This window comes from Cervus elaphus, chromosome 27 (genome assembly GCF_910594005.1).
Source record: "Cervus elaphus chromosome 27, mCerEla1.1, whole genome shotgun sequence".
NCBI classification, from domain to species: domain Eukaryota; kingdom Metazoa; phylum Chordata; class Mammalia; order Artiodactyla; family Cervidae; genus Cervus; species Cervus elaphus.
In genome coordinates, this window is record NC_057841.1 from 56616271 (window position 1) to 56688359 (window position 72089).

Genomic DNA, 72089 nt, shown 5'->3' on the forward strand with positions numbered 1-72089 from the left:
TTTCTTTATTTTAAGGCATATCATAAGCAATTATTCAAATGGTATATACTATACTAATTTTTTAAACACTTCTTAATGATAATTTATAACAATACATGTAATCAAAGTGAAATGAAACTTCTTTTCATTTCCCATCTTCATGTATTTATTTCAAGCCCACCTCAGACCTTCTTATCCAATATATTGATTAGTATAATTATAAGTACAAATATTTTGACGACCAATTAGCTAACGGTTTGGTTTCTTGTTTTTGTATTTTCTGTGCGGCACTACTTTTAGACTATTACATTTCATTATCCATTGTAATGATTTCTTTTGTCACTCAGAAATGTTTGTTTAAAGAAACAATTCAAATGGTAAAGCTGAAATGATGAGGATATAGGAAATAATCCACACATGACAAATAAATAATCTACTTGTGTTAGTAAAAAAATACTTTTGTACTTGAAGAGCAGATCTTTTTAGGCTTCTGAAGCTGCTTATTCTTATTCTCAAGAGATCCAAATACCATTCCAAAGTGGAGATGAAGATCATGTGAGCAGGTCCAACCTTTATTTTATTGAATAAAGTTCCATGTTCAAAAATGAGTATGGTGGAACTCAAATAAAACCCAACAATGTCTTTCCATTTTTGAGTTTAGAATACATTATTTTCATGTAAATCATCAAGGTTGTTAGGTCAGTTAAATGGATCCATTTTAAAAGCTCACATTTATTACAACTCAGATTTATGGCAAGCCAGCATAATGGTTGGGGTATAAGAGGAACCTAAGTGATCTCCAAGTGAAGAGTGAAATTTCCTACCACTCTGGAGATGCTTAATGCAGAATTCACGGTCCCAATATCCCTACACATGTGCCAAGAAATGTGTGACCAAAAATCCTGAATGTGGCATAAAGGCGTGAATAATAAAATTAAAATAGGCAGTTTTAGCAGGGAAGTTTTTCAGAACTAAGTACTCGCAAGGTAGACGACCAGGTAAAAGACCAATTCTTCTCAGCAAAATATTTACTTGATAAGTGTTGTTTCTGTGAGGCGAGCAGAAGTAACGCAGCTTAGATTAGGAGTAGCCAATTAGGAAATTAGGAACGGGGCGGAAACCCCCAGGAAAGTCCCGCGCGCGCGAAAGTATTGACCAATGAAATTGCTTTGCAAACGTGTAACCAATCCACTTCTCACCCTATAAATTTGTGTAACAGCTTGGGCTCGGGGCTCTCTGACTCACACCACTGAGTTGGTTGCGGGCGGAGAGTCCTGGCTCGAGTCAGTAATAAACTTCCCTTCCTGCGAGTTGCATTGTCTTGGAGGCCTTCTCTCTTCCCACTCTGGGATTCGGACATCGGGCATAACAATTTCTCAGTGTCACCCACAGGGTGGTGAAGAAAACCAACAAAAGAGCTGTGTCTGTTTAAATGGCAAGAAGAGAGACATTTCTGTGGTGGGGAGTATCAGAACAGCAAGGGATCAGGCAGACGCATCAGAAGCCAAAGAAAAGGTACAAATGTTCACTGCATTGTCAGCTGTTAGAAAAATTACTTGCTCCTTCACAGTATCCTCCTCTGATCCTGGGGACAATAAAATGACCTATTTCAGAGGCTTGTTGGGAGAATTAAAGCAATTAACATAGGTGAAGTACTTAGAATTGTTCCTGGCATAGGGTGACTGGGCTTCCGTGGTGGCTCAGGTGGTAAAGAAGCTGCTTGCAATGCAGGAGGCCCAGGTTTGATCCCGAATTGGAAAGATCCCCTGGAGGAGATCTTGGCAACTCACTCCAGTATTCTTGCCTGGAGAATCCCATGGACAGAGGAGCCTGACAGGCTACAGTCCACGGGGTTGCAAAGAGTCGGACACGACTGAAGCGAATAACACAGAGGGTGACTGTGTCCTAAATGTTATTAGGTAACTACACCTTAAAAACTAGAAAGCAGTCAAAACAAAAAGTTATGAAACTTAGACATAGAGTTAGGCAGCACTGCAAGGATTACAGTACTTTGCTGAACTTACAAAGACATTAGATGTTTCACATTCCACTTTGAAAGGCATGAAGCATCTTTCCTGAGAAAATGCTCAGTTATACACCAAAGAGAGGGATCAAAAAGCCTACAGGTGATTCCCCTTTGAGGATGAAGAAGCTCTCTCATTATGACTTTAGCTGAAGTGTGTTCTGCTTTCCTGAGTGCCAGTGTGTTTGCATTAAGTTAGACTTTTGTTTCACTCATATAACCACAAATTCCACCTGTAATGAATGTATGTATTGAAACACACTTTCACAAAAGCAATAGACACATCATTCCAAGCTTATGAATTCAGATTCTTCCTCACTGCAGACAACAACCACAGTTCCTTTGACTCCATAGTATTAATAAATACCTTTTTATGGAGGTATGAACTCAGAGCTCTATGTTCTATTCATCCCTCTAAACATTTTAGTTAGATAATATTAACAAAAATAAAAGAAAATTAGTCACAAAGGCAGAATCACAAAGTGCATTTCTTTGTGCTGATCTGTGAGTTGCCTCTAGTAACCAAAGTTCAATCCCAAGTGAAGAACAGTAACCTCTTAAACTGCGGTGAGCAGTCAGGATTCTCAGCTTTGGAGGGTCGCATAGGTAGGGGAATTCGTTAAAAAAAACTTACTTCTTCTTCTGCCCTTAATCCAGTAGAAAATAACTCTCACTAAACATGGGTTAGGAGATGAATTTACCTCATGATAAGATATTACTTATTATCCAAAAGTCAACTTTAAAGTATATCATTTATTCACACACACACGCACACCTACACACACTTGCAGCTTTGATTCCAGAGCACCACAATAATATCACAATAAAGTGAGTCACATGAAATTTCTGCTTTCCCAGTGCATGTAAAAGTTATATTTACATTATACCATAGCCTGTTAAGTGTGCAACAGCATTATGTGTAAAAAAATATATACATACCTTAACTTAAAAACACTTTATTGTCAAAAAATGCTATCATCTGACAATGCAGAGTTGCCACGAACCTTCAATTTGTAAGAAAAAAAAACACGGAGTGTCTGTGAAGCACAATAAAAGGAAGTATGTCTGTGCATTCTTCCTTATATTTATACACAGTCAGCCCTCTGTACCTGCAGGACCCACACCAATGACTGATGGAATCCACAGATGTGGAAACTATGGTACAGAGGGCAAACTGTACTTCAACATTTTATATACAGGACTTGACCATCCACAGCCACATGGGTTTTGGTACCTATTAGGGCTTCTGGAACCAACCCCCATGGATACCAAGGGATGATGACTGTATACGAAACCACTATCAAACGGTCAAAGTAGACAACCTTAACCAGTCCCTTCAACAAATATTTGCAAACAATAAAAATAAAAAAGATTCAGTTTTTTTTTTTTTCAGTGTAAGCAAAATTCATCTTCCATCATGGGAAAGCATCCAGTTTCTTCACCCATTTAGTAAGTTTTGAATAAAGAGTTCCTTTCCTTGAATACATATTTGTTTGATTTTATGAAACATAGTCCTGCAAAGCTATTGATGCATACTTTGAATACAATACAACAAATTCCATTAAACACTGGCATTGAAGCCTTTTAATATGTGTTTAGACTGTTTCAAGGAACAAATAAGACCCAAGTAGTAATCGTTCTCATTCAGATCTCCAGCCAGCCAGTTCACTTCCGTAGTCTAACCAACATCAAATATGGGGTTGTCCCTTCAGTCTTCAGTTCACTGTAGAAAAGACCACACAATGATCAAAACCGGGCACATAAAACTTTATTGATACAGTTGGGGTACCACCACCATCACCATCACCACTACTGCTGTACTACCAAGTCTTTACTAGTTGCTTCAACCTAAGAAATGATGGTTAATTGACTGATTCTAGTTCCCCGTGAGACACAGCAGAAAGCATGTTATGGAAGCCTTGTTGTGGTTTAGTTGCTAATTTGTGTCTGACTCTTTGTGACTCCACAGACTGCAGCCCGCCAGGCTCCTCTGTCCACGGGATTTCCCAGGCAAGAATACTGGAGTGGGTTGCCATGCCTTCCTCCAGGGGATCTCCCCGACCCAGGGACCAACCCACATCTCTGGCACAGCAGGTGGATTTTTTTACCACTGATCCACTAGGGAAGCCCTATGGAAGCCTTACCTTATATACATGCATCTGGCTGTAAGAGGACAGGGCGAGGAAGAGTGAGAGTGGATTTGCCCTTCTACTCAGTGAAGACATGCGCCAGGGTAACTTGAGATGGAACACAAAAATCAACTGTTCCTCAGAATGTTTTATCATAGCCTAAACTTCTCTCCTCAGTGTGTGAATCTAGTTTAATATGTATATGAATATATATACATATTTATATGCACACACATTGATATCTGCATGCACTTGTATACATATATATATATATATATTCATGCATATTTTATTGTTGCTGTTTTGCTTTTATTGTTGCTTATTTTCAAACAACCTGATCTTTAATATCCAGAAGACCATTTCTCTGGTGTTCAATTTGAGAAACATCTACATGTTTTAATGTTTGGAAAAAAAAATCCTCGTTTTTTGTACTTATTGAAAAATAGCACAGAACTCTTTTTTCATAAGTAACTTAAGAGATTTGCCAGGATAAAATTTAAATGTATGTGATTCTTTTTTTCCTTGTAAGAATGGCCACTTTTATATTCCACTTCCTCCCTAAAGTTATGATTCCATTTTATTTTGGTGACTCTAGATTTACCAAACTATACTACCACTAGAGAGTTGGACTGTGAAGAAAGCTGAGCACCGAAAAGTTGATGCTTTTGAACTGTGGTGTTGGAGAAGACTCTTGAGAGTCCCTTGGACTGCAAGGAGATCCAACCAGTCCATCCTAAAGGAAATCAGTCCTGGGTGTTCATTGGAAGGACTGATGCTGAAGCTGAAACTCCAGTACTTTGGCCACCTCATGCGAAGAGTTGACTCATTAGAAGAGACCCTGATGCTGGGAGGGATTGGAGGCAGGAGGAGGAGGGGAAAACAGAGGATGAGATGGCTAGATGGCATCACCGACTCGATGGGCATGAGTCTGAGTAAACTCCCAGAGTTTGTGATGGACAGGGAGGCCTGGCGTGCTGCAATTCATGGGGTCGCAAAGAGTCGGACACGACTGAGCAACTGAACTGAACTGAACTGAACTACCACTCACATTCTCAAGCAACCAATTGGTCAGATTTCATTTTGCAAACATGAGAGCTACCATTATAGATATATCATTACTATCGGAACTTCTATAAAAAATCATAAACCAAAGGACATATTCAGTCCAGTTTCCCTGCTTCGATTAGGAGATTTTCCCATTTGGCCTTTCCCAAGTCATAAGGAGGGGAAAAGTCTTTAAAACTACCTTTATTAATTAAATGCAGCTGAAGAATGGGCCATAGAAGTCATTGTCTCAAGCTCATCCTCCTTGTAGAGTCTCAGCACTCAGCACTCAATACAGTCAATATAGAGACCACTTGTTGCTCCCTCCTTTGCTCCACTCTTGATTCCATTCCCTCCAGGGTTAGAACAGCTGAGACTGGCCATGATGCTTCACGACTCCAAGAGAATGTACCCAGAAAGGGAGCTAAAGATGACCATCCTCCCTTCCCTTGGAAAGTCTGACTTGCTGTTTTCTTTAAGATTTTTTTATATGGACCATTTAAAAAGTCTTTATTGAATTTGTTCCAATATTGCTTCTGTCCTTTATGCTTTGTTTTTTGGCCATGAAGTATACAGTATCTTAGCTCCTCAAGCAGGGATCAAACCTGCACCCCCTCTATTGGAAGGTGAAGTGTTAACCACCAGACCACCAGGGAAGTCACCACATTTGCCTTTCTATTCTAAACTCTTCATCTCTTCCCCTCATGAAGTGACTCTTTTTTTTTCTTTGCTTCTAAAAGGTAGGCATTTCACCTAATATTACACTTCTGAGGCTTAATTTTTCTTTATTAGATGTTGCAGGGCTACTGGCCAAAAAAAGTTAATAACTTAGCATCTGGGGGCCCAGAGATTTCAGAAAGCTTGGTGCTTGATGGCTCCATCTCTAGTCTCTGATTACATACATCATCAGCAAAGTGAAGCATGGCTGCAGGGTGTTTTGAAAAGGGCGATGGATCTGCCTGAATTCCTAGACTGATGCTAATCATAGGGGACATGATTTCTTCATGCCAGGCACTGTGCAGAAGAGAGTTTCAGAAAATGGGTTTCTGCCCTAGAGAGACCAGACGGGGAAATTTAAAAGCTGCCAGAACAGGAAGTTTTTAATCACTTTCAAAATGATTCATGTAATTACAGACTATGTTTTCTTTTAAGTGATAATTTCATGGAATATTATGGAAATGAGATTTGAACTCAGAAGTCTTTTTTTTCACCAACCTGTCACTTCAGATTCTGTCAACTTTATAAAGTGATTTGATGGTTTCAACTATCATTTCTATTGCTTTAGGGGTCATTATCACTGCCTCATTCACTCATTATTGGGTAGTTATTAAAGACACTTGCCCTTAACAATGCAGGAAATAAAGTGGAAAATAAAGAACTATTCTTGCCCTCTTGACATTTACAATCTCTTTGATTTGAGATACAGACATGGAAATTTAACTAAATACACACTTTTTATGATTAAAATGCCTATCAATGGCACAGAAAATACGAGCAATGGAGAAACAAGAATGGTAGAGGAGATAATCTGTACTGTTTGGAGTAAGTGTTGAAGTGAAGACTAGGTTTGTTTTATACTGAAGAGGAGGGAAAAGATACCTAAATTTATTCATTCATTTACTCATAAAGTAAGTATTCACACATCAGATTTCAGGGATTCAGTCAGTAGTGAGCAAGATCAATACAGTTCCCATTCTCAAAGAACTGGAAGACAGACAGGAAACACAGGATTACACAAGTATTCATGGATTGGATTCTTACTCAAGTGGGATAAATGTCAAACATGTTCAACAGGGGTCACGAAGTCAGAAGGTGGCGGGGGGAGAAAGGCCTTACCTTGTAGAGACAGCCTTAGATACCTTCGTCCTATGAGTTTCAGGCCAGAGCGCCACCTTGGCTTTTAGTTCTTTGTTCTAAAAATTGAAAAAAAAATGTGCAGAGATCACACAGGCATCACCTTTAGTGGTCCCACGCTCTGTACTCCTGGTTGACCCACCACCTACATCCCTCCTTAGCAGTCAGTTTGCTGTTCCAGTCATTCTGTTAGAACACAGAACGGAAGCTAGTTGAGAGTCCCTAAATATCACTTCCAAAAACACACACCTTGAAAAGGGATTCAAATTTAGTATTTTGGCTCAGCTTCTGAAACTCAACAGCTGAACTGTTTCATTTTACAGGTTCTTTTATATGGACAGATGCAAAGAACTTCATGAAAGAACTTTATTAAAGAACCTTTTGAAAGATATCCACAATATTGATTACACATTTGTCTTTCTGGTGCAATCTCTTGATTAGAAACTCCAGGAACACAGGCACCATCTGTTCTTTTGGTTCGTGGAATCCTTAGTCTTAATTTTCTCATCGAAGCCTCTATTTTTTCCTCTCTATCCTAGTGGTAAATGATACACAGCCTGCCTATCATATATAAGGTAGAAGGAACACATCATATGATCATAATATTTCAAATCTCGATGCACCCTTGGATTTCCTTGGGTTTATTACCTGGACCTATAAGACAAGGTGAAATGGGCTAGGTGGAAAAAGGGAGAGAAAAACAATGGAGGCACAGTTCTGGAAGTATAAGCCTGAGGTCAACAGTTTTAACATCCCCTGGGAAACTATTAGGACCGCACATCCTCAATTCCCAACCAAGCCACTGAATCAGAAACCCAGGGTGGCCAAGTGATAGGTGTTAGGATATCTGCTCACACAGGAGAGCCTATTGGACTGAAGGAGTGGTTTTCAGTGTTGGCTGTATATTGGGATTAACTAGGAGACTTACAACCTACTGATGCCTGGGTCCTACATCCAAAGTTTGTTTCATTCGATTGCAGTCAGTGTTCTGGAGGTCTCCAAACTCCACAGGTGATGCTAATGTGCAGTTAAGATGAAGACCCCCTGAGCTAAGGAAAGCCAAGACAAGATACCAACTTTGTACCTTCTCATCCCTCAGCATCTACATGGAATAATAATGAAAAGATGGAGCAAAATTCTTCCTACATGAATTATTTTGCTGTGCTATTTCAAGAGTTAAGTGCCTAAATCTCACTCAGGAAAGGTATTTCAGATTTGACAAACTGATGATAAAGGTGTTCTTTGTATAATGGAGATAAATTAAATATACATTCCAAACAAGTGCACGCATTTATCAGGGCCAAGTACAAGACTGAGAAAAACTCCTTTCTGTACAATACTTTATTTTTTTTTTGGACAATACTTTATAAGCCATGAAGCACAACTTGAAACTCAATATCATGATGACAACAGCACTGGAACAAATATATTGCTGTGGCTGGACAAGTATGTAGAAAGTGTTGGGAGTTTTTCCCAAATAAACTCCTACTTTCTCAAGTTGTTAGGCTCCAAAAAATACAGAAGTGTAAGTGTTATTATCTTAGACTGTCTTTATTTTCACATATTTCAATTTCTGTGGTGATTTATTTCATCAAATAGAATTAGGTCTTTAATTTTTATTCATGGACTTTCATATGCTTTAATTAGACCAACTAAAGGTATGAGTTTTATTATATCATTAGTTTACAAAATTATAAATTAATGGCCAGAGTAAGTCCACCATTATTGAGTCTACCCAAGGATAGTTCACTGACACAATTTTCCAAAAGAACTGAATTTTTGCATACTTAAGCTGCTAGCAAAACAGCCTTGGAAGTAAATTAAATTTTAGGGATGGTGGTGATTACATAAAGTAGGATACTCTTCAAAGTCTAGAAAATGGAGTAATTTCTGGAGATGCATCTCCGTATGAGCAGGTCATTAGTGAAGACGTTAGAAATGCATGAAATGTAAGATAAATTTCAGGGCTGTAAATTAAGATGATGGAGATATGCAAAGTAGAAAGAAAAGTAAGTAATTTTGGCAGAGTTAAGCAGAAATTTCCTGGTGAGACTTAAAAGAGGTTTAAAATCCTTAAAGATTGAAAAGAAAAGAGAGAGCAGATTTAGATAAGTGAATTTTTATTCTCCCTGTGGAGGGAGGAAAAAAATCCCTGCTAGGTTAGAAAAAAAGTATTTGTTTTCATGATTCAAAACTCTAGAAAATAGAAAAAAAATTAATGTAATAGCTGTGACAATGACTCAAATACATATAAATGACCCTGAAAATTTAACATTATAACTATTCATTTCTAAATGTATATGCTAAGTATATAGAAATAAATATCATTTTTAAATTTATATACCTATGTGTATATTGAAACACATACATATTTGCATATACACACACACTTATTTGATCACCCAGATAAGTGGATAGTGGGGGAAGAAACGCATGTGCTTCAAGCCAGGAAGACTTGAATGCAGCTGAGTAATTTTGAACAAGTGTCTTAATTTCTCCGAATCTCAGTTTACTCCCTTAGGGAATGTAGTAATTAATAACTTTCACCCAAAGTAGCTTTGAGGATTAAAACAAAATGAAATATGCAGCATGCCTTCAAAGAGACACGTGTGTTGATTGTGGATGAGAAAAAGATGCTATCTATATGGCTTAGAAATTTGACGTCTTTAAAAGGGTTGTTCAGCTCTGGTGATCAATTTTTCATAAACAGAATCAGCTCACACTGTTATTTCAAAATAGGTCATGGTCTTAAGTTTGTAATGCAAGACAGTACACCCGGAACATGTCCCTCCAATTTAAGATCTTCATAACAAAGTACTGACCAGGGCTAGACTAGAAACAGGCTCACTCCAGCTCAAGCATTCACTCAGTTCAGGTACCTAGTTCAAGACCACAGGCTCAGAGACGCCCTTCCTGACTCCCGTCACTTTGTAACTGTCACATTGTTTTGCTCTTCTTGGAGCAGTTACCCTTCCCTAATTAAGCTGTGCATTTATTTATTCATGTATTTATTGTACACATCTTCAATTAAAATAAAGCTAGATGAGGTCAGGACAGTCTGTCCTGTTTATGCCATATACTTACCTCTTGGAACATTTCCTGGTACATCATAAACACACAGAACTATTTGCTGAATAAATACATTAATGTGGCTTGGATGAGTTTTATTAAAGCTGAAATGGGCATTATAACATTCCCTGCAGGGCAGGAAACTATTTATCTGCTGAAGATAATATATTTCAAAATCATAAAGACATTCATCAATACCGCTATAATTTGAAGACTTTTTACGTAAAAAAGTGTTACAAAATAGTAGTGTGACTTGGCTTCATACAGAGAATCTTAGGCAGTACTGAGAGATGCTGTCCCGTCACTGTGGGGTTTTTTTTTTTAGTGAAGAGGCTATAGGAATTGCAGCCTTGTATAGACGGACTGCACGCAACCAAGAAGTTTCATGAAGGGAATGCAGTCTGTTGCGTCCTCCTGTTACACTGAATGGCTAGTCAGTAATTATTTGTTAAATTTGAGGATACAGAAGCAATACAATGGGAGCAATACATTTTTCTGGTTTAACTATTACACCAAAAGGCCAATTGGCCTTAGTAGTGTATGGGTTGCCAGGTTACTTAGGGCAATAAAATTAGCTTTGGGGATGATGCAAATAGAGACACAACTAAAGAACATAAGATTGGCTTAGAAGCAGTAGCACCATTGATGCCCTGACTCTGTGAAGAGGGCCGGCACTTAATTAGGGATGACCAGAGCCTAAGACCATAATGAAAGATCAAAGAAAGACAACAGCCTCTCCAATTGAAATGTACTACAGATTATGATGGGCTGCCCTGGTAGCTCAAATGATAAACAGTCTACCTGCAATGCGGGAGACCCGGGTTCAATCTCTGAGTTGGGAAGATATCCTGGAGAAGGAAATGGCCACCCACTCCAGTATTCTTGCTTGGAAAATCCCATGGATGGAGGAGCCTGGTGGGCTACAGTCCCTGGGGTCGCAGAGTCAGACACGATTGAGTCGTCATTGAGTGAGAGTGACAGATTATGATAATTAAAGCAGAAGGAGCCACACAGGCAGAGACACCACTGGAACTGATTTCCAGCATAAAAATTTAGCCTAGGATACATAGGCACTTCAAATTCATGATGGAAGGCCAGACTGCTCAGTAGGGAAACAACCAAAAAGTTAGATCCCTACCTCACACCTGACCACTTTGAATTACAGATAAACTTGGATCTGAAGGAGAATCCCAGCTCAAAATGGGAATCTGAGCACTTGTGTTTTTCATCTCAGCTTTCTTAGATTTCATTAAAACAACAGCAAAAGATTTTTAAATATTGAAATCCCTTAATAATAAAGAGGGTAAAAAAGAGGGCTGTTAGCAGGTCAGAAATGTCAGAGCTGAAAGACTGAATGTGAACTGAAGGTGAAGCTATGGCAGCTGAAGGAGATGCCTGATCCCGCAGACACGGAAAACTGGAGCACGTATCAACAATCTTAAAAACGGATCTGGTCTTTGAGTTACCAATTCTGTTTCTAAAACTTTATCTTGAGGAAGGAAGCAATTATACAAATAATCAGTAATACTTGTACAAGTACATTGAGTTCATTGCTGTTTATGAAAGCTATATTGGAAAGCAATCCAACAGTAAGCATTAAGCTAATTAGATTATTTCATAACAGTACAGTGGAAACTTGGTGGCTAATTATATGGATGTTAATTTAATTTAACTGGTAAGCAAAGACCTTCTTGTTACACCTTAGAACGACCTAAAGGCCTTTCATGATCTAACCCCTTAGACTAGAAGCACCCACAATGGCCTCCTGTCTGGCTACCTGACATGCCCCACCACCCAGTGTCCACAAAGTTCACACTGAAATTCATTTTGCTAGAGAGATTCTTCCCACCCACCAATCTAAATGGTCCACATACACTCCTCCACCCAGGTGTCATTGCCCAGAGCATCCTATCCTTTTCCTGCAGAACCTTTCCATATACTGTTAGTTACATGTTAATGTATTTCTATCTGTCTCCCTCACTAGATAGCACATTCCAGAGAGCAAGGCTCGTGTCTATTTTGTTTAACACTGTTTTCCCAAACTTAGTGTCAACACCATAGTACCCACTCAGTAAGAATTTACAGACTTAATTACATAACTGACGACATGGAAAAAGTTGATGAAACAAATAAAAGTTTACAATAAAATGGTGCCATATATAGTCTGTGCCTTTAATATATGCACACGAGTATGTAACAGGCACAAAATTCCCACAGAAGCAGAGATACACATAACCGTGCTGAATAACTGCCCGTGGACAGTATATTTGAGTGATTTTCTTATTATATTTGCTTAACCGTCTTTCCTACTTTGTACAGGATGAATGAACATGTGTTAGTTATGTAAAAAGAGAAAAATAGTTATTAAAATACTTCAAGAGAAAACATTTTATAAATAACATTTTCCAAAAGGCTACGATGTAAGAAAAGCTGTGAGGAAATGCCTTTAGAGACATTTCTTCTGAGGAAGAGGCTCTAATGTGACCTGAGTCACATCACCTGATGTAAACTGAGAAGCGGTTATGGGTGCTTGAGTGGACACAGACCTGAGCCAACTATTCTACAATCACTACATTTTTCAGCTCGACAGAGCTGTGAGCCTGGCCCTCATCAGTCCCCGATAACCTAAATTAGGTGAGAATTTAAGGAAAACCCAATATTCCAAGAGCTGACCCTGTAGAATAAAGACAACAGTGGTCCTCTAGGAAGGCAGAAATGGGAAAACAGGGGGATGATTACAAAACTGAAGATGCAAAATATTTACAGCCTCTCTATGTTATGATGACTTTTTTCTTCTGTTTGAGGAAAGCGGAAAGAATGTGAGGGTGGAAGGAATGGTGAGGCGGGTGCTGGGAGTCGGATCATGGCGCTCCTCTCCGGTCTGTCCCGGGAGCAGCACAGCTCCAAAGGACGAGGAGATTTCCACGGAAGGCAAGGGTCCACAATACCGAGGGGCGGAGTAGAAATGGTGAGCAGGCCTAGGCGGCCCGTGAAGGAGTCACTCAACAGAGACAGGAGGGGTGACCCTGAGCACCAAGCAAAGCGGGGATGGAGGCAGGAGGCTTTGCTGTGCCTCCTACGAGCGGCGGGGCGCTGGGGGAACACCGCCAGCCTGGGACTGCAGCTGAACGCCTAAAGAGGGCTTCCCCATCAAGAGGGGACGAGTGAGCAGAAAATCACGGTGTATCACGTCAATTATAGTTTCATGATAAGTTTTAAAACACTGAAACATAAGAAAATTTCAATTAGGTTCTTGAAGTCAGTGAGCCCTGAGGCAAAGCCTGCATGCCCTGATGGATGTAGATGAAGAAAGAGGAGGAGAGAGGACATCTCAGGATGGGGGGAAAGAGGGAGACAGCAAACCTGGCTCTCTAGCTGAGCTGATTTCACACAAGAGGGGCTTTGCCCAAGCTACTAATTCAAGTCTACATGGAGAGATAGTACCATTGACCTCCCCAAGAGAGAAAGCATTTCTGAATATTTGAATGAACCTCTAACAATAACTTAATATTGATGTGTGTTCAGTCACTCACTTATGTCCGACTCTGCAACCTCATGGACTGTAGCCCGCCAGGCTCCTCTATCCATGGAATTTTCCAAGCAAGAATACTGGAGTGGGTTGCCATTTCCTTCTCCAGAGGATCTTCCCAACCTAGGGATTGAAGCCGGGTCTCCTGCATTGCAGGCAGATTCCTTACCATCTGAGCCACCAGGAAAGCCCATAGAATTGATAATAAATAATTATTAAGAGTACCTCCCCAGCAAAGCTATAATTCTTATGCATAGGAGATGTACACACATTCACAAAAAGACACTCATAGACAGACACACAGAACTGCATTCAACACAGACATACACACAGTCACACACAATCACACAGACACACACATTCACATACAGACATACTTGGGCATAGTGTCACGCCGGCACACCGTCACACAAAGCATTCACACACAGGCGTGTCACACACACACAGAGGACACATTCATACACAGACTCACAGATACACTGAACATACACACACTCACATTCACACTGAAATATACAATAGATGCCCTCCTTACCTGGGCTTCCAGTATGTTAACTTTTTCTTGCAGATCTTCAATTCTCTTATCTTGTTCTTTTAAATTATTTTTTAAGGCCTCTATCTAAGAATTGAGAAACAGAAATGAAAAAAATCTTGCCAGACAACGGAGAATAGTTCCTTAAGTCAGAAATTGTGCAGGTTTCTGTGGTCAAGTAATGTTTATCAAATAAACAAAATTAAATCCCTAGCATTAGCAGACTCAGCAGGCTACAGAAAATAGCAGGACAAATTGGCACCTGGGGACAAGAGAGCACACAGCTGGTGCGATTAAACATTTTCATCTTTAGAAAACCTGTTTAAGCCAAGCTCAGCAGGATGCATCCTGTAGGAAGCAACACCGTGCTCGTCTGTGACTCAGCCCCATAACGCTTTCCTCCTGCAGAAGCAGAGGCCAGTGGACGTGGTGGAAAGCCCCAGCCTGGCATAGGGTGACTCCCTGCAGCAGAGATCTGGTCAACCAGCAGCATGTTAAGGTAAGCCCACTTTGCTTAGCAGAGGAACAACATCTGCTAAGGGGCAACATGGGGGTGATGGGGAGGTGGGGTGATGAAGTCCAGGGTGAGGCCACAAGAGAGGAAGCACGTGGATTCCAAGGCCACCTTTGCCATTTAACTACTGTGGACCTCAGCCTTCTCATCTATGAAATGGGATGCCCTTTCCATCCTCCCTGGCTCTCAAGTTGCCAGGACTCAACACTCTGGCCTTTTGGTGAGATCTAGCCAACCAAGTACAAATGCTGCATTTGTGTTAGGAAGGCATTTGAGTTATTTGGAAGGACTCCATTTAGAAACAAATATTATGTAGCAAACAAAAATGAAGGTCTGGTTTTAAGTCTAAAGCAAATTCCCAAGTCAGATCAATATAAATATTGACGTAAATTGAGCGTGCAATTCACCATCCACCTGGCTGCCATCACAATGACCTTTCACCTGCTAAGGTGTTCCCAGTGAAGAAGGGCCAGACCGCATCCTGGTGCTAACACACCCCCTGTGTAAATTAACCACTTTTCATGAGGTAATGAAAACAGATCATTTCTTCCCTAAGAAGGCTCTTAAATTAAAAAAATCTTCTAAAGAACAGTGTACATTACCTGGCTCAGAACACTGTAAAAAAAAAAAAAATCACTGAAACCTCTAAAGGATAAATATAATTTCCCAAATATGTTCATTGAGAACATCACAGATGTGGGCAAAGAGACAAAAGAGGACACTGAAAACAGAGCCATGTCGCTTGGGAATAACAAGGAAATGTCAGTGGGAAGAAGAATCTCAGTGCTTGTAGAGTCCAGACAAGGCACGTGTATTTGGTCTTCTCGCTGTAAACATACCATCTGCCAGAGAAATACACTTGATTAACCTGACCTCCTGGATGACACTGCGCAGGTTCTGATGCTGGGAGTGAATCACAAACTGCAGATGTGAGATCTGCTCCTGGAGGAGGGAAATCTCCTTTTGAAGATCCTGGCAACTGGAAATGCAAAGGAAAAAAGAAAGAGTCGCTAATGCATTGTACAGCTATTTTTGCAGCTGTGCTACCCACCTCTCCTCACACACTACTTTACCCCTGGGCCACGTGTGGGTAGGATGTCTCACGCCAAACAAGACACCTGAAGACAAACAACCACGAAGCAGCCTCCGATTAGCTCAGACATGGACTTCAATGAGAAGATCAGTTCATGTCAAAAGCGCCTCTGTGGCCCCCTGTGACTTCCCTCCTTCCAGCAGGTAGTTGAGTCAAGTTGGACTGAGCCAGATGAAGCCCTTACATAACTAATCTGTCTCACCTATGGGAGCACCCAGAGACCCAGCAGCCATAACACACACATGGGATAGTAGGATTAGAACACAGGGCCAGGAATTTTCATATATATATATCAGAAACCAGTTATAATAATCCTTACCTATTTATAGCACTACAAGATTGTATGGCACACTTTCAGAGGTCAAGTGAATGTGCTTTTGGAAAATGAGTTTTTACAAAGTACTATTTTGTTTTAGCTTATTAAGGTTTTACAATTAGGAGCCAAGATCCAATGCAATCGCAATTCTGACTTTTTATACTCCACGAATATTACAAAGGTCATGGAAATTCATGTGACACTACAGAACTTGTTCTTATTTTTAAAAAAGAGTTTTCATTGTTTTACATCATGTACTAAAACACTGCTTCTCAAACTTAATATGTATTGGAAGATCTTATTAAATTGTCAGGAATCTTATTAAATGCATACTCTGATCCAATAGGCTGGGCTCTAGGTGTTCCAAAGATTTTGACAGTCCATGAGCCAGGCTTTGACTGCTCTGGGTAGGACAATACTAAACACTATGGATCTCTCAATAATGTTTAATATATAATAAAGTTGCTTAAAACCAAGTAGTTTTCATGCAACGTGCAATATTTAAGACAATCTTAATTTTCCCCTTGTTCAGTCTTGTTTAAGAGAGCTTTAAGAGGAATTTGTTTTACTGTAGAAAAAATTGCTATAGAAAAAAACTATAGTAATGTTTGCACAAGTACAAATGATGTATAAAGGTAGCCATCATTACTTATCCTATGTAATGAAATAATTTCTACTATAAAGTGCTGTACAATTACATATCATGTATGTCATAAAATATACATAAAATATAGTTCATTATTGTCCACAACATTAAAAATGGAAACAATCTAAATGTTCATCTACAGAAGACTGATAAAACTAATTATGCTATAACTACACCACTTTTATTTTACATTTACATATATACAGCAGAGATAGACCAACAATTTATATCAAAGATGATGTTATAGAATATTATTTTTTTAAAAAAGATGGTATTTTCAACAAATGATATTGTGATAACTGGATACTCACAGGAAAAAAAGAAAAAGGAGATTAATCCTAACCTCACCTCATCAGAAAGTGAAGAAGAACTAAAGAGACTCTTGATGAAAGTTAAAGAGGAGAGTGAAAAAGTTGGCTTAAAGCTCAACATTCAGAAAACTAAGATCATGGCATCTGGTCCCGTCACTTAATGGCAAATAGATGGGGAAACGGTGGAAACAGTGGCTGACTTTATTTTTCTGGGCTCCAAGATCACTGCAGATGGTGATTGCAGCCATGAAATTAAAAGATGCCTACTCCTTGGAAGGAAAGTTATGACCAACCTAGAGAGCATAGTAAAAAGCAGAGACATTACTTTGTCAACAAAGGTCTGTCTAGTTAAGGCTATGGTTTTTCCAGTGGTCATGTATGGATGTGAGAGTTGGACTATAAAGAAACCCTGAGCACAGAAGAATTGATGCTTTTGAACTATAGTGTTGGAGAAGACTCTTGAGAGTCCCTTGGACTGCAAGGAGATCCAACCAGTCCATCCTAAAGGAGATCAGTCCTGGATGTTCATTGGAAGGACTGATGCTGAAGCTGAAACTCCAATACTTTTGTCCACCTGATGCGAAGAGTTGACTCATTGGAAAAGACCCTGATGCTGGGAGGGATTGGGGGCAGGAGGAGAAGGGGAGACAGAGGATGAGATGGCTGGATGGCATCACTGACTTGGGCATGAGTTTGAGTAGATTCTGGGAGTTGGTGATGGACAGGGAGGCCTGGCGTGCTGCGATTCATGGGGTTGCAAAGAGTCACACATGACTGAGTGACTGGACTGAACACCTCATCAAAAAAAATAATTCTATGTAAGATAAAACTGGGGACCCAAAAAAATTTCAGAAGATAATATAGAAGAGTATTTTAATGAATTTGGAATAGAGAAAGATTGTTAAAATCCTGGATTGGCAAAAAAGTTCATTTCGGTTTTTCCATATGAACTTTTTGGCCAACCCAACAGGACTCAGAACAGTATTAACTGCAAAGGAAAAGACTAATAAGTTTGAGTAGACAAAAACTTAAAACTACTGCTCATCAAATGAAAGTTGATCAGATAGCCTCAGAATCTCAGTAACATAAATGACTAATAAAGGCACTGTATCCAAAGTATATAACGAGCATCTATAAATCAAGGGCACGGGAACTCAGCAGAAAAATTAGAAAGTGACTTGAAGCACTTCACAAAAAAGATGAGTTGTGGATATATGGATCAAAGAGGCACAGAAGGCAAACAGAAATCTGGCCGATAGCTGATTCTCTTCTCTCTTCTCCAGAGAGAAGAGAAAGAAAGAGAAAAGAAAAGAGGGAAAGAGCAATCAGACTCAGGACTTTCCTGGGGGATAATGAGAAAGAACTTGGATAATTTGCACAGCCAGGCTGGCTTTAAAAATTCATAAAATATGAAAATACTGTATATTAGTAAAGGTAAGTATTCAAAATGGTCTGATTTTGTCTTATGATGACCCAGAACTTAAGGACCAAATGCGAAAAGTGTTTAGAAGGATGGGGATAGGTAGATATGCTCCCCAAAATATAAAACTCAGGAAATTTCCCTGTGTATTTCACAAGAATATTATTATCAAGCTCATCATAGATAAATAAAAATCAAAAATAGGTCTTAAGATGGAAGAAAAGTGTTTCTGGAAGCACTCTTGAAAGTGTAGGGCTTTCAGAATTATCTGCGTTATACACTAGAACAGTGATTAAAGGACGTTGCAAAAAAAAAAATCCCTTAAGCTTGTTCAATAAACATAAAACCCAGTCATCCATTTAAGGTCTTTAAATGTGAGAATATACTAAATAAGCCACCATTTGAGCTCCCTTTAATCACTGTTATTTGTCTTTCAGTTGAAGCACTCAGTCTTAATATTAAGATGTACTAAAGCAAAATATCAAGAAGAAATCTAACATAGACCAGGCCTAGGAAAGGAGGACAAATGTCTGTATCCAGGATTTATGCTGCCTCCCAATGACTCAATATAAATACAAACTCAGTGTTGAAATTAAAATAAAACTGAAAAACTTCCCACTTCCAGGAAGATTCAGAAGATGTAGTTTTTCCCCACTCTTCCCAGTAAGTACAACCCCAAACCTGAACATTATATATAAACAAAAGCAAGACGAAAGATGAGGCTTCCCAGGTGGCTCAGTGGTAAAGAATCTGCCTGCAATGCAGGGGCCACAGGAGACACACGTTCGATCCCTGGGTCAGGAAGATCCCCTAGAGGAGGGAATGACAACCCACTGCAGTATTCTTGCTGGGAGAATCCCATGGACAGAGCCTGGTGGGCTACAGTCCATGGAGTTGCAAACAGCCAGACACAACTGAGCACATATGTATGTAAGAAAGAGGGAGAGAAAAGGGAAGACTGGTTCGGGACCCTGGGATCCAGGGAACAACATTAAGGATGAGTTCTTGGGGTTTTCTTTTTGAATATCCCAGGCTTGGAGCTGAGAAAGTCCACAGCCTGGGAATGGCAACGGCAGCAGACTAAAAAGCCCCAATTAAAAGAGAGGAAAATCTTGGCTCTATCCTGATGAAAAAGGGAACTGAGGATGCTCTCTCAGTTTACCACGGAGAGAGGGTGAACAGAGTACCATTTCTGGTCTTCTTCATGATAGATTCTTACTGTGCAAGAAAGGAAGTTAACCCTCTCTTTAACTTGCAGAAACATGAAAACAAACAGTTTTGTCTTTTGTAACATGGGATGACCACATAATAAGTACGAGGTGAGAAGCAAATCTGCAATCTCTCTGTTGGCCAATGTCTGCCAAAGATTTGGTCAAAGGAAATTGAGGTCATGGAGGACTGTCTCTCTGTCCAGTCGTCAGGATACTTTAAAATCTATTTAGGGCTTAACTTCCACCATCCGAGGTAGCATTATTGAACCTTGTCATATGTCTTCTGCTGCTCCCTGTGAGTATGGCTTTGATCGAATTATTCTCTGACATCATGCTCTCCTTTTTAGAAGCATTTTGTGAGGTACAGCTTCTGTGTTTACTCTAAGGATTCAGTTGAACACATTGTTCATGGTGCTTTCTATGAGCAAATCCTAGAAACTGTTCTCTCTTCTCTTATAGACATATTTTTTAAAAAAGAGACTTCTCCCAAAGAACTGGTTGGTTTTAGGGTCATGGACATGGTGAATCACAAAACTAATCACAGTTTCCTCATTGGGTTGGCTGCTAGAAAATTTAAACTAAATTCAATGGACCACTGTGAGGAGGTGTATAGTGCTTCCTGGTACACATTTTGTGGACTAACCTCATTATATCCTGCTCTTGTATCTCCCTGATTTCCTCATCTAGTTTCCTCATCCTTTACTTCCAGTTAAAGGATTGTTATGTTATATAGTTTTTGTACACAATCTTACATTTCTTAGAATTCAGGGGACATAAATATATAATTACAAAGAGTATGAAGAGCATGATAGTGGCCACATTTACATAGTCTCAGAATATAGCACTTTTAAATTCTCATAAAGCACGTTAAAGTCCATCTAGTCAAAGCTATGGTTTTTCCAGTGGTCCATGTAAGGATGTGAGAGTTGGACTATAAGGAAAGCTGAGCACCAAAGAATTGATGTTTTTGAACTGTGATCTTGGAGAATACTCTTGAGAGTCCCGTGGACTGCAAGGAGATCCAACCAGTCCATCCTAAAGGAGATCAGTCCTGGGTGTTCATTGGAAGGACTGATGCTGAAGCTGAAACTCCAATACTTTGGCCACCTGATGCGAAGAGTTGACTGATTGGAAGAGACCCTGATGCTGGGAGGGATTGGGGGCAGGAGGAGAAGGGAGACAGAGGATGAGATGGTTGGATGGTATCACCAACTCAATGGACATGAGTTTGAGCAAGCCCTGGGGGTTGGTGATGGACAGGGAGGCCTGGCCTGCTGCAGTCCATGGGGTTTGCAAAGAGTTGGACACGACTGAGTGACTGAGCTGAAAGCACACCTATTACCCAGGGTTAACACACTATGATATTTAGAGGAATGAAACTTCCAGAGGCCATATAAAGAGCTAGTGGCAACTGAAATTACGTTGCATATATCAAGATGCTGCTGCTTCTGGGCACCTGCCACATATTCAAACACTGGGGACATTAATAATCCAACATGGAATTCCCACTAGAGAGAGAAGATAGTGAGATCAGTGGCATCCTGGAGCTTCTTTGAAACTGAAAGAATCACACTAGAATCTACAGGGACTCAGGTTTCCTGCTGTTTAGGATCTGATGTTTCTTCAGACCTTTATGGAGGCCATCACGAAACGAGAGTCCTCAATAGAAGAGAGGATCACAGCCAGAAGAACAGGGGAGGCCAGGTCCTTACCTTTCCCAGGCCAGACCACAGTGAAAGAATAAGCTAAAGCATGGGTATAGCTCTGTTCACATTTCAACCAAACTCAGAAATTTCCATTTCTATTGCTGGTCAAAATCTTCCCCATTGTCATTTTCAGTGGTGGCACTCAGTAGGGCAGGGAGGCTTAAAAGAACCCTCACAACTACTGTTAGTAACAGAAGTATGCTTTAACACTCAACCACGGGACTTCCCTGGTGGTCCAGGGGTTAAGACTCTGCCTCGCAAGGCATGGGATGCGTATTCGATCTCTGGTCTGGAAACTAAGATCCCATATGCATCTAACCAAGCCTGTGTGTCCCAGTGAAAGGTCCAGCATGACACAATGAAGATTCTGGGTGCTGCCACCAAGACCTGATGCAGCCAAGTAAATAAATAGTTTAAAAAAATATGTAACCACATCTTCAAGATACCCTGTTTCCTCCTCTAAGGAACGTGCCATCCCTGAGCAGCTTCTGTAGATATGGAGAAGCCAACACACTCCTTATCTTAAGTCCCAATGTGTTTCCCTGAAGCATAACTCTAAAATGGGTCTGTGTGTTTGTCTGAGATGTCACAGGGCAGAGAAAGAAGTTGGAAAACTGCCTTCTGCTCACAGCCACACAGACTCAGGAAGCCAGTCTGAGAGAAGGTCTCTGGAGTCTCCTGAGAAAGTCAGTTCTCCTCTATGGAAGGAGCCACAGGGTTTCCTATGGCAATACTAGAGCCTAACTCCCAGCCCTACAAGTTCTGGAAGGTGGAGTAATCTTGACACATCAAGCAACCAATTGGAAGCTCTGTTTACTTCTGGAAGGAAAATGGAAAGATCAAATTAAATAAGGTGACTGAGGTTACTTTAAAAACTGAAAGGGGCATCCACATGTCAATTAGTACTGACAGTAGTAGAAATATGGGGTAAACCTTGTTTTTAAGATGCTTCTGCCAAATCTTTTAACTCTTGTTAAAAGTAATTCATATCAATGTATGACAAAACCCACTGAAATGTTGTGAAGTAATAAAAAAAAAAAAAAAGTAATTGTGAGGATTAGCTTACAATAATGATATATACATATTCACATAAGGCTGAGCACCGAAGAATTGATGCTTTTGAATTGCACTGCTGGGGAAGACTCTTGAGAGTCCCTTGGACTGCAAGGAGATCAAACCAGTCCATCCTAAAGGAAATCAGTCCTGAATATTCACTGGGAGGACTGATGCTGAAGCTGAAGCTTCAGTACTTTGGCCACCTGATGAGAAGAGCTGATTCATTGGAAAAGACCCTGATGCTGGATAGATTGAAGGCAGGAGAAGGGGGCAACAGAGGATGAGATGGTTGGATGGCATCATTGGCTCAATGCACATGAATCTGAGCAAACTCCGGGAGAGAGTGAAGGACAGGGAAGTCTGGTGTGTAGCAACCCATGGGGTTGCAAAGAGTCAGACACGACTTCTTTCTTTTATGCAAGAAAAAGCTTTTTCTTCTGAATTATAAAAGTATAAAAGTTATCATCCTCTGAGATGCTTTCTAACATTAGAAATGCCAAGTTCCAATATGTTAAGCCTTCTATATCTTTATCAAAATGATAGAATGACGCTCACTTGGCACTTATCTAACTCACTACTATGTTTAAGGGAAATTAAATCACCCAAGCCACCAAATCAAATTTGGTGATTTGATTAAAACACCAAATCGCCCACAGCTGCTTCCCTGCCCCCTAGGGAAGCAGGCTTAGGCTATTCCTTGAACAAGATTGGGAGGGGGCGCCTGCCACAGGCTACTGGTTGGATGTTCCTGTAGGTGTTGGTCAGCATGTTCAATCTGACCAAAACAGGAAGTAGTATTAGGCCAATCAGAATCTTTCCTCTGGAATTTGAAAGGAAGAGATGGTGGGAAAAGGTAACGAATCATCCAGGAAGAACAAAGAACAATAAAAGAGTGAAACTGCATAAATACACATTGCTAAGCAGGGTCAACAAAATAACCTGATTTTTCAAGTCACATTAGGTGCTAAAGAGTGGTCCTCCTGTCTTCCCATGAGTACATCTTCCTTACAGCCATATCTATCCAGTCTTAATCTTGAACAGAAATCCTTGATGCTAGCTTAACCAAGTCTGTTGCTTTAACCAAAAGAATCTGACTCATACTGATTTCGTTTTCTTGTCACTTAGCAAAGTGAATACCTCCACACACAGCTCGAAGTAACAAGTAAAACAAATATTTGTGATACCTACAATTTATGAAAACTGCACAAGCCAGGACGTTCAATACCTTTCTGGAAACACAGAACATCCATTTCCCTCAAGATATTTTTAAAACGTCAAGAGTTTTTTGAGAGTTCTTTATCATGACAGCTCATATATAATAGAACTGAAAGAACCGATCAGTTTGGTTTTTAAAATGGATACATTTTTGGCTCAAACACTAACAAAACCTCTATTATCCATAAAAAAAACAAAACTATTTTTAAAGAAAAAATCAAACAAATTGTTTATACTTTTAATGGAAGGCACATTCTACCACCTGTAGTTTCACTGCATGGAAAAGCTCTCTTTAGAAAAAAGGACGTAAGCCAAAAATTTACTTAGAGTTAAATTATGAGTAAATACAAGTAATTTCAAAGATTTATGGATATTTTCCATAGTATTTTCTTCCTTATCTACAGAGATGTGTGTAGGCTGCTGTGTTGTGCTCATTCGTGTCCAACTCTTTGCAACCCCATGGGCTGTAGCCCACCAGGCTCCTCTGTCCATGGGATTTCCCAGGCAAGAATACTGGAGTGAGTTGACATTTCCTCCTCTGGGGGATCTTCCCAACCCAGGGACTGAACCCACATCTCTTGCGTCTTCTGCACTGGCAGGCAGAGTCTTTACCACCGCACCACCTAGGAAGACCTACCTATAAGTTAGGGATGTGCATGCTACAGAGCTTAGCAATCCACCTTCTGGGGCTATATGCTTGTTCTCAGGCATTCAGGGAAATTTATATTAGCGGTATCCCAGTGTTTCAAACATGTAGGTACAGGGTCAGTCCAAAATTGTCAGGGTCAGTCCAGTTCTGGACTTTGGCTTCTGTGGTCCGATGAAGAGAAAGAGGTAACAGGGAAACAAAAGGAAATAGGAAAAAAAATCAAAGGACCAAGAGAGACTGATGTTTGAGTGTAAGTTATTAAATGAGAAAAAGAATGTGCACACTTTGAGATTCATAATAGTGCCCAGTGCAATAGTTCTAAATGGATGAACTACGATCTTGAAACAGATTGAACTTTGAATGTTATATCAGAATATATAATGATTGTGGAAGGTTAAGAATTAAAAGAAAAGAAAGGAAAGGAAAAGAAAAGGTTCAGGAAATTTCATATAATACCATTTATTCTATCATATTTTGGAGAATTTTTCGAATAGCAGCCAAGCAGTCAAGCCATTTGATATCCATAAACTCATATATCCACCCCCACCCCTAGCACACCAAGGACCAGCACACCAAATGAATATTTGTAAGTAAGTCCCAAGAACTAAGGATGCTTTTCACAGTAGTTTCTTCATTCTCTACAAAGTTGGGAGCATGACAAAACCATCTTATAATTGCACTTGTGGGCTAGCTAATTTAATGCCAGCTGAAGCAGAGATCCATTAACCAAATCAGAAGCATCAGGTGAAGGGAGACCTCAACAGCAACCAGTTCAGCACCAGGGGAGAGGACAGGCTCATCCACTCTTCAGAAGGATTGATGGCCCGCTCCCCCCCCACACACCGGTCTCCCTGTACCGGCAGTGACCTCTGCTTCCTTCCTGATCCCCCGGTAGCTAGAAAGGAAGAGACGCATGGCAGTTAATGCGAAGAAATCTCCCTTCCTCAAGCACTCTCAGGCTTCCTTTCTCCTGTGGGCTAGGAGCCTTCTATCTACTCAGTGGACCAGAGGAGAGAAAATACACCAGGAAATGCTTTTACTTCAGAGGTAGATTTGCAAACCTTTTAGCATTTGTAGTGCTGGATTTGAGATGCAGCAGCTTGTTTTCCAAAGACAGCTTTTTTTCTAGCAGTGTTCTCTTTTCCTGGGAGAAAATAAGATACAATTTTTGCTTATTTCTTGTCCTCGGTGTGTGTGTGTGTGTGTGTTTCGCAAGGCATTCTTGCAAACTGTTCACTAAAGATGCTTCTTGTAATACCAGAAGTATGTTTTGAACTCAAGAGTTAATTTCGTACGGAGCTGTTACAGTCCACCCCAGTGGCCCAGGCAGGCATTCTCCTGTATGGTTTCAGCTCAGTACAGTTCAGTCGCTCAGTCGTGTCCGACTCTTTGTGACCCCACGGACTGCAGCACGCCAGGCCTCCCTGTCCATCACCAACTCCCGGAGTTTGCTCAAACTCATGTGCATTGAGTCCGTGATGCCATCCAACCATCTCATCCTCTATCGTCCCTTTACAAGTAGCTGCACGACAGGTCAAGACTAGGTGTCTTCACCGCCCTCCATTGTCTGGAGACCTTGGCTCCTTTCCTAGCCCACTTCTCGGGCAAATTTCCCTTGTGTCTCTCCATCCCACCCCAAACGCTAACTGCTCATCTCTCTCTAGGCACTGGTTCTCCCATCATTCCACCTGCTTCTCCTACATTAGTCTCAGTTATTGGTATCCAAGGACACTGTTCTGCTGGTCTTGATACCTACCTCTCACATGGCAACTGTCAGAAGGTAGAAAAGTAGTAAATGTATTTTTAGTGAAGGCACAAAGCCACAAGTGATAAAGTCACTTCCTAATTAGGATGGAACAGAAATTTTGACATTTTGAAAGAATACCTAAAGAAATGTCTTAATGTTATTATTAAACCAAACTCTTTCCATCCAAGAGGAAAACAGACATACCCATGAAAAACGAAGCTGTCGTGATTGTACTCTTTTTTATATTTGATGGAAACAGATGTTTTGACACTATTTGCAATGCTGGTTAAAATCATACCTCCTGCAGAATTTGTAAACTACAAGACAGCCATTGTAGCAAAAAGATCAGAATGTCTTTGGACACGCACTGACCTGGTTTTGAAACTTGGTGACTATAATTTTTGCCAAGGCTTTAACCTCTCTAGTTCTTATCACAGTTAAGAAAAATTAACCAAAACTTATGGTTCAACATACATGATTTTAATGTCATATTGGGTCATTGCTTAATAACCTGACCCAAGGAATTTTTTTAATTCTCTTGGAGAATTTCTTTGTGTTTGACTTTAGTATTTATTATTTGACTAGAACCCTGAGTTTGTGAAGTTGCGTGTTAATTTGTGGGTTTCTGCCTGGTAGAAAAGTAATTCCAAAGGTTACGGTTTCTTCTCTTGAAGAATATTAACTACTTTTGTATCTAACCCAGTAATCCTATCCTATGTTCTTTTTTTCAAAATGCATGTAAATAGCCAATTTCAAAAAATATTTTATTTAAATCAGCTTTACCATCTTACTGGTTCCTTCATTACATAGGGAGTTGAATAAAACATCTGACATGTATTCATTCTATATCTGAGTCATTTTTTTGACTTTTTGAACATCTCTAAACTAAGGATAATACCACCTACATTGAAATGTTGGGATGATTGGGATGTATGTGAAAGATCCACATGCTTCTCTGGAACATATTTGAACCTCAATATATAATAATTTGAAGATACCAAGTATGTCATACCTTATGTGTGCTGTTATTTTTAAAATTTATACCAGCTTTTCCAAAACTTTTCTGTGGCATTCTGGTTTTATATACATATACATGTATATTGTTCTGGTGTAGTCCTAGTTGATCTGAGGGAACAAGATACTCTGAAAGTTTATTATGATATTTGGATCACCAAAGAAACATATCACTTATAATATTTTGAATTTATAGGAATAAAAATGGTGTTTTAACAAACATTCCTCCTAATGGACTTACTCTCCATTAATGGATTTTTATAACAAGGGTTTAAGGAGACCAGACAGCTGGACAAGCAAATATTCTACCTCGGTCAAGGCTCCAGTATTTAGCTTGAAATTTTTTTAAAATTCTTATTTTATATTTGAGTATAGCTGATTTACAATGTTGTGTTAGTTTCAGGTGTAAAGTGGTTCAGTTATACATACATCCATTCTTTTTCACATTCTTTTCGTGGGTAGGTTATTTACGGAATATTGAGTAGAATTCCCTGTGCTATACAGTAGGTCCTTGAAGCTTGGACTCTTTAATGTTTCCTCTCTGACAACAGGGAAGATCACATTCCATCAGTTAGCACTTTTCACTTTTCAGGGACAGCATTTCTGGAAAGGAAAGCATCCACAGCGCCACCCAGTGGACAATACACTCTTGCCCAAACCACACCTCTGAAGAGCTCGCGTTCCCTCACCCTATTTACTGAAGACGGCTTCCCTGATAGCCCAGTTGGTAAAGAATCCACCTGCAGTGCAGGAGACCCCGGTTCGATTCCTGGGTCAGGAAGATCCCCTGGAGAAGGGATTGGCTACCCACTGAAGGATTCTTGGGCTTCCCTTGTGGCTCAGCGGGTAAAGAATCTGCCTGCAATGTGGGAGGCCTGGTTCCATCCCTGGGCTGGGAAGATCCCCTGGAGAAGGGAAAGCCTGCCCACTCAATTCTGGCCTGGAGGACTACAGTCCATGGGATCACAAAGAGTCGGACACGGCTGAGTGACTTTCACCTCACCACTTCATTTATTGATCAAGGTGAAGTGGACACCAATTTAAATCATTGCCATATGTTAACATCTAAATGATTCAGGAATCACGGATATCCTTTTTATCCCACATCAGAGAAGCTGGGGGCCTAACAGAAAGGGTTGCAAACTGCTAACTGGTGGACTGTGGAATAGTTCCTTGTTCACACGGTCCTCGTTTATAAAATGATGACGAGGAATTAGCTGGTCTCAAAAGCACCTCTGAGCTCTAAAATTCTAATAGAGCTAAATCAATGACACTGGAAAACAAATACGACGCCACAGTAGTGCACGGCTAGCCAAAGGAACATATGCCATATTAAAATGCTCTTATTGGGCGTTTTGCTGGCTTATCACTGTGTTTATGGGATTCATTCTCACTGCATTCCTGATTAAAGTGGGACAGATGGTGAAGGTTTTAAGTAATGTGTTCATTACCAGACCTCATACCACTAATGGCTATTTACTGGAGCAGTGGCTTGTCCAAGTGAGTAGAAGATGAATCCTTCTCCGGGGGATGCTCACCACCAGGGCAGTATTTACCAACCTTTGTTGGGGATGTTCATTTTTAATTTTCATTTCGTTTTGAACACATGTCTTTTTCTTGTTAATACTAAGGTATTAAGAGTAACCCTTCCTCATTCTGATACACACTCCCCTCCTGAGAAACCCTTCATCACAGCCCGTATTGCTCAGTATCTCCTTAAAACAAGAAGCTGCCAAGCTTTGCTTCTTATATTTGTTTGATCATTTTACAAATATAATGTATCCTTAAACTAAGCATGTTAAAAAACATTCTTTCACATTTTCTTTCCACTGCATCCCCATCTACCTCCACCTCCCAGAGATCCCCAAAGACTCTGCTTTAGGAAGTCACTGAGCTAGAATGTTCTGGAAGGTTCCTGCATGTCCCTCCTGAACCTTAGGCATCCTGTCCACCTACTGTGTCACAAATCTCCTCGAGAGAGCTTTCCATTAAGGGTCAAAATCAAGACGAATGCCAGGCCGTCACTTCTCCAAATGTCTGCCTGTATCTAAGCTGCTTAACCTCATTCTGGGGTCCGTTCCCCTGCTTTCAGTAGGATGTCAGCTTCCCTGCAGACCCCTGTGAGGATGAGTGAAAGGAGGGCTGGGAAGTTCCTGGAGTCTCACACGACCCAGATACATTATATTGCAATCTCCACAAAGAGACAGTATCCAGTCCACTCCAAATAGGTATCTAGCCCCTAGCTCTGCCTGGTACATGGTAGGAGCTCAAATATTTGTTGAATATATAGTGCAGTGAATATATCCCAGAATTCTGAGATGACCTCACATCCAGGGCAAATTTCCTTGGGTTTCTAGAAGACAGAAATTACATTCCATTATTTTTTGTTAATTTTCAGGGACTGACAGCTGGCCACTAAACATGACCCAGTGTTACTGGGTTTGAGGTAATTGCAAACCTAAATTCAAACGTCAAGCTGGTTAATCAAGTAGTTTAATTAAGCAACTCTATTTGAATTGAGGAAAGGAATTGTCTTCCCTTCCTCAATGCAAATATTCCTTGCGCTATCTTAGTTTGCCAAACAATTTTGTTGTTGTTTAGTCGCTAAGTCATGTCCAACTCTTTGTGACCCCATGGATTATAGCCTGTCAGGCTCCTCTGTCAATGGGATTTTATTAGAGGACGAATATTCTTTTTTAAAAAGCTTTTTATTTTGTATTGGACTACAGCCAGTTAGCAATGTGATAGTTTCGGGTGGACTGTAAAGGGATTCAGCCATATATATATATACACACACATGTATCCATTCTCCCCAAACTCCCCTCCCATCCAGGCTGCCACATAACACTGAGCAGAGTTCCTTAGGCTTTACAGTAGGTCCTTGTTAGTTATCCATTTTAAATGTATAGCAGTGTGTATGTCAGTCCCAAACTCCCTAATTACCCCTTCCCCGTCCTCTCCCCATCCTGGAACCATAAGTTCATTTTTTAAGCCTATGAGTCTGTTTCTGTTTTGTGAATAAGTTCACTTGCATCATTTCTTTTCAGGTTCTGCACATAAGGGATGCCATACGCTACTTCTCCTTCTCTGTCTGACTTACTTCACTCAGTATGACGATCTCTAGGCCCATCCATGTTGCTCTAAATGGTTTACTTCATTCTTTTTAATGTCTGGGTGATACTCCATTGTATATATGTACCATATCTTCTTTATCTATTTGCAGGATAAATATTCTAGCACTGCAAAGTATTCATCCAAACGTTCCAGTTTGTCCAAACATCTAACTTATAAACTGTTACATGTGGGCAAACCAGCTACTTGAGGACATTCCAGCCCTGTATTTTGGCTAAAGTAAAACACTGAACATCGCCCACCGTGCAACACAAATGTAGCCGTAGATTATTATTATTAGATTCAGTTAAGTTTAGGCTTCTAAACTAGGTCCTCATAGGACCTTCATTAAGATCACAAATTCAGTCAAACTCACAGATATAAATTAAATTCTTAGGAAATATGTAAAAAATTGATCAAACTTTTTTCTCAGGCAAATATCTTGAATGTTGAAACATCATGCTTTGGAAGTGACATTTCTAGGAAAGGGAAAGTCACTCAGTCATGTCCGACTCTTTGCAACCCCATGGACTGTAGCCCGCCAGGCTCCTCTGTCCATGGAATTCTCCAGGCAAGAATACTAGAGTGGGTAGCTGTTCCCTTCTCCAGGGGATCTTCCTGACCCAGGGATTGAGCCCAGGTCTCCTGTATTGGAGGCAGATTCTTTACAAAGCCCCCAGGGAAGCCCTAATATTTCTAAAATAGCCTCAATTCAAGCAGATTCATAAAACAAAATAAGGCTGAGAAGAGTGGAGGCAAATTGGCAAATTCATATAATAAATATAAAAACATATTGAGAAGAGGGCAGCAGAGGATGAGATGGTTAGATAGCACCATCATCAATGGACATGAATCTGCAAATTCCAGGACAGCGTGAAGGACAGAGACTCAGTGGACATGAATTTGAGTAAACTTTGGGATGAAGGACAGAGGAGCCTGGCACGCTGCAGTCTGTAGGGTCAGAGTCTTGACTGGACAATGACAATAGCATTGGGCAATATTTACCAGAAGTTAAAAAAGTCTGTATTCTTATCTACTCTAACTCAAAGATGCCAACTGTCTATTGGTTTATTATAAAAAAAATATTCCATGGCTTGTCTGAATTCTGAATTCTAAGGCATGCCAAATGAATGTATGTGCTCACTTTTTGTGTGTATTTGGAGGGCCAGCTACTTAAAGGAGTGCTGCATAAAACTTTTAATAATTTTTGTTCTATTATTATTCTTCCCTAAATTGTCTCTTTTGAAAGTTACAATTTCCATAGAATGTCTTATTTGTGAACTATGTCTGTCCTATGCCAGGCATAGGTTTTTACAAACCTAAAGGGAACACGGTTGGCCAAAAATAAACCCTCTATTGACTAGTACATAGTGCTTACGACTGCAGGGATTCACTACACTATTACTAGTAGGAGATGGACTTTGCGATCTTTTCCATTATTTCTATTCATGGCCTCACCTAGTTCCCCTTTCTCAGCCATACATTTACTAGGGGAAAAAAGTGACAGATAATATGACTGCAGTGTTTGTAGAAAGGTAAATCAGTAACTACAACACACATCATATTAAATGTGTAAGGCAAGAAACGAACATTACTGAGCACATTCTAAGATCTTCAGCTACAAAGAGTACTTTCACTTCATGCTACTTACTTTCATATTATTTTCATTCATTCTCATCGAACCATGTCACGAAGAAGCACCTTTAATTCTCCAAGGGCCTACCTTTTCCATTCTCTGTATAAGATTCTCCAACTCTGTGATTTGATTATGTTTTTCTTCAAGCTTCTCAGCCATTTGATCCAGATTTTCAACATGTTGTTTCAATTTCTGTTCTTTTTCAAGTTTGTCAACCTTTGGTTAGAAAAGCAGTTGTCAGACCATTGTTTTACCTAAACTTATACAGATATTATCTCTTGCTGTAATTTATATATCTATATATACATTAATAATTTACACATGTTTAGAATTACTTCTGTGAATTCAGTCTTCCTTTAAAATAAACCTGGTAGACTACAACAACACTAAGTCAATGGAGAATTTATAATACATAAATATTATTTCTGGAAGTTGATATTTGTTACTAAAAAGCATCCTCTCTGAAAGAGGGACAGAAAGAAAAGACAGTGGTTTTTAAAAAGCAACACTTTTGAATTTTTCTCAACAAAACTTCCATAGAACAAAACCAAGATCTTATGTATTCAAGTAAAAACTGTTCTATTTTTAATCAGAAATTGTCATAAAAGCAGAATATTTATCTCCACGGTGTCAGGGGGTTATCTCTGAGCCACTGAGCCTAGGACTTATACTAAAAGTCTTTAGCAGACAGGCCCTAGGCCACACGTGGGAGTGTTCCAACTGACTTACAACTGACATGAGTGCAGACATCTGCTTCTGTACTTAATAGGACTTGAGATTTTTCCATGTGAAAAAAAAAAGGAGTGTCTGATTTCCCTCGAACACAATAGGTGGGCATTCCTGCCCCGGAAGTCCAGGCTGGGCAGAGTCCCTCTTGCAGGGACACGGGCACTTCCGTCCACCTGCTCACTCATTCACTCAGTTACTTCACCTGCACCCTGCATGCCTACGAGTCTGTGACCGTCACCCCCAGAGCCAGAAGCTTGAGGGCGTGTCACCTAGGCAGTGGGGTTCCTACCATGCTCCCCAGGGACCTTCCTAGGGCTGGAGCTGGCAGAGACTCAGACGCCCCACCCAAGCCTGAATGAGCTTTCCTGTTTTGAGTTTTGACAAACACACATACACACATTTCCCCTCTTCCCCAGTCCTGGATACATTCTCCAGATTCAGTTTTATTGGTCTTAGGATACACTGTTCAGCTTTAAAAACAAACAAAAGTGTATGTGTATGATATACAGACATTCATATAATATTATATGATTTTAATGTATATATGCATATGTTAAAATATAGAAATAAAAAATATAATTTAATATGAAATATATATGTACATATATACATTCTTTTGTTTCCTCTGAAGAATCTTTCCAGGACCAAAACAATTTTGAACCTATTTATCAAGCCCAACTTTTTCATTAAAAAAAATTTTTTTTTAATATTTATTTTTTTAACTAGTTAATTAATTTGGCTGCACCAGGTCTTAGATGCGACACGCAAGATCTTTGGCTGCGGCACGTGGACTCAGCTGCATGTGAGTACGTGGGATCCAGTTCCCTGACCAGGGATCGAACCTGGGCCCCCTGTATTGGAAGTGCAGTCTTAGCCACTAGACCCCCGGGGAAGTCCCCAAACTTTTTCATTTTAGAGTCAAGTCCAGAGAGACAGAATGACTCAAACGGGGTCCCCTAGTTAGCCAAAGGCAGAACCAGAAGAGAAGCCACGGGCCCGTGTTGTGGGGCCAGCCCTGATTTCTAGGCTGACTGGCATGACCTCTTTCCCGCCGGCATTCTGTAGGGCTCTGGGCAAGAGGGGCAACAGAGCAGCTTGGTAACATCCAGGTACCAAGTACCAGGGCTGAGGGGAGGCCAGGGCAGAAGACGGGCACACTGCCCTTCCCGGGGCCTGCCTAGTCACGTGGCCATTGCTTATTTCACATCTAACTCCTCCCTAAAAGGGAGACTTGGACAACTTGGGGGTTAGTTCAGTCGGCAAGCTGCCAGCTCAGTACCTGGAGGAAGTGCCTACTGTCCTCATGCTTTTTTCTAACTTCTTCAGACTGCGTTTGATAGTTTTCCAATAATCTCTGGGCCACATTTCTCAGAGCCGCTGCTCCTGCTTCTCTGGAGGCTTCGAGCTGGAAACAAAAGGTCACCGTGCGCACTTTGACATGAACAATAAGAAGGGTTACAGACAGGGCAGTTTGAGGGGCAACCAACCAAAAACACAGTCTGCAACCATACCATTTGCACTTTCATAGACAATGGCTAGGAGGAAAGATGCTGTTACCTGGTAAGAAGAAAACATAAAATGAGAAGGCCCTATTTACTGGGGCTGTCATGAAGGTGATTAGCACTGGGCAGCCGAGCAAGAGCCAAGAACAACACCCTGCATTAAAGACCACACCCTGTAAAGTGTTCCCTGGCGCCCCATTGGCTTATACACAAATTTGCAAGCGTTTTATCATCAGTGGCCACGACAGTACTAAAAATGTATTTCCTGAAATAGAAGCTGGACAAGATTGAAGTACTAGGTGCAATAAAGATAAAGTGTCATGAATCTTTCAAGGATTTCACCTAAGAAATAATCAAGGATGGCTACAAAGATTTACCTCCTAAATCACTGTAAGACTGTGTACATGCTAAGTTGCTTCAGCCATGTCCGACTCTTTGCGACCCTGTGGACTGTAGCCTGTTAGGCTCTTCTGTCCATGGGATTCTCCAGGCAAGAACACTAGAGTGGATTGCCATGCCCTCCTTCAGGGGATTGAATCCCGACCCAGGGATCGAACCTGTGTTTCTTACGTCTCCTGCATTGGCAGGTGGGTTCTTTACCAGTAGCACCACTTGGTAAGCCCCATAAAACTGTATGTAAAATAAGCCAAAAAAAAAAAGAAACTATAAGGCACCAACAATAGATTAGCTAAACAAAATAATGAGACATTTGACTATGAGTGCTCTAATTTATATACAATTATTAATTTAATTATTGTATATGTAAAGACTTTTAAATTTTATTGCAGAAAAAACACTTAACATGAGACTTGCCCCATTAACCGATTTTTAAGTGTACAATACAATATTAACTATAAGCACAATATTGTACTGTGAGTCTCTAGAATTCACTCATCTTGTCCATCTTGAAACTATATCCACTGAACTTTTGTAAAATCATTTTAATAATAAAAATTATCTTCAAAATAAAACAGTGAGATTTAGTTTATCAAGTGTAAAACTGCTTTGCTAAGTTTGTGAGCACATTGTGTGGATTTATGGAGGTATGTGGATGTCTATCTGCTTTCACAGAAGCATGAATCTATCTTATTGGCTCAAAGGCTCAAATTACAAAATGAGAACTTTCTCCTGCTGGTCATACCTTGATTTTCAACACTTCATTCTCTTTGTTCATTTCTAAGAGCTGCAGGTCTTTCCCTTTTATCCTTTCCATGAGCAGATCCAAACTGCCACAAGAGGGATTCATTGCAGAGTCAGAGCCATTTTGAATGTTTCCACAGTGCTGAAATGAACAAACAAGAAAATCACACACCTGACTTTTCTTTCACTCTACTAACTTTGATAACAATAATTATTGCTCCGTATTACTTAGGTCAGCGGAGTAGGAAATGACAACCCACCCTAGTATTCTTGCCTGGAAAATCCCATGGGCAGAGTCGTCTGGTGGGCTACTGCCCATGGGGTCACAGAGAGTCAGACGCCTCTGGGCACAGAACAGCACATTACATGTATCAAGGAAGATTCAGGTCGACACAAATAAATCTTTTGACTCTAAAATATCAATGAGAAATTCTAGATGAATCAGCTGGCCTCTATATTTGCACAAATTTGAATAGATTCCTTAGATTGAAAGGAAAGAAGTACATCTTTCACGCCTTTTACATTCTTTACAGTTTCACATATACTATTAAGACCTTTGAGGAGATAGATGATATCCACAAAGCCAGTTGGCTTGTTTTTTTATATCTCTGTTGTTTGCTGGACCTTCTGTGGTTTGAGATGCCCGAGGCAGACCCACTGGAAACACAGTTCATCTACATCCCCAAGAAGCTATTCCTATTAAGAATAGCTCCAACAACCTCCCCATTGTTCTAGCCAATGGTTGATACTGGAGTGGGTTCCATTTCTTCCTCTGGGGGATCTTCCCGACCCAGGGATTGAACTGGCATCTCTTGGGTCTCCTGCATTGGCTGGCAGATTCTTTACCACTGAACTACCTAGGAAGCCCCAGGGGTTGATAACCAGCCCTCCTCGCTTTCTGAAACTCTTTTTTGCTCATGGTCAGTGGCTCCATTCTCTCCCACCTTTCCTCTTTATTCACTAGTTGAACCTGTGATGATTCCGCCTCGGCTTCTTCTTCCCAGTATCTAAATATTGGAGCTCTCAGGACTCTGTGCTTAGGTTTTCTCTCATTTCTATCCACACTCATGTGTTTGGTCATTTCCTCCAGTTTCAGAACTTTAAATACCATCCTTACTCCCCAAATCTCTACCCCATAGTCTGAGCCTTCTAGCACAGACCTCCGCCCTTAACTCCATAATCAGCTATGCAACCATTCATTAGAAACTTCACTTGGAAGTCTACAAAGCAACTCAGCATAGTCAGAACTGAATGTTTGACCTTCCCTGTCATTCACAACAGTAATCATTTTGCCAGTTTTAGAGGACTTAAGAAAATAATTGGAGCTAGTTGTAGTTTGGGAGATAAGGATGATAAAGACTATGTTTATGCATCACCGTATGGTACTTTCTAGTATTTTCTGTGGCCATTCTACAGAGCAGATGACACTGTCATTCATGAGGTACATGTGGTTCAGGCGAGGCTTAACCCGGCATAACCCAGACAAGGGCGAGTGCAGAGTGCTTAAAATTATGACTAAAAGGCTGGTCATGGGGGAAGGAGTGCATTTAAATTTTATCGACTGTCTGATCACTCAGGCTAATGGCTCCAAATGGGTGTCAACTGGTGTGACCCAGGCGAATCTGAAAGTCTGTACCTTTGTCTATCACTGTAACATGTTGCTTCCACTCATCCTGACTGGGCCAACGTCTTCCCCTAGACTTTAGATGAGTAGGTCAAGTTTAAAATATTCAGGTAAGATCTGGCCACTCCAGTCTGATCCTACTAATGACTTCTGTGGTTAAATATTTCATATGTATGCTCATTAACATCTTTAAATACCAACAAAAGATTTAATACTTGACATAAAAAGAATAATTTAATAATATCAAAAGTTATTTAAATGAAGTCTATATGGCTTTATGTTCACTTTCTGAAGGAATAAAAGTGGTACATTTTGATAAATTCATTACCTTTGCATCTAGTTTGTGATTTGTACTGCTATGTCTTACTTCATCTCTAAATATTTGATTTCGGATCTTTTCCAGAGTAGTTCGAATCTAAAAGGAAAAAAAAATTATTTTTTCAAAGGCATTAATCCCCAAAACTTTCTTTTTCTATACCAGTTACAGGGTACTGAATTTATCTGAAAGTAGTAGAGTCGGACATGACTGAAGTGACTTAGCAGCAGCAGCAGCAGTAGTACATATATACCGATACCATATTTAAACAACTGCCATCAACTTAACTCACACTTATGCTAATATTGTTTAGACTGCAGAAAATGAGCATTTTTGTCTTTAAAACTGTTCCTTAGGCAAACCTAAAATATAACCCAAATGAATGTTATACCACAAAGTAATTGCTATTTAGTAATTAGTGTTTAAAACTATTAAGTTCTATTTTTTTATATAGCAATTTCCTACTAATTTGCTATTTGGTAATAACTATAAAACAATTACTATTGGTAATCACTACAAAATAATTACTATTCAGTAATTACTACAAAATAATTACTATCTAGTAATTACTAGAGAATAACTACTATTTAGCAATTACTAGAGAATAATTACTCAGAGGAGATGGTATAAATTTATGCATGAAATATAAGCTTCATGTCTTGGTGATCTATGGAACTGCAAGACACTCAAAGATGAATTACTTGACCTGAATAAGTTACAAACTAGCTATGTCCAAATTCTTCCATCTGTTCTAAAACACATTTTATGAGAATACATACTTTTGTCAGCCATTATCACTGGATTCTGGTTAAGATTTCACATTTTTAATCATGTGCAACATGTAGTCATTGGCGATAGTTACTCTGAACTGCTTAAGAAGGTGTTCCTTGTTAGGTAAGGAGAGACAGGAACTTAGCAGGAAAGGTAAACATCTAGTTGGCAACAAAGTGTCCATACTTATGAAGGAACTAAGAAATGATATGAGAGACAGTAGGATAGGACTTCCTTGGTGGTGCATTGGATAAGAATCCACCTGCCAATGCAGGGGACACGGGTTTGATCCCTGATCCAGGAAGATTCCACATTCTGCAGAGCAACTAAGTCTGTGCTCCACCGCTGCTGGGCCTGAGCTCTAGAGCCCACAGGCCACAACTACTGAGCCCGAAACCACTGCAGACCCAGCGCCCCAGGGCCTGTGCTCCGCAACCGAAGAAGCCAACACAAGGAGAAGCCCGCACACCACAGTGAAGAGCAGCGCCCGCTTGCCCCGCATCTAGGGAAAGTCCACACGCAGCAATGGAGACCCAGAGCAGCCAAAACAACCAACAACCACAACGACAAAAACCCCAGCAGGGGTGCAGCAGGAGGCAAATTCAGCGCTGACAGGTGCTCCAAATCCTCAGTCCTTTACTCAGTTTTATTCCAAGTGAAGAACAGAGGCTCATACCCTCAGGAGAAATGGTTACACACGCAAGAGAAATGCACCCATGTTTGCATGTCAGCTATTAAGGCTGTCCTTTGCCAAACTAGGCTTGTTCTTCCTCACACATTCTAGGGAGGGAGAAACAAAGCCGGCTAATTTGCAGCAGACTTTATTGCAAAACTCAAGTTGTGCTAACATGATCTCCAGCGCCCACATACCTTTCTCACGTATTCGGTTTCTTCAATAATGTGAGCAGATGGGGACTCGTACAAGGCAGGAGCATCTTCCGTCTTCCCCCTCTGCGGAACTATCTCGGTCACTGTTACTGCTGTCATTGTGACGTCCAGCTTTAGGAAAACATAAATCAGTTGGACAAAACTAATTCCTTTGATGTTATAATTACATGGTTGTAAACTGAATGGAGTTCTGTATTGGCACTGTAATCAAATACATTAATACTAGAAAATCTTATAAATTATTGAAATCTGCATGTCTCTAAGAGCCAGGAATTAACTTAATATTAAAACACCACCAGTTGAAACAATCATTGATTAGAAATTTAAAAATTAAACTGAGATGGAAAAATATGGGATTTTCCATTTTATTCCATATTAATTAGACTATAACACCTCAAGAGTAGAGACTATGTCTTATTCGTATTCATATTCTAGCACATTGTAAGTGCTTAATAAATGTCTATGGAGCTAAAATAAGATAAAATCATATGTGTATAAAAATGCACACATACACACATACATATAACTTACAATAAGGGCTCCCCAGATGATACTAGTGCAAAGAATCCACCTGCCAGGAGACGCAAGAGACCTGGATTCAATCCCTGGGCCAGGGAAGTTGCCCTGAAGAAAGAAATGGCAACTCACTCCAGTATCCTTGCCTGGGAAATCCTATGGACAGAGGAACCTGGCGGGCTACAGTCCATGGGGTCCCAGAGTCGGACATGACTGAGAACACAGGACATATATAACTTACAAACATGTATGTATATCATTTTATACTTCACAGAGACCTTTAATATACTGCATTTTATTTAACTCTCAAAAGCCTGTGAAGGCCATTTACCAAAGAACTATTTGTAATAAGAAAATATTGAGAAAAGTGCAAATGCCCACAAAAAGAGGACTGATTAAATGAACTACCTACATCTTCTCTAGGATATATTTACTCAGTGAAAACGCATGGGGCAGAAAAGGATACATTGTATCATAATTTCTCTAAGAAAGGTGAGAAGGATGGAAGGAGAAAATCTGTGATTTATAGTTTTGACACTCAACAGTGTAATTATTTTACCTAATTATAAAATATAACTAAATTGAAAGGAAAAATATCTTCCAAAATAAAAAACAAGAAATGAATACATTTGCCTACCATATTGGCAGCATATCCACATGAACTATTTGAAATGACACACACGTGGTCACTCAGTCATGTCCAACTCTTTGTGACCCCATGGACTGTAGCCCGCCCGCCTCCTCTGTCCATGGGATTTCCCAGGGAAGAACACTGGAGCGGGTTGCCATTTCGTACTCCAGGGGATCTTCCCGACCCAGGGATCGAACCCGAGTTTCTGGCGTCTCTTGCATTGGCAGGTAGATTCTTTACCACTGAGTCACCTGAGAATCCTGGGACTGATTTTCCCAGGTGTGCTATGTCCTGAGAACAAAAAGAATCACAAAGCAATCTTAAACTGTACTCACTAATAATATTGTTAGTGGAAACATTGCTATTGCTATTTTGAAACTATGATGTGTGTGTGCATGCATGCATGCGAGTCCCCCACATGACAGAAAACGTAGAATGAAGTCACTGTCTAAATGTCTTAAGAGCCAAGATTTTTAGCATAAAAGAAAAAATTCTAAATTAGAACCAAAAATGTTCTGTAAAAAATCTTATAATCAAAACTGAAACCATGAGTATAAAATATTTATCTTCATTTTAAAATGTATATTCCAAGTCTACCCACTGAAAATTTAGAAATAGAAGCAATTAACACTCCCAGTGCTCAGACTGTGGTATTAGTACACCATTTTCTATGAATACGAAAATGTAACCAGGGCTTCTTGACTGATTTAGATGTGAGGCAAGAAGTGCAGAAGGTGAGACTGAGATATCTTGTTGTATCAGAAAGCGGAAAAGTGATCAACTACTACTTGCATAAGACACAAACAGCCAACCCAAAGAGGAATGACTGTGATTGAGTAAAACACATCAAAATTTTTTTAATTCTTGAAATTATGTTGACAAGGGAAAAACCACCACTATTACCAACAATCCTCAAACTCATCAGAGATAGGTTACCATTATACTAAAAATTAGCACAGAAAAGAGGGCAAGAGAGAATGCAAACAGACATTTATTTTGCCTTTATGATATGAATTTACCCTATATCTCTTGGTAACCATATAGTTGATTATGAAAATTGTACTAAAGAATTCCTGCCAATAAATCCAAAAGGACTGATAGAATTAGAAAATCTACTTTTTGCAACCCGTTATGAAGTGATAGATGCTAAGCAACAGTCATCAACCAGTGCTGAAAACACTAGGCAAGAGGTTGATGGAGAATGCATCCACCCCAGGGACCCCACTAATCAGTCGTAACAGAAAAGTGGAAAAGAGGCAACCAGACATTATGTTCTCTAGATGTGGTACAATCATGAGTAGAAGCACCACCTTTGAAGTCCCTCTATCTACCCATGGGAAATATCTGAAAAAGAAGAAACCATTCAATGACTCTACAAGGGTGAAGAAACAGCCAAGTTCAGATCACATAAAATTCTACAGGACAAATAATTATTCCATCCACAAAATAATTATATGAAGAAAGATGAGAAGAAAAATTGTCATAAATTTTGAGTCTTAAATAACATATGACTAGATACAATATATGAATCTTTGTGCTAGTGTGTGCATGCTCAGTTACTCAGACATATTCAACTCTTGGTGACCCCATGGACTGCAGCCTGCCAGGCTCCCCTCTCCGGGGGATTTCCCAGGCAGGAGTACTAGAGTGAGTCATCATTTCTACTCCAAGGGATCTTCCCGACTCAGGGATCCAACTCACGAATTTGGCGTCTCCTGCACTGGCAGGTGGATTCTTTACCACAGAGCCACCTAGGAAGCCCTGGGTCTTCTTTGACTCCCGATTAAAATAAACCAGTTATATAGACTTTTTTTAAAATAAAAACTAGGGGAATTTTAACACTGACTGGATAACAGATGCTGTTAAAGAATTAATGCAATTTTGCAAAGCATTATTTGCAATTATTGTCATTTTAGGTGTGATAATGGAATTATGATATTCCTTTAAAAGATCTTATCTGTTGGGCATACATACTGAAATATTTGAAGGTGAAATAATATTACACTTGGAATTGTAAAGATAATATTTTACTCTAGTATTTAAAGAGAGGGAAAAATGGGGTGAGATAAAGATGAAAGAAGTTTGATAAAATGCAGTGAGTTGTACAATGGAATTCTCTATAGTTCTCTACCACTTTGCTTCTGTTTGAAATTTTCATAATTAATAGTAAAGAGCTAAAAAAATAAGATAAAAGGCCAGTGAGGTAGTATTATTAATTTCATATTACTAATAAAGAAGTTAAGATTCTTACAGGTGATATTAATTTACCCAAGATCACAGTAAAACTAACAGAGTTGAAATTCAAGCCTTTGTCTTTTGGACACCAAGATCAAGAGTCTTTCTATCACATTAAGGCCAGATTCCCTGGTGAGAAAAAAATTAAAATTTAGCAATGACCCATGCTGTTAAAACCCACAAAGAATGTTCATATTTGCTAGCATCAATTTAGAACTAAATAGCTTCTGTGGATGATTCAAAGTCCTGCATTTATCCTTTAATCTTCAATGAAATTAACAGAGTATGCCAAGAATTTTCCATTTTATGTTAAATCCTCTTAGACAGCCACTGTGGCTTCTATTTGTTTCAGGCTAACTTGATTTGGCTGTAGCAGCTCTGCAAAGTCTGCTTTTTTATTTTTTTGCAGAATCTGAGCAGAACTACGTCTGTCATTTGGTCCTCTGAAGTCTCTTCTGGGATTAAATTCTTAGCCTAAAACAACATTTAAATGGTGGAAGTAAAAGAAATGCCCATAGGGACAATAAACAATGTGTCTGGAAATGAGAGAGGAGTGGTCAGGCTGGCGTGGTGGTCATCAATTCACAGCCAGGATCCCAGTCTGCCTTCCCACCTGTTAGGACAGTCTATGAATGGTCCTGACATCTTTTAATGGTTCCAAAAAAACTGAAAGAAAAGTAACATTTCATGACACATGAAAATTATATGAAGTTCAAATTTAGTGTCCATAGATGAAGCTGTAGTCTAAAATAACCATGGCTAAGCATTTATGTGTTGTTATGCTGCTTTCACTATAGCAGCTCTGCTGAGTAGATTCGAGACAGAAAATACATGGCAAACAATGTCTAAGATATTTACTATCTATTTGGTCCTTTACGGGGAAATGTTTGCCCTCCTGAGGGGTAAAGAATGGCAGCAGATGGGAGCAGAAGGAGGAACATAGAGGCAGACAAAGAGTTTTTTATGCTGTTTTTCTTCAGTTCGGTCTCCTTTGTTCTATGGTCCCATTTTGGTGATTTCCCTTCTCCTTTCTTTTCAGTGGGTTATACACTGTGAACATTACCAAATGATAAGGGACATTACATCATAAGAATTGATCACTCTTTAGAATGAACTTCACTGCATTCTGTCTTTCATAATTTGAAAATCACATCAGGCCTCTCATTATATGTCCTAAAATATATTCTCTTACATGCTTTTTATTCTTAATATCAAAAAAATTCTGCTCCATGAATGAACTTATTTATGACTTCACACAGCACACATGAAATAGAAATAAACTCATGGACATAGAAAACAAACCTGTGGTTACAAAAAGAGACAGTTGTGGGGATGGGGGGGGAAGTAGATAAATTCGGAGTTTGGGATCAGCACACACACACTCCTGGGGCGTCCCTGGTGGCGCAGAGGGTAAAGCGTCTGCCTGCAACACGGAAGACCTGGGTTCGATCCCGGGTCGGGAAGATCCCCTGAAGAGGGAAATAGCAACCCACTCCAGACCTCTTGCCTGGAAAATCTCATGGATGGAGGAGCCTGCTGGGCTATACAGTCCATGGGATCACAAAGAGTTGCAACAAGACTGAGCAACCTTGCTTCTCATGAATACACTCTACTATGTATAAAACAGATAAACAACAAAGACCTACTTATAGCACAGGGAGCTGTATTCAACATGTCATAATAATCTAGAAAAGAATCTGAAAAAGAATAGGTATATATATGTATATATACATATATATATATATGAAGAATACATATATACATATATATATATATATATATACAGATAGAGAGAGAGAGAGAGAGAGAGAGAGATAGGCAGGAGAATTTTTTTTACCACTGCGCTACCCCTGGAGAAGGAAATGGCAACTCACCCCAATATTCTTGCCTGGAAAATTCCCTGGACAGAGGATCTTGGTAGGCTGTAGTCCATGGGGCCACAAAGAGTCTGATGTGACTGAGAACAAACACACACGCATATATATGTATACCTGAGTCACTTAGTTGTACACTTAAAACTAACACAACATTGTAAATTAACTATACTCCAATAAAAAAAAAAAAGCTTCTGCTCCACTGACACTTCTCAAAACATCCTACCTCCTCCCCTCACTGGCTGGGCCATCATAAACAAGTTCCATAAAATCTTAACCTCAACTTACATATCTGTAAAATAGGGGTGATAACCCCTCGAGTTGTAAAAATGAGCGATTTTTCACATCTCCGGTTGTAGAAGGCACTCAAGGGACAGTAACTGCTAATAGTGTTGCTTCGATGATTTTATATCATGAAGGACCACAGAAAATAAGCAGTCCATAAGAGAGGGGGTAGATCATGCCTATCTGGTTGCAAAGCTTATATGCAATTCTATTCATATGAAATCAAATCCCATCTTTCTCTTGGTTCAGGAAACGTCCATGGCCACAGTCCTTCATTTGTATAAAGAAACCCAAGACGAACTTAAGCCAGCAAAGTCCAAATTGCCATATGGCATTATCGTCCAGGGGAAAATCCATCTTAGCATTTTATTTCTGCCAGAAGTAGATTAGGCAGATAAAATTTTCAAAATAAAACACAATCAGTTAATTAAAGTGAGAAAAGAATTTTATTTGTTTTATGCTAGAGTGGACTGAAGACAGCTTACGAGTGGCATCACGCCAAGAGGTATTATTTCCTAGATCTGGGCTTTTCAAACAGGGCTCCCAAGGGAAGGGGCGGTGCTGGGCAGACAGGGCTTTGCAGTCTGGACTTGAACCAAAGCAGTTCTGCTTTGTTCTGTCTCACACTGAATTTTTCCATGAGACTTTCTGTGAAGAAAGAAGTTTCTGCAGCTAAAAGACCCGGAGGCAGACTGCCCCGTTTCATGTCCTGACTCCGCTGCTTAGTAGCTCTGTGACCTTGAGCAATTCCTTAACCTCTTTGTGCCTCAGTTTCTTTATCAGTAAAATTCAGATAATATTATTATTAATGATTAATGACAGTATAAATAATAAATAACACGTGGTTGTTTGTGGGTTAACAGTTGTCAAGCAGGGATAATAGTGCTTGTTGTTTGGTTGCTCATGTCCGACTCTTTGGGACCTCATGAACTGGAGCACCCCAGGCTTCCTGTCCTTCACCATCTCCCAGTGTTTGCTCAAACTCATGTCCACTGAGTCGGTGATGCCATCCAACCATCTCATCCTCTGTCACCCCCTTCTCATCCTGCCTTCAATCTCTCCCATCATCAGGCTCTTCGCATCAGGTGGCCAAAGTATTGGAGCTTCAGCTTCAGCATCAGTCCTTCCAATGAATATTCAGGACTCATAGCGCCGAGCACATAAAAAAATGACTTGTACATGTTTGTCAAATAAGTAGCTAAAATAAAGCCATTTTCCACAATTGCTGCTAAGTAGTCTGAGAGGTAGAAAAGAAGCCAGTAATACTTTAAACAGTCTGCAGATCGAGCTGGGCTGTAGAGGAAAATCTGCTTTGGGCGATTTTAAGACCAGCAAATCCATAGTATTGATTCTTTCTTGATAATGCATCAATGATTTGTCAGCATTCCCAGCTGATTATGCTAACATCCAATGAATAGTTTACTATTTACAAAGCAATTCACACACATTGTTTGAATTATAATCTGTGTGACAAACCAACATATCACTGGGTGCCCAGGATTATGTAACTAAACCTACTTCTCTGATTAATGACATACAAATGGCTTGGCTATTATACAATAAACACATATAAGACACTATGTGGGGCTGAATTTTGTCCTCTCTTCCATGTATATGTTGAAGCCCTGATACCCAGAACTGCAGAATGTGACCTTACTTGGAAATAGAATCCTTGCAAACCTGAGTCTCCCCAGTGGGGCTAGTGATAAAGAATCCACCTGCCAACACAGGAAATGCAAGAGATGTAGGTTCAATCCCTGGGTTAGGAAGATCCTCTGGAGGAGGAAATGGCAACCTGCTCCAATATTCCTGCCTGGAAAATTCTATGGACAGAAGAGCCTGGCGGACTACAGTCCACGGGGTTGGAAAAGAGTCGGACACAAATGAGCACTCAGTATTTTGCAAACACACTTAGGTGGTCTGTGATGACCTAAAGGGATGGGATGGTAGAAGAGGAGCAAGGCTCAAGAGGGAGGGGATATATGTACAATTATGGCTGATTCGAGTTCTTTTACAACAGAAACAAACACCACACAGTAAAAAATAAATTAGAAAAATAAATAAATAGAAGAAGAACAACAACAAAAAGATAAAGTCATAGTAGAGTGAAAGCAAAAGTTGCTCAGTTGTGTCCGACTCTTTGCAACCCCATGGACTGTATAGTCCATGGGATTTTCCAGGCCAGAATACTGGAATGGGTAGCCTTTCCCTTCTCCAGGGGATCTACCCAACCCAGGGATCGAACTCAGGTCTCTGGCATTGTGGGGGATTCTTTACCAGCTGAGCCAGAGTGAGGTGGACCGTAATCCAATCTGATGTCTTTATAAATGGGAGAAATTGGGACCCACAGGCACACAAGGAAAAGTCCATGTTCAGCTGAAGGCAGAGACTTAAGGTGATATTTCGACATGACAAGGAATACCAAAAATTGCCAGAAAACCACCAGAAGCTGGAGGAGAAGCAGGGGACAGATTCTTCTTTACAATTCTCAGAAGGAAACAACCCTGCCAACACCTTGATCTTGAATTTCCAGCCTCAGAAATGAGAGACGAGAAAGGACTATGTCTATGCCACTCTGTGGGACTTTATTTTATCAACCTTAGGAAATGAATATAGGAACTGTTAACAGACTAGAGATTTTAACAAAAGAGTGTCCTTCCTTTATTTAACCCTTGATTGATTGATTCATTCATTCATTCGTGTATTAAATATTTATTGAATACAGTTGTTTTAGAAACTTGCCACTGCAGAACCAAGATCAAGACCCCGCTTTCATGAGACTTTCAGGACAGAAGGGGAGACAGACATCAAACAGAGCGACTGCACAGAGAACATCATCAGGGGTGGTGTCATGAAGAAGAGCAGAACATGGTAAAAGGATAAAAAGCGGTGTTGCTTTGGATGGGTGGAGAAAGATGGCCAACCTGAAGAGGTGGCATTTAAGCAAAAGACGTGAATAGAGGAGGTGAAGCCATGTGGCCATCTGGGAGAAGAGGATTCCAGGCTAACAATGAGCAAGAGCCCAGGCTGGAACCTGCATGTAGTCCTGTTCCAGGAACAAGGTACGAGGGGTCGCCTACCATTTTTTTTCTTTAAATGGGTAGGAAAAAAAAATTTTAATAGACTGAAACATAAGACTTTCAATTTGCGTAAGGAGTCTTCTCCTTAGCCCACTTAAAACAAGTCTTATCGTGCTCAGTCATGTCCATCTCTTTGCATCCCCACGAAATGTAACCCGACAGGCTCTCCTGTCTATGGGATTTCCCAGGCAAGAATATTGGAGTGGGTTGCCATGCCGTCCTCTAGGGGAACTTCCTGGCCCAGGGATCAAACCTGTGTCTCCCACACTGAAAGCTGATTCTTCACCTGCTGAGCCCTCTGGGAAGCCCTAGACTATTGTAAACAGTGCTGCAACAACGAACACTGGGGTGCATGGATGGGAGAGGAGTTTGCGGGAGAAAGGATACATGTATGATGTATGCGTATGGCTGAGTCGCTCTGCCGTGCACCCGAAACAATCACATCATTGTTAACTGGCTATACTCAAACATAAAATCAAAGGTGAAAAGCAAACAAACAAAAACAGGTCTAGCCCAGGCTGGAGAGGCTCCCTGAGGGTTGAAGGCAGGGACAGTGAAGTCTGGGGTGTTATCAGGTGCCACAGGGCATATGCAACTGAGTCTAGGCCCCCAGTGGAAGGGGCACTTGGTAAGAGCAGCTGACCACACCGTGGTGTTCCCGGCTCACTTCCGTGATTGCTGATGCCCGCAGCACCCCGCTGGGTGCCCAGCTCGACTCTCCCTCCCAGGTGTGTGGGGTCCCCCTCTGCAGGAGTCTCTGCAGGAAAAACTTCTTCCTTCCTCTTCACTCCCCGGTGCTGGAGCGCGTGTACAACTCCTAGACTCAGTCAGCTGAGCGCTCCCGCCCGGAAAGGTCATCAAAGGGTTGGCCCTCAGGCTTGTTGCGCTAGAGGCAGTTAAAGTCCCCTTTGTGCTCTGGGCAGGAGGGACTCTGGCACAGGGCAGTGCTTTAGATCCAGCGGCAGGAACACCAATCTGGTATCTAGGGCCCAGTGGCGATGCCCAGGGGATTGTATCCCTGCCCTGTTACTGATCTTGGCCGAGGTACCAGCACTGGACTCTCTCATTACCATATCTAGTTTTCCCATCAATTCTGGATGCGGCGTTTACTTCCAGTAAATTCCTTTCCTGCAGCTTCCCAGGTGGCTCAGTGGTAAAGAATCCACCTGTCAATACAGGACATACAGGAGACAGGGGTTCAAGCCCTGAGTCGGGAAGATCCCCTGGAGAAGTGAATGGCAACCCACTCCAGTACTCTTGACTGGAGAGTCCCATGGACCGACCGAGGAGCCTGGAGGGCTATGGTCCACGAGGTCACAAAGAGTAGGACACGTCTGAGTAGCTGAGCATGTACATGCACAAACTCCCTTCCCACCTAGGTGACCAGACTCTGCTTAGGAAGCGAGAGCCCTGCTTTGGCACTGTCTGAGTTCTCAGCTTCTCAGTCCTGAGCTAACGATACTGACAACTGTCTCATCATTCTTGGTCACTATGGTAGAGAGCTTAGATATTAGACGCTGAGAGAGTTGAGTTACAATAAGACGCTACAAAGATAATGAGGTTATATGAGGGGGAAAGTAAAGCTAATGTGTCTCCAGACCCTTGAGGAGACTGGCCGTGTCCCGAATACTGAATAGCACACCTGTTCTGCAGCGACATTACACGGCACAACGGTGACATCCAGTGTCAGCCGGCTAAACCTCAGGCGGCTGTGCAGTTCAGGCGAAGATGACGCGCAGTGCATCAGAAGACACGCTGCTAACGCCGGGCCCGAGTCACAGCAGTGCTGTTTGCAAGCAGGAATCTGAGATTTTTAAAGTAGAATTAATTTCTATTCATTTCTAAATGCCCCTCATTTGTAAACACACGTTTATATCATAGCCAGTGCTATAGAAAGCTCTTAGATGTGTAACAAAGGCAAATCCATTTAGGGGGATAAAAGGATTGAAATACTAGTCCAAACACGATAGAACATACATACTCTTGACAGAGCACTGTGCCATTTGCCAAGGAATTACTTCCCATGCGTTATCAAAATTAATCATCAAAACACAGAGTGCAACAATTGTGACCTCTATACTTACATCTATCTATATGTATGTATAAGACAACCAAGTCACAGAGAAGTGATATGTTTTCCAAAATTGTAAGTCAATCTCATCACCTGAACCTAGAAAGTTATTTCTTTCAATTCTTTATCACCACTTATTGAAATTATTCCTCTTTACACATGGAATTACACTTTTATCTTTGTCAAAAATCAAATGGCTTTGATTTCAATGGATTATGTGTTTGGAGAACATTTCTGAATTTTCTTCTAATCTATTTCGATGTCTGTTCTTTTCATATTTTTTAATTTAATTTTGATTTTATATTGGAGTATAACTGATTTGCAATGGTTGTGCTCATTTCAGGTGTATGGCACAGTTACTCACTTATACACATACATGGATCTATTCCTTTTGAGTTTTTCCCCATATAATTTATGACAGAGTATTGAGTAGTGTTCCTGTGCTATACAATAGGTCTTTGTTGATTATCTATTTTATGTATAGTAAGTAGTGTGTATCTGTTAATCCCAAACTCCTCCTTGGAAAAGTTTTAATGTCCCTTAGGCTTTAGCTTCTTCAACTGAAAAACCCAAATGAAGCTGTTAACTTCCTCACAGAGTTGCTGCTAAGTCGCTCAGTCATGTCCGACTCTTTGCAATCCCTTGGACTGAAGCCCGCAAGGCTCCTCTGTCCGTGGGATTTCCCAGGCAAGAAGACTGGAGTGGGTTGCCGTTCCCTTCTCCAGGGGATCTTCCCGACTCCTGCATCTCCTCCTGTGTCTCCTGCATTGCAGGCGGATTCCTTATTGCTGAAGCCATTAAGTTATATGATGATTAAATAGGATAATGCAGAAGAAGTGCTTAACGGGGTATCTGACTATAATACACATTCAGAGAATATTAAACAATTATGTTTAGGCTCACAGCTTGTAATGGACATTTGCTTATAGAGCATCATTTGGAAGTTTCAAGGCCTAAACCCAGCTGTCCTCTTTCTCTTCCCACCCCCAACCCCATCAGTCAGTTATACCTGCTGCTTTGACCTTCTCGGATAACAATCTATTTTAAAGCCACTATGACTGCTCAGTGAAAAAAACATGAAAAGAACTAGTTGTCACTCACATATATCTCAGTCATTTGCAACAATGATTAGAAAGGTGCCCTTTTGGAAAATTTCTTCTGTGGCTTCATGAAATATTTTAAGAGTAAAAGGCTCAGGGATTTACAAAATAGCTATAGCTTCCCAAACTGGTCTTGGGATATCTGAGCTTCACCTACATCATTTTAAAAATTATCCAGAGAAGGAGGGAAAGACAGACAACCCCACGCGTGGGTGAGTACGGGGAGAAGCAGCAACTCCTGGGTGTTGCTGGTGGGAAAACAAAACTTGCAGCCATGCGAGACATCAACGCTTGGGCAGCTTCCTATGAAGTTGAGCATGGACTGCACAACCCATCAGTCCCTCTCCGGGGGGATTCTGTATGTCCATAAAACACATTTATAGTGGCCAAAGTCTGGAAAAAATTCAAATATTCATCAACAGGTGAATCCTATTCATCAATACAAAAGAATGATCAACTGATACGATGTGAAGAGCTGACTCATTGGAAAAGACCTTGATGCTGGGAAAGATTGAAGGCAGGAGGAGAAGGGGACGACAGAGGATGAGATGGGTGGATGGCATCACCGACTCGATGGACATGAGTTTGAGCAAGCTCCGGGAGTTGGTGATGGACAGGCAAGCTTGGTGTGCTGCAGTCCATGGGGTCGCAAAGAGTCGGCTACAAGTGAGCGACTGAACTGAACTGATACAATATAGATAAATCTCAGATGCAATATGCTGACTGAAAACAGCCAAATCCCAAAGGCTGCATATGCCATAGTTCCATTTATATGACATTCTAGAAAATTTGAAACTAAGGTCAGAAAACTGAACTGGGGATTAAGAGTGGGGGAGGGGTTGACTACAAAAGAGACACTTGGGAATATTTTAGGGGACTAGGGAGTGATGATGAAACTGTTCTCTATCTTGATGGTGACGGTGGTTCCATGGCTCAGAACTCTATACCAAAAAAGATGGATGTGTATATTTTTATTTGCTAAATAGTAATTAAACAGTACCCTAGTAAAAGCTAAGTACAGTGGAGATTTCAAAATACAATTAACTGCAAGCCACAATTAACTAAATTTATTTCCTTAATTCCAACTGTTGAGCCCTCTAAAAGTGTAAATGGCAAAAAAAAAAAAAAAAGCGATGGAGTTAGAATTGTTAAAAAGCAAGTGACTGAGTTGCTGACAGGCAGCTAGAGCTATTGCTCTTACAAGAATAGCCCATGGAGCCTGACATTCAATAAGGTGACGAAAGCAAGGGAAATCTTAAGCATCTCACGAAAGTTAATCATAATTATTATTTACTGAGGTGGAAAAGTAGGAAGAAGTATATAAAAATACATAAGAAATATACCAGAAAACTTGCAACAAGAATATTTAAATCTAATTCTGAAATAGAACTCCTTATTTCACCTACCCATTCTTTTTCTTTTTTTTCCTGCAATTTTTTCTTAATTGGCGTACAGTTGCCTTACAATGTTACAGCTTCTGTTTCAAACACGCTAGTGTATAGACGTCAATCCCATTCTCCCAGTTCTTCTCATCCTCGCCTTCCCCTCATCCCACTGTCCACACGTCCATTCTCTACGTCTGCATCTCTGTTCCCGCCCTATAAATAGGTTCATGTGTACCATTTTTCTAGACTCCACATGTATGCACTAACATACAATTACACAGTTTGTTTTTCTCTTTCTGACTTATTATGCTTCACTCTGTATGACAGACTCTAGGTCCATCAGTATCTCTACAACTGACCATTTCCTTTCTAAGCATCTTCTAGATGCATGTTTTCCTTCTTCACAGTAGAACATAAGCACATGGACTACTGGGGCAGTGATGACAAAGTCTGTGAAGGTTGCCCACCCCCTAAGGCAGTGGGGACCCTGTACCAGGAGGAGGTCAGAATGATTTCAGCATCCTACCCAAACCAAGGGGATAACAGAAAGATACAAGAGCAAGAAGCAACTCCTGGTTCTGGGTGAAACCAAGCTCCTTATATCAAATCCCATGAACATGAGTTCCCCAAAATAATTAGGAGACGCTTATAGCTCAATGCTGAGCAAGCCTTCTTCCTGCTGGTGAACAGACATGACAGGGGAACATGTCCACTTCGATTTCCAGAAAGTGAAAAAGATGAAGATGGAGTCCTATAATTGGCATTTCACCCTCAGGAGACATTTGAAATGAAATGATCGGTTTAAGACTAGAAAAACGCAAGTGTTATAGAAATTTTTAAATCAATACCAAGTTAAAAAAAGACTTGCCAACAGAGACTTATCAATTCATCTAACCACAGATCAGGAAAACAGCAGTGGTCTGAGCCAGGAGTTCCAGCAAGTTGTTTTGACAGTAGCAGACAAACTGAGCGCCAAATGAACATACCCAGCTTTGGAAAACTGTACTATTCAACTTAGCTTCCTTTAGTGTCAAACATAAAACCCTTTGCACTCCACGCTGTCAATAAAATAGACCTTCAAGTTATCTGAATGCTTTTTTTCCCCATAGGAACTTGCAATTTCAGCAGTAACTTACAGGTATTCAGAGACAGTGTCTTCTCTTTAGCTGCACAGAATTGGCTGACTTTTTATAGAAGAGTTTCCACTCAACTGGAGAAATCTCCCTAAGAGGATCTTTAAGCATAAGTTGTCGAACGTAAACCACTAAAAATGCATTTGCCATAAGAATTGACACAAAACAGGGTGAATGGGGGTATAGAAGAAAACAGGAGTTCATCTCTAAATGAACGCCTAAGAAAGGTATATACCAAAATGCTTTTGTAGTGTTAGAGAGTTCTTCCTTGTTCACAGAAAACATCACTATTTAATAGGAACCTGGAATAATTTATCATTTGGTCTAGCTCCTCTAAATGCCCTAGAGGAAAAAAAGAGTGGCATTTCTTCTGTTTTAGATTTTAAGAGTTCAAACTAGTGCCTGATTGGGTAAGTGAACACCAGTTGCATCACTTTCACCCTTTAGCACAGTGACAGAAACGACAGAATAATAAAATGAAAAGCATGCAAATTCAGATGCACTCCCTTCTGCTTTTTGGCTTAAGGCTACAGATGACTCTTGCTTTATGTTAAGTGTGCCACTAAAATATGTTATTAAGGAGGGCTCATAATTTTAAGAGTAGTTCAGTTATCACTGTTGGATCAAACATGCATCAAAATTCCCCCATTTAAATGCATATTATTTGCGAAGAAAACACACAAAGGAGATGTGTGTGTTTTTAGTCACTCAGTCGTGTCCAACTCTTTGCAGCCCCATGGACTGTACCCCACTAGGCTCCTATGCCCATGGAATTTTTCAGGCAAGAATACTGGAGTGGGTTGCCATTCCCTCCTCCAGGGGATCTTCCCAACCCAAGGATTGAACCCAGGTCTCCCACATTGCAGGTGGATTCTTTACCATCTGAGCCACCGGGGAAGCCTGGGCTCTTTCCAAATGTTAACATTAAGAGTTAGCATCTTCCGGGTCCAACCTAGACTATGAAATGACTGATGCTTTCTGCTGCTGGCTTGGGATTTACAATTTACTGTTCTCACAGAGAATCACAGAAAGATCACAGCTATGACCTTTGGTAAGTATCAGTATTCCGTATCAGGAATATATTTTTTCATAACTATAAATAAGTGTTTGGCTCCTATCAGTTATTTTCAAATTATGGAAGTTGGACCAAAATGTCTGTCTTACCACTTCAATGTGATTGCAGCAACATCCATCAAGGTAAGCAAAATGTGGCATAACCATCCAATGGAAGGAACATTAGTAGCAATAAAAAGGAACCACCATGCTACAACCTGAATGCACCTCAAAAACATTATTCCAGGTGTTAAGAAGTCAGATGCTAAATACCATATATTCTGTTATCTCATCATGTGAAGTGCCCAGAAAAGTCAAATCTAAAGAGTCAGAAAACAGATTAGTGGTTGCCTGGGTCTGAGGGTGAGACTGCTGAGTGCTATAAACAGGCACTCAAGATTTTGGGAGGGGGGCAGAGATGAAAATGTTCTAAAATTGGATTGTAATAATGGTTGCACAGCTCCATAAATTTACAAAAAAATCATTGAATTGATGGTGTGGTGTATTTGATAGTATATAAATTATATCTCCAATAGAGCTGATCAAAAAAAATAGTCAAAAACAAGGCAAGAATGTCTTACATAAAGTCATTTCCTCTGAGGTTAAAAAATAATCGTAGTCATGTTTTTCTAAATTTACAGGAAAAAAAATAACTTGATGGATACAATTTTCTCAATTTGAATTTTTCAACCCCTAAGTTATTGGCATCTACTACTACAAGTTTAGATTTTATTGAATTCGCATGAAATTGATGTTGTTTCTAGCTATTTCAGGTTTAAGATCTTAATATTTCATAATATTAAACCTAGGACACAGGATTCCTAAATTCTTTCCCAACCTAAGCAAAAGAAGAAACTGACCTGAATAACATAAATTCCTTGACAATTTTTTAATTTGACTATTTAAATAAGTGGAAAAGAGTCTGTGATTTGAAACTAACCTAGTTTCAGTCAGTGTCAAAAAATGATAGATGCTAACCATATGGTTCCTGATTATGGCCTCAGGGTGTTCCAGAGGATTCCAAAGCTGTGTAAATTCCAGAGGACAGGAATGTGTCTCATTTACACCAGCATGTATCCCCTGTGTCTCCAAGACAGACCATGCTGCCCCACACAATAAATGTTGGTTCAGTGGTTCAGTGAACATGTGAACAGGCCTGAAAATCCCCAGGTGCGCCAAAGACTTTCTAAAGCTGAGCACACACACACACGCACATATTTTTGTTTTCCAAACTTAGTGGGTAACTGTTTCCATGTTCAGATGCTTAGTAAAATGTAAATTCACGTAAACATACTACTAAATTGATAGTAACATGTTGCCATTTTGAAATGTTTTTCCAACAATAAATGGCCATCTAATTTTAATGTAAAAATCTCAAAGATTCAAGCCCACTACTGTAAAAGACTTTGACATGCCTCCAAGGAGCTCTCCAGGTAAGAATACTGGAGTGGGTAGTCATTCCCTTCTCCAGGAGAAGAGCGAGATCGTCTCAACCCAGGGATCAAACTCGGGTCTCCTGCATTACAAGCAGATTCTTTACCATCAAAGCCATCTGGGAAGCCTTTAGAAGTCTTAGCTGTTTCCTTTCTCAGTCATCATTCCAAACAAATAAATACATGCCTCATTTTTTCAGTTTTGACCAAATCTAGCTTAGATTTTTCCAACTTTATCCAAAACTTGGATTACAACTCCAGCCCACTTTCTACCACATTATAAATCACTACACTAACAAATATATTAACATGCTTGTTATTATCTTGTGAAATCATAAACATGCAAAATACAACTGAAAAAGTGTCTGCGTTTATTTCAAAAACCTCTCTTCAGTTAGGGCAGGTTTGGTTACTAAATTTATTTAGCAAATTAAAAGGTGAAGACCTTGTGAAGCTTGCCGAAGTCGCAGAAAGTGTAAGCCATTTTCATTCTTTCTGTAGTGAGTTGGGAAGCCCCTGCCTTAGGCACAAATTCCTCTGAGTCAGGGACCTTCACACAAGGGTCAGCGTGGGTGGGAGGGAGGGGGGACGGCCCAGCAGCAGGAAACAATCGCCCCTGTTGTGTCTGCAGGAGTATCTGAGACTGCAGCTCGGATTACATTTCTGAAAAGTCAGAGCTGAGTATTTAATTCCATCAGGTACTTAAAAGGACAGAGTATCTTTCCCCAGTTGCAAGTGAGAAATAATTCCCTTTGAACACTTTATCTAGCCTATGTATACAGCAATAAGAAAAAAAAATTATTTCTAAAAATAAAACAACTATAGTGAAAATGGCAGACCCAGTTTCAGGTCCCTTTGGAGCTAAATGCTTCTTTTATATATGTAAATGTACTTGCTCTCCAAGAAGGTTAAAAGTTTACAGCCATGCCATCCATGCAATCTAAATCTCCCCTCTCACGGCCCCGCGCTGTTCCTTCCGTAAGATGACGCTGCTCCTTTGCAACCTGCCGGGGGGATCAGTAACTTTCAGTTCTAGAATCCCGTGACAGCAGAAAACTGTCATCCAACAGGTTGCTCTTCCTTCACTACACCTGAAGCTAACAGAAGCCAGCGCGATGAACGTCTGCGCTCTTAAAAATTCAGGGCACAGGCAGCTGCCAAAGTCGTCCCGCGGGGGTCCGTAGGTGACAGCCAAGTTTTCCAGAAGGCTTTCTCCACCGCCCCTGAAGAGGGGGGACCCCCGGACAAGGGACTGCCTAACAGCAACCTAAAAAACAATCGGGCGTGCGCAGGGCGAAGGAGGGGGTAGCCTTTCTCTGGGAAGGCAACTCTGTTCCTTGTCTTCAGTCACCAAGTCGTGTCCGACTCTCTGCGACCCCACGGATTGCAGCATGCCAGGCTTCCCTGTCCTTCGCCATCTCCGGGAGTTTGCCCAAGTTCATGCCCATTGAGTGGGTGATGCCACCCTAGAGGCGCACAAACTTCTCGCCCAGGGAATCTGAGTCCAGAAGAAAGGTTTACAGGGAGAATGCCGTCCTCACCCAGAACCCGTGTGCAGGAAAATGCCCTTGGTGTTCTACGCGGCACGGGGGGAGGGTGGAGGGGACCCGCTCCAAGGGCGCCTGGACCCCCGCTCGCCTGGGAGAGAGGGGGTGACCTGGGCGAAGATCGCTGGGGCTCGCCTACCTTGGAGGGCGCTCGGGGAGCGCTGGGTCCGGGCGCCGCGCCTCCCCTGGCTCGGCACCTGGGCCGGGTCGGGCGGGTCGGCTCCGCGGGGCTCGGTGGCTCCACCGCCGCTCCAGGCAGCTCCGCCCCGCACGGCAGGGCGCGCCCCGGGCAGAGTCGGGCGCCCGAGCGGCTCCGGGGCGGGGCCTGGGCTCCTCCGCGCCCCGACTCACGCGCCCCGCTCCAGGCGCCCCGGGGTGCCTTGTGAGCACCCCGACACTCAAGTCCCCAACCCTGCACACCGCTCAGTAACTGGGTTATTCTGTTGGGGGTTGGGGGGGGGGATAGTTCCTGCTGCTTTTTTTTAAAAAAGGTCCTGTTTATGCTCCAAGCTCATATACTTTTTGGTTTTGGTGTTTATACTTTGGCCACGTGATGCGAAGAACTGACTCCTTGGAAGAGACCCTGATGCTGGGATAGATTGAAGGCGGGAGGAGACGGGGACGACAGAGGATGAGATGGTTGGATGGCATCACCGACTCAATCGACATGAGTTTGGGCAAGCTCTGGGAGTTGGTGATGGACAGGGAGGCCTGGCGTGCTGCAGTCCATGGGGTCGCAGAGTCGGACACCACTGAGCGACTGAACTGAAGACTATTTTGGAGTAAATTTAGATTTACCGAATTTGGAGGAGGAAATGGCAACTCACTCCAGTATTCTTGCCTGGAGAATCCCATGGACAGAGGAGCCTGGAGGGCTACAGTCCATAGCGTCACAAAGAGTCAGACACGACTGGGCAACTGACAAATGTTAGATTTACGAAAATGTTGCAGAGAGAGTACAAAATTCACTAAACCTCCCTTGCCGGTGTCCCCTAGTAGTCACGTCTTACGTCTCCACGGTACAGCTGTCAAAACTAAGAAATGAACATCCATCCTCACTATTAACTAAACTCGACCTAGTGTAGATTTCATTAGTTTTCTGCTGATCTTTTTTCTGCGGATCTAGTTTTCTTTCTGATCTTTCTGCTCCGGGATGGCCTTCAGGACTCCACGCTCCATTTCAGTGTTGTATCTCTTTAATCTCCTCTTATCTGCGACAGTTTCTTGGTCTTCTCTCGTTTTTTTCTTAACTTTGACAGTCTCGAAAGATTTTGCTAAGCTGTTTTGTGGATATCTACCATTTGGTTTCACTTGATGCTTTTCTCATGATTAGGCTGTGGTCCACCTGCAATGAGGGAGATTTGGGTTTGACCCCTGGGTCAGTAAGATCCCCCGGAAGGTGCGCATGGCAACCCATTCCAGTATTCTCGCCTGGAGAATCCTATGGACAGAGGAGCCTGGCAGACTACAGTCCATGGGGTCACAAGGAGTCTGACAGGACTGCGCGGCTAAACACACCACATGGATTTGAGAGAGGCGACCACACTTGCAAAGTGTCCTGTCAGGGGCTACATGATGGCAACAGGACTTAGTACTGATGATGTTGACCTTCATTGCTTGGTTAGAGAGCTATCTGCCAGGTTTCTCCCAGGCAGGTACTATTTCTCTTTCATACTCTTTTTTTGGATGAAAGTCACTAAGTTCAACCCACACTCAAGGGGAGGGTGGGGGTGGGGGAATGAAACTCCATCCTGGAGGGGAGAGTATCTCCTTTATTATTTGGAATTATTCTGTAAGGAAGATGTGTCCCTTCCCTCTTAAATATTTATCTATTCAATCATTTACTTACATCAGTATGGACTCATAGTGTTTATTTTATGTGATTGGGTGCTCAGTTGTGTCCAGCTGTTTGCAACCCGGGGGATTGTAGCCCGCCAAGCTTTTCTGTCCGTGGAATTCTCCAGGCAAGAATATTGGAGTGGGTTGCCAGTTCCTTCTCCAGGGGACCTTCTGACCCAGGGGTTGAACCCACATCTCCTGTATCTCCTGCATTACAGGGGGATTCTTTACCTGCTGAGCCATCAGGGAAGCCCCTGATGAATTGAGTTATAGATATTATTTTTTGTTTCTCGAATAGTTACAGTTTTGGCTGAAACGCTTTCAGACTGGCTCCTGTAACCCTTTGAAAGTTCATAAACTTTTAGAGCTGGGAAGGAAAAAAAAAAAAAACCAACTCACTAATGATTTGCTCTCCTCCCTTTCATGTAACAGAAAACTGCAGCCCAAATCCCCCCAAATCTGAGGGCTTTTCAGGGCCTCCTTGAAAGCCTACAACTGCTGATTCCTACTCCAGTAATAGGAAATTAAAAAAAAAAATTTCCCAACAGATTAATTTGTGGGTTGGGACCCAGTTAGAGAAGTGAAAGTTGAGAGTGCTTAGGTAAGTTTTGGTTAACCAATCCATACGGTTCTATGAAACAGGTATATATATATATATATACATATATATATATATATATGTAGAGATAAATCATGTTCCAAAGATAGGCATGGAAGTTTATTACTGCTTTAAACACTGAAGAAATCCAGCTGTGAGATCCTTTGTTATATTGCTTTGGCTGACTCATGTTTGCATTTGCAAGCTGATCCCATAAACAGGACACTTCCTTCTTCTGAGCTTGTGTCTGGCTCAGAATCTGATGCTGCCTGGCGTCCTGAGACCCCCTCACCTCTGCTCCTTTCCTTAATCTTCTTGGGGAAGGGAATCTACTCCATTAGTCCAAGATTTTCCTGGTAGATACAGGACGGATGGCTCAGTGTCCAGCAGGACCGAGCAAACTGATTTTCTCAAAGTGACTAAACATAATAATGGCTAAGGGAAAATATTTTACATGTCAGTCCCACTGTTTTGTTCTCGTTGTTCAGGAGTGCAGTCGTGTCCGGCTCTTCCCATTATATCCCAGAAGAAATGGACGAGATCGGAGGAGAAGGTGCACTTTTTGTTCACTCTGCTGGGAGGAGATGTTAACTGAAAGTAACAAGTCTAATTGGTATGAAGCACGGACTGCATTTCATAGTTCTTCAAATGTACTAGTCCCTAGGTAATTTTAATATATCTTGCGTGGAGGGGAACGGGCAACTACTCCTTAACAAGAGTGTGGAATTAGGAAATATTGGCAACCTACATAATGTAGTTCAGGAGAATCTATAAATCACGCATAAATATCAAATGCCAGTGGTGTGTCTTAGAGGTTGGAAATTGGGGAAGGATAGATCAATGTGTATAGATTTATTTTATCGCTTTAGCATTTGGCTGCTATTATTATGACCGAGTAAATACAAACCATTTTATGTACCCAAATAGGGACTTCCCTCGTGATCTAGTGGTTGGGAATCCTCCTGCCAATCCAGGGGACAAGGGTTTGACCCTTGGTCCAAGATCGCACATTCTACAACTCAGCCCCTCTGCCCCAACTACTGAGCTGGCTCTCTAAAGCCCAAACTCTCCAACAAAAGAAGCCATGGCCATAGACGCCGGCACACCACAAATTCACCCCACACGCAGCACTTAACGCTCCGTGCAGACATAAATAAATACATTTTCAAACCAATCAATAAATAGCCAAATATTCTAAAGCTTGTTTTCTTGACACTTTTCCTAAGATTACCTATTTTTCTTTTTGGGAGGGAGAATGGGGTGAGGTGTCAACTGGCTTCACTTTATATTTATCATCATTAACTTCAAGTGGGCTGTGATGCTTCCCAGCGATCACACGAACATTCCATACCTATTTCTCCTATTCTCCCACATGACCTTTTCAAGTTTCCGCCTCTCTTCCCAGATTTCTAGTGACAACTCCCCTCCAGCAGGCTCAGCTGATAACCCTCTTCTCTGCTGAGCTGATAAGACAAAAGCATCTGAAGATAAACTCTATCTCCTCCAACCTGTTTGAAGTTTATTCCTCCAACTCCAAACTTCTAAATTGTTTTCAGACTTGTTTTTCTCCATCGCACTAATTACTACCTGCACCTTAGTCAGAGAGGGAGAGAATTTTGTCGTTTTCGTTTTTCTACCTCCATTGCCTAAAGTGGTTCCGGACTCACAGTAGTTTCACACTAACTGGAGTGAATGCAGGCGACGGTGGTCGTTTACTGACAGTGATGAAAGAATCCGTAGGGGCTGCGTGAGGGTGCCACGGGCCGAGGCAGAAAGCTGAGCAGAAGGTAGTCTGGCCTCCACACCCGCTCCAAGCAGAGCAGCGCCAAACCTATCAGCTTGATAAGATTGTCCATATTTTAATAAAAGTATTAGTGTTATGTATTTTTTTTTGAAATGGCTTGGGTTGATCTGATGGAGATGGTGTAGGAACCAAAGCGTCTCCAAACCTGCGTCAGTGCCCTCACTGAATGGGGGCCACAAGGAGGGGGGGTGTGGGGACCATGAGGAAGAGGGGTGTGGGGACCACGAGGAGGAGGGGTGTGGGGGCAGAAGAAAGTGCCTTATGCAGCCTCCTCGCCCAGCACAGAGCACATTGTGGCCCAGGAGGAAAGAGGGTCTGACTGTGATTCAAGCATCCACATTCAGAGACTGTGTCTCGCGACACTCAGCCACCAGGGTTTATACTGGAAATCATGGTGGTTTATTTCTGTTTGGAAGGTGTGTGCTAACAGGAAGAATTACATATACACATATATACTATACGTATATGTATGTGGTGGTTTAGTCGGTGAGTCGGGTCTGACTCTTGCGACCCCATGGACTGTATGGAGCCTGTCAGTCTCCTCTCTCCATGGACTTCCCAGGCGGGAATACTGGAGTGGGTTGCCATTTCCTTCTCCATGTACATGTGTATGTGTGTGTATATATATATATACATCCATATGTACATACCTATGTGTGTATATATATACATGTATGTATGTATACTCAGTTGTGTCTGATTCTTTGCAGCCCCATGGACTGTAGCCCCTAGACTTCTCTGTCCATGGAATTTTCCAGGCAAGAATGCTGGAGTGGGTGGCCACTTCCCAACCCAGGGGATTGAACCCTCATCTCTTATGTCTCCTGCACTGACAGGCAGATTCTTTTAACACTAGCACCGGGAAGCCCCATATGTGTGTATATATGATATGTAAGATATATTTTTCATGCAAATTCTTACTATGTCATTCCAACCCCCCAATAAGCACACATACCGCGATTCATTAAAAAAGGTAAAAGAGCTCCTTCCCTCCACATGCCCCCTGATGACAGCCTAAATCCCTCCCCAGCCCAGAGGAGTCCTCTCTCCCCATCCTTCCTGCTGCTTCTCCTCCCACGTTGCTTGCTGGCAAGGTGGGGCAGCTTGTAGAGCTCCAAACTCCCTCTCATTTCTCACCCTGTTCCTTTCTGCTCTTGTTCCCTCAGCACACATTTTGACCCCACTGACTACAATGCCCTTTCCCCTTCTCTTAAGTCTTGAATATTCCTTCTCTGTTTATTTGCTGCATACAGGGAAGCCTTCCCTGAACTCTCCAGCTTATCTTGGCCTTCCCAGTTAGGTCATCCCATAAAATGCTTGATATATTGCTTTTGCTACTGTGTCAGTTTCTTTGGCTACTGTAACAAATTACCACAAACTTGATTGCTTTAAAAAAATACAGATATATTACTTTACAGTTCTGTAGAAGTCTGACAAAGTCCTCACTGGGCTGAAATCAATATATCAACAGGGCTGTGTTCTTTCTGGAAGTTCTTAGGGACAATCTGTTCCTTTGCCTTTTCCATTCCATTTCTTGGCTTCTGGGCCCTTTCTCCATCTTCAAGACCAGCCCCATCTCTGGCTCTCAGTCTGAATTTCCCTGTTCCACTAATAAAGACCCTTGAGATTTCATTCAGCCCAATTAGATAGTTCAGGATAATCTCCCAATTTAAAGAGCCTTAACTTTAAAACATCTACAAAGTAGATGTAAAATTTGATTTTACAGATTGTAAAATTTGTAAAAAAATATTTATGAGTCCCAGAGATTGGATATGGACATTTTTTGAGGTCATGATTCTACTAATCACAGCCATGCTCCTAAATCACCTTATAATTCAGACATTAATTAGATTTCCTCATTAAATATTTCAGTTTCTAAGGGTATAAAATCAAGAAGGCTTGGCACAGTCATGAAGGAGGCATGCTCCCGTCTCCTCTTTAGTGATGCCTCTGCCTGCCCTTCTCTCCGCTCCATTTCCCACGACCGACCCCCCACCCCCACCCCCACCCCCACCCCCACCCCCACCCCACCATGCTGCCCTGAGGAGGACCTGAAGTTGGCAGATTTTCTAAGCTCTTCCCCTTACCCCTACCTAAGTCTTCCTGGGCTTTCTAGGACTTATTCGATGGAGAAGGATATGCAAGTGTGAAAATGAAGGCATTTGATCTTAACAAACTTGAAATCTCTGGGCCCCCTGAGTCTTGCAGACTGAACTCTGAGCTAGGGAAAGTGAGTGTTTAAATGTCTCTCCCCAGCTTGGGACAACACTCCTTCTCCTCCTTGTAAGCTGTTGTGCTGTTTGTTTTTGCTAGTGTTTGTGGTCAGTCGCTCAGTCGTGTCTGACTCTCTGCAACCCCATGGACTGTAGCCTGCCAGGCTCTTCTGTCCGTGGGATTTTCCAGTCAAGAGTACTGGAGTGGGTTGCCATTTCCTCTTCTAGGGGATCTTCCCGGCTTAGGGATCTAACCCCCGTCTCCTGCATTGGCAGGCGGGTTCTTTACCACTGTGCCACCTGGGAAGACCTGCTATGCTGAGTGCTGGGGTCAGTTTTTATCATTTTAAATTTCAGTGAGTTTACACTTGACATCGATAAGTCACACATGGAATTACATAATAAATTAATATTGCCCCAAACAAATTACCACTGGGTAGCAGGAGAGCTAGCAAGCACTAGAAGACTGAGAGGGAAAAAATGATTTTAGTTAGTGACCAAGGGAAACCCTCCAGAGGAGGCGGGATTGGAAGTGGGTGTTGAGTGTCAGCGCCCTGTTACACCGGGACAGCAAAGGAGGCTTCTGAGATCAGGCACACACAGAGGCGCAAAAGCAAGTAAATATTCAGGCAGATTCGGGAGCTACCCAGTAGACCAGTCCAACTGGACTGTGGACACTGTTGGGAGGTAAATCAGAGAGGTGGACACACATTGTCAAAACAAAAGGCCCAGGTAATATATTTTTTTTTGTTCATCTCTGCTAAGAGAGAAAAGAAAAAGTCACCATAGGAAATGAAACTCTGGTTATTCTGAGTTCATGAATAAAACACTTAGCAAATATTTATGAACAATATATGCGTGCCTGCTTGTATACACATGTCTGTCTAAACAGGTAGATCTTTCTCTAAGACTCCTTTTGTATAAAAGATACAGAAACCATGACATAACCAAGCTGATATTCCAAATATGTGTCTATTGGTTGAGCCATGGCACCAACCAATCAGAAAAGCTATCAGTGGTTAAGAGCTGGTATGGATGAACCAGTGTGGACCAGTGGGAGATCAGCTCTAGACATCACTGTTTAAAACTCCTGCTGCTTATTTAGCAAAACTAGATGTCCTTTCATTTTCTTTTTAAAAATATACCATTTCAAAGAATACAGTTGGGTATATTTTTTGGACTTAACAAGCCATGATTTTTATAATCGTTTTTGCCGTGATTATCACAGTTCACTCCGCCTTAGCAGTACTTAGAGTAATCAGTATCACGTCCCTCTATATTGTAAGGACAAGAAAAGGACAGGGTGCATCTCTAGAAAAGACCAGCTGAACTTTAGGAGATGTTTGCATATGCTGGGATGATCATCTAGAGTCTATTATAAGAATAGATGGTCAATTTGATTTTGGTAATCACTGGGGCTGCAGTTGGAGGATGTATCTTTCCCTGATTGTTAAATACTACTGCACAGCCGTGGAGAAGGGAATGACAACAGACTCCAATATTCTTGCCTGGAGAATTTCATGGACAGAAGAGCCTGGAGAGCTATGGTCTGTGGGGTTGCAAAGAGTTGGACACAACTGAGCAACTGATGCACACACACATAGACACTGCACAGTTATTGTGATATCAGAGGTTGGAATAACTCGCAACAAAGAGAGCAGGAAACACAAGCCCTACCCCAGTGACAGACAACGTATTCTGGACAGGCGCCTGATCAGTAAATTCATAGCAATGGTGAAAAGCTGCGTATTCTAGATCAGTGCCCTGTGGCATAACATTACTTACCTTTAGCCAGAAGTGGGGACTGAAAAAGGGAAATGCAGGCCCTGATAGCCAAGAGATAGCATGATACCGTCAACTGACCTTGGCATCACTGGGCAGTGACCTGGTACTCACAGCTAGACCACCGTACAGTGTAACAAGACCACTACAAGAAGGGAAAATGACAAGCCACTGTCCTTCATGATCACATACATAATGTGCTCAAACAAATGTTATCAAATTGAATCCAGGAAGTTACAAAAAAATGTCATATATCCTAACCAAGTCAGGCTTATTCCAGAGTTATAAGACTGGCCTAACTGTTAAAATCCATCAATAAAATTCTCCACATTAAGAAGAAAAATATCTGATAAGTTTTTAAAAATAGGGAAAAATAATCTGTTAAAGTTCAGTCCCTGTTCATGACTTAAAAATAAGCAAAATGCTTAGAAAGCTAAGAAAGGAACTTCCTTAATTTGATCAATGACTATCCACAAAATTTATAGAAAGTGTCATATTTAATGGTGAGAAATTGAGAGCATCTGATCTGAGATCACAAATGAGGTAAGAATGTTTTCATGACAGTTTTTGTGCAATGTTATATTGGAGATTAGCCAGTGAAAAAGGCCAAAAAAAGGAACTAAATTATATGCAGATTGAAAAGGAAAAATTATGTCCTTATTTAGAGATAATGTGATTGTGTGTGTGAAATGTGCACAAGAATCTATAAACTACTACAACTAAGAAATGAATTCATCATTGTTGCTAGATCCATGGTTAATACATGAAGAAAATCAGTCAATTCTATTTCTGTATGAAAGAAACAATTGTCATAGAAAATGAAATGATGAATTTTAGGAAGATACCATTTTCAGTAGCACCAGTGAACAGAAATAAAACAAAAATGAAAGACCTCTACACAGAAAACAGCAAAACAGACTGAGCCAAACTGAAGAAGGCTTGTAGGGAAAGGAGGGCTGTATTATGATCATAGTCTGCAGCCTAATTAGTAAACTAGAAGATATACCAGAAAGATGTTAGCTGTACTCATATTGATCTTTCTTGTTTTAATGAAATCACAATCAAAATGATGTTTTAAAATTTAAGTTGACAAGTTATTTATCAATTTAATAGGAATGTAAAGGACCAAAGATAGTCAACACAAACTTGAACAAAGATAAGCTGAGTTGGAGGATTTCTGTAATCAGATATCAAGACAGGGTAAAAAGCTATGGTAATTAGTTTTGCCAAGTGGTTCAAAGATGGACAGTAACCCAAACTGGATAGAATAGAAAGTCCAGAGACACACTGCATATATGCAGTAAAAATCAACATTCAAAAAATGAAGATCATGGCATCTAGTCCCATCACTTCGTGACAAATAGATGGAGAAACAATGGAAACAGTGACAGACTTTATTTTCTTGGGTTCCAAAATCACTGCAGATGGTGACTGCAGCCATGAAATTAAAAGACGCTTGCTCCTTGGAAGAAAAGCTATGACCAACTTAGACAGCATATTAAAAAGCAGAGACATTACTTTGCCGACAAAGGTCCATCCAGTCAAAGCTACGGTTTGGTCCAGTAGCCATGGATGGATATGAAAATTGGACTATAAAGAAAGCTGAGTGCCGAAGAATTGATGCTTCTGAACTGTGGTGTTGGAGAAGACTCTTGAGGGTCACTTGTACTACAAGGAGATCCAACCGGTCCATACTAAAGGAAATCAGTCGTGAATATTCATTGGAAGGACTGATGCTAAAGCTGAAACTCCAATACTTTGGCAATCTGATGCAAAGAACAGACTCATTTGAAAAGACCCTGATGCTGGCAAAGATTGAAGGCAGGAGGAGAAGGGGACGACAGAGGATGAGATGGTTGGATGGCATCACTGACTCAATGGACAGGAGTTTGAGCAAGCTCCGGGAGTTGGTGATGGACAGGGAGGCCTGGTGTGCTGCAATCTATGGGGTCGCAAAGAGTCAGACACAACTGAGCAACTGAACTGATTTATGGAATGAAAAAAATTGGAAAAGATGTCTTTAACAGCAATAATCAATGATGAATCTTGTACTGTACCTCACATGTCACATAAAATTAATCCCAGGTGGATTTTATTTTATCGGTAGCTTTGAAATGTCATCTATTTATTTATTGTTGGCTGCCCTGGGTCTCTGTTGCTGTGCAGAGGCGTCCTCTAACTGCGGTGGGCAGGGGTCACTCTCAGAGTACTCGGGCTCCTCACTGGAGTGACTCCTTTCATTGCGGAGCACGGGCTGTAGGCGAAAGGCCTCAGTAGTCGGGGCTCATGAGCCTGGTTGCTTCACAGCATGGGAAATCTTCCCGGACCAGGGATCGAACCCGCATTCCCTGCTTTGGCAGGTGGACTCTTACCCACCATATTACCAGGAAGCCCCCCAGGTGAATTTTAGACCTAAATTTTAAAAAAGTAAACAAAGCTCTAGAATTTAACAAGGGAGAAGAGCTTTATAACTTTGGCAAAGGCAAACTTTTTTACACAAAACACAAAAACTGCACACTCTAAAGAATAAAATTAACAAATCTCACTACATTAAATTTAATTTAATTTGATGGGCATGAGTTTGAGTAAACTCCGGGAGTTGGTGATGGACAGGGAGGCCTGCCGTGCTGCCATTCATGGGGTCGCAAAGAGTCGGACACGACTGAGTGACTGAACTGAACTGAAAGTTAATAATTTATTAATTAAATAATTTATTATTTATAATTTATTTATTATTTATAATTAAATAATTTATTATTAACTTCAATAATTTATTAGATTATTTGATTTAATAAATTAAAATTGATAAATTATTTTCATCACAATTAAGTCTGTACAATTAAATACTGTACAAAAATAAGAATAAACACCCTCTGCCTGCATGCAACAGCATGGATAAATCTCACGAACATCATTTAAGGAAAGAAGCCCATCACAAAAGTGTACACACTAAATTATTCCACTTACATAGAGCTCAAAAACTGGAAAGAGGTATTTGTGGAATCAGAAGTCAATGCAATGGTAACCTTCGGGTGCCTACTGGCTGGGTTGAGTACAAGGGTATCTTCAGAGTGCTGACACTATTCTATTTTCGGATTTAGTGTCTACCTCATCAGTCCAGTCATTCAGTCATGTCTAACTCTTTGTGACCCCATGGACTGCAGCACGCCAGGTCTCCCTGTCCATCACCAACTCCCGGAGCTTGTTCAAACTCATGTCCAAAATCTGTGATGCCCTCCAACCATCTCATCCTCTGTTGTTCACTTATATGGGCTGCCATTCCCTTCTCCAGGGGATCTTCCTGACCCAGGGATCAAACCCAGGTCTCCTGTACCACAGGCTGATTCTTTTCCATCTGAGCTACCAGGGAAGCCCTTATGAAAATACTTCACAATCTACACTGAACATTTTTGCACATTCGATGTTTCTGACTTCTGTTGAAATCTTTAATAAAAACAAAGGAAAAACGTGGTCTTGATTCCATTTGCTCTGCCTGTTAGATCATCATTCCTTTGGACCAACACATAGAGGAACCCCTAAAAAGTGTTCTTATCTCAATGTCTCTTTTTTATCTCTCTTAAACCAGTTCCCTCACCAGTTTGAAGTCCCAGTGCCACCTCGGTGTCGTTCCCTTGACCACCTTACTTAACGATTCTGGCTTTTTCCCACTGCACCCCGATCTCATTTTCTTTCTAGTTTTTTTTTTTACAAATCACTCTGACACACTAGGTAATTTATTTGTTTTATTTGTTGCTTATTTTCTCCCTCCTTTTTTTATTCCCTGATGAATCTGGAGCAATATATGATATTTTATTATCATAATATATGTTGAATAGAGTAATTTTGAGATTGGAGAAACAGAAGAAAGGACAAGTCTTAGAGAAAATTGAGTATTTTGTTTTCAAACTTGAAGGACTAAAATGCATTTTGGATATGCAATGAAGACGGATAACACTGAAGTAGTTGAACAAATGAGTCTGGAATTCAAAAATGAATGTAAATATATAAAAATAAATATAAATTATTAAAGGCATGGGAAAAATAAAATTGTATGAAGGAATTAAGAGAATGAGTACAGAGAGGGAATATTGAGATCACAGAAATAGGAGGATGATGCACCAAAAACTGATTTAAAAAAAAGCCAATGAATTGGGAGAAAAACTGGATTTATGTAGCTTGAAGTCTTAGATTTCTTTGTAAATTTCATGATGCCATAAAAATAGGGTTCAATTACAAGTTCAACTAATGAATTAAAATGGCTAGTATGTAGCCATTTAAAGCTTGTGTATGTATATTTTCATGATGATAAAGTGTGAAATTAAAATTTTATTCAAAATAAAATAGGAAGCTATTTAAGACTGTTGAGTCAGTTTAAAATCTGTAAGGAAAAATAATTTGTATCTTATTCCTGAAAACAGCGTGGCCAGAGGTCACAGCTTATCTTTACTAGCAAATAAGTGTCCCCTCTGGGCACATGATATGTATGCATGGAGTCAAGCAGTCACAGACACCTGGGGAGGAGCCTGGCTTTGGTAACAAGCAGGCGTTTGGGACCCAAGTGTCCACAGATGACCCTGAAATTATCTGGTACCTCATCTCCATCTGTCCCCCTTCACTGATTCTCTCTTGGCTTTTAGGCTCAGACACCCCATACTTGAGTTGGAGTCACTGCTCCCCTCTCTACAACCTTAAAGAGACCCCAAACGAGTGATGTTTACTTAAAAATTTAGTTAAACCAAGTAACTGGGCTTCCCAGGTGACTCAGTTGGTAGAGAATCTGCCTGCCAATGCAGGAGACGTAGATCTGACCCCTGGGTCGGGAAGATCCCCTGGAGGAGGAAATGGCAACCCACTCTGGTATTCTTACCTGGAGAATCCCATGGACGGAGGAGCCTGGCAGGCTACAGCCCATGGGGTCGCAAAGAGTCAGACACAACTGAGTGTCTGAACACACACAAACCAAATAACTACTACATTGCTGGGGAGAACTGTCCTGCAAACTCAAGTGGAGAGGGTTCCCACCAATGTGAAGTGCCAGGGTCATGGGTTTTAGGTGTGGTGGGAGGCTCCATGAGTCCTGGAGGCAGTTTCTTTTTGCTTATTTGTCCACATTTTCTTTCTTGTGATAAAATGTACTTAAAACTTATGTATCTTGACCGCTCTTTTTATTCTTTCTACATGTGATTTGTTTATTTTTGGCTGCACTGGGTCTTCCTTGCTGTGTGCGGACTTCCTCCAGTTGTGGTGAGCTGTGCACAGGCTCCTTGTTGCAGTGGCTTCTCTTTTTGCGGAGCACCAGCCCTGGGTACACAGGCTTCAGTAGTTGTGGTACCCAGGCTTAGTTGCCCCAAGCCATGTAGGATCTTAGTTCCCAGACTAGAAATCAAACCCACGTGCCCTGCGTTGGCAGGCAGATTCTTCACCGCTGGATCACCAGGGAAGTCCTTAAGCACTCTGCAGCGTACAATCCAGCGGCACCGAGGCCCTTCACACTGTTGTACAACCATCACCACCATCCACCTCCAGAACACTCTTCAGTTTGTGCAGCTGAAACTCTGTGCCCATTAAACAGGAGCTCCGCCTTCTCTGCCCCATCCAGCCCCTGAAAACTACCACCCTACTTCCTGTCTCTATGATTTTGATTGTCCCAAGTACCTCATATAAGTTGAATCACAAGTTGTTTGTCCTTTAGTGATTGGCTTATTTCACTCAGTATAATGTTCTCAAGGGAGCTTCCCTGGTAACTCAATAGTAAAGAATCCACCTGCCAAGGCAGAAGATGCGAGTTTGATCCCAGGATTGGGAGGATTCCCTGGAGAAGAAAATGGCAACCCATTCCGGTATTCTTGCCTGGAAAATCTCATGGACAGAGGAGCCTGGCGGGTTACAGTCCATGGGGTCGCAAAGAGCTGGACACAACTCAACAACTAAACAGCACCACTCAGGGGTCATCCATGTTGTAGCAGTTGTTAGAATCTCTCTTTTTTAAGGTTGGATGATATTCCATTGCAATGGATGGACCCCAGTTTGCTTATCCAGTCATCTACTGATGGACATTTGGGTTACTTTCTGTGTTTCAACTGAATCATGTTGCTACAGAATATTGATGTACAAATACCTCTTTGAGATCCTGCTTCTAATTCTTTTGAGTGTATGCCCAGAAGCGGAATTACTGGATCATATATTAATTCTATTCTTAATTTTTTGAGGCACCACCATACTGTTTTCCACAGTAACTGTATCACGTTGCATTCCCACCAGCAGTGTACAATCCCAGGCTGGGATTATTTCCTAACCATCCCTTCCTGCAGTCCTTGCTGGCCTTTTCGGAGCAGAGTCATTCCCTATCTGCTCTCTTCACCCTCCCCTTCCAGGGCCCTTCAAGCTTTGCTCTGGCTCTTGGATTAGCTGAAGGAAAAAAAAGACCCCCACCCCACACCTCTGAGTCTTCCCTGGGCTCCTAGGCTTCTAGCAGATTCCGCATTCCCTCCATAGGAATACCTGGAGAGCCTCTACCCTGGAGGGCCACCCATTCCGCATCCCGTCTCCCTCCCAGTCTCTGCCTTCACCGCAGGTCAATCCCACGTTCACCACTATCTTCCTCGAGGAAGAGAGCATCTTTATTTGTTCAGAGCCCAGCTTCAGATGGTCCAAGTGACCACCTGGGAGCTCCGTCTTCATCTTGTGCTACTTGGCAGGCATCATCCCTCTTTCCCAGCCAGAGGAAGGATCCAGC

The 72089-nt window shown here is 41.1% G+C and overlaps 1 protein-coding gene across 2 annotated transcripts; it reads right to left on the bottom strand.

The window, feature by feature from the left end:
• Nucleotides 1-3370: 3370 nt before the first annotated feature.
• Nucleotides 3371-57497, bottom strand: CCDC68 (coiled-coil domain containing 68). 2 transcript variants are annotated; one of them, XM_043889446.1, is made up of 12 exons: nt 57257-57497; nt 39306-39398; nt 38757-38885; nt 37128-37214; nt 35177-35317; nt 33813-33938; nt 31892-32020; nt 25358-25440; nt 15547-15652; nt 14163-14246; nt 7012-7088; nt 3371-3725 (listed from the first exon to the last, which is right to left on the bottom strand). In XM_043889446.1, exons 3-12 carry the CDS (start codon nt 38871-38873, stop codon nt 3668-3670), a joined length of 1008 nt encoding a protein of 335 aa, XP_043745381.1. In that variant the 5' UTR covers nt 38874-38885; nt 39306-39398; nt 57257-57497; the 3' UTR covers nt 3371-3667. The 2 variants fall into 2 exon arrangements, with proteins under 2 accessions (XP_043745381.1, XP_043745380.1); XM_043889445.1 differs by lacking the exon at nt 39306-39398 and having other exon boundaries at nt 57257-57494.
• Between the last annotated feature and the right edge of the window lie 14592 nt (nt 57498-72089).

Coding starts and splice junctions, on each gene's coding strand:
- CCDC68 (XM_043889446.1), bottom strand. CDS start 38,873: ATGACAGCAGTAACAGTGACCGAGATAGTTCCGCAGAGGGGGAAGACG. Junction 25,441..31,891: donor TTATACAGAGAATGGAAAAG/GTAGGCCCTTGG, acceptor ATTTTCTCCCAG/GAAAAGAGAACACTGCTAGA. Junction 7,089..14,162: donor TTAACATACTGGAAGCCCAG/GTAAGGAGGGCA, acceptor TTCAATTTTTAG/AACAAAGAACTAAAAGCCAA.